Source organism: Amphiura filiformis, chromosome 20 (assembly GCF_039555335.1).
Source record: "Amphiura filiformis chromosome 20, Afil_fr2py, whole genome shotgun sequence".
Taxonomy (NCBI): Eukaryota; Metazoa; Echinodermata; class Ophiuroidea; order Amphilepidida; family Amphiuridae; genus Amphiura; species Amphiura filiformis.
Genome location: NC_092647.1, coordinates 43,564,607 through 43,636,695, shown reverse-complemented (window position 1 = coordinate 43,636,695; position 72,089 = coordinate 43,564,607). Strand labels below are relative to the sequence as shown.

The window sequence follows — 72,089 nt, the reverse complement described above, 5'->3', positions numbered from 1 at the left end:
CTGTAGCGAAGTCAGGAAAGATAGGCATTTAACATTTGATATTTAAATTAATGCTGCTTTTTCAAGCAAGCGTCCAAATATACCTTCAAAATCTCGAAATGTGCCAATTTTGTCATTACAGCCATTTGTGGCAGGATTTCATTCCATCTACGAGCATCTTTAAATTGACACTACATCACAATGCATTGACCGATTTCAATTCTGTTTTTTGATTTTTGATGCTTTAATAAAGCTCAATAATGTAGGAACATTAAATAACGTGTTTCTGCTGCGATTATTTTTGAGGTGATATGCCTACTATTAATGTGAACCAATTGGACGGTTTACATATTCTGACACTTGTTAAGCATTCGAGCTTCGTCACCTGCACCGACTGCTAGGATCCGTAAAGCTACGGAGGACGATGCCAAGGTACTTCACTGACAAAACATTTGGCAAATAATTGCACCAAAGGAAAACGCAGACGTGCTTAACCTTTCTCAACAGAAGTGAGCATGGAACTTAAATATTGCTCTTTTAACCCTGTAATGAATATAACTCATGCAATCCGTACAGCGTTATCACTGTTTATATCTAATGACACATGCTGTAAAACGGAAATGGTCAAACGTGCGAGGACGGAATTGACCAGCACGAGACTGCCAAAACGTATTCGTGTCTTGCTGTCTAATGTCCAGTTCAGTCTAGTGAAGATTTCTCCGATTTCAAATTAGTCCATTAGTCCAGATTGAAGCAACGCATGCATTGTGCTAGATGTTTAAATTATAATCAAAAGATGATTGCTAGTGCGACTTAAAATTTCACGCAATCGCACAAACGGTAAAAGTGATAAAAGTTTTAAATAAGAGTTTAGAGTGGTTCAGTGAACTTTTGAAATTACATCAAATGATTGCGATAATGATCTCAGTTAGATCATAACGATACGGAACCGATTACTCTAAATTAGAGACAGCGTGAGAGAAGAAACCCCAGAATACATGGCTATGTAATATTTTTTAAATCTTTTTCCAACAACTCATTTGGACAATTCATGCCTCTCTTTATGCATTTTAGTCGCATAACATTTTGGTATAAGTTGACAAGAAATATACAAGGCAGTTTAGCTTTGTAAAATGGTAAATGGGTTGGCTATTATAAGCAGTATAGTAGTGTTACCAGATATCTTTTCCATCCAGGCAAAATAAAATTTCGGGGGCACAGACGAAAAAAATTGCAGTTGCATTACATACATACATATACTGGTTTTGTTTTTTAAAGAGACTGTACATCTCTTCGGGCTTCCAAGAAAGGCTTTGTATTTTACACTATTTCGCGCCATGATCTACCCCGGTGGGTTCAGTTTGTATTTAAAGGTAGGACGTATGACCGTTCCAGGATTTGAAAATGACCCCTATTTCACGGGGAATTTGCAGCAATTTTACCCCCTATTTTGCCCGAAATCAAGAAAAATTTGCCCCCAAATACCTCCCCTATTTTTATCATTTTGAGGACGCATTTTTATTTCACCCCCTTGTCACGAGGAATCGAGGACATTTTTTCTAAATAAATACCCCTATTTTTACCATTTCAAGGACGCTTTTGAATTTCCCCCTATTTCACGGGGAAATGAGGACAATAACGAAAACTGTAGCGGTAAAACACGGACGAAAGTCCTAGAAATACACCCTATTTTTCATTTCAAGGACAATTTTGCTCCAAAACACCCCTAATTTGAACAATCGCGAACAATTTTGTCCTCGAAAATTCCGCGGACATTTCTTGAAAAGTACCCCTAATTGGACCATCATGCGTACACATTGTCAGTGAAGACTGAACCCACCGGGTGATCTACATGAAACGGGCTTATTGTGACATTATTGTGACCCTTCACCAATGCCCCTTTTGGGGGGGGGGGGGGGGTAAAACGCGAACGATCCAAAAACTGAGTAAGCTTTGCACATTTTTGTTTCCCAAATGTTATAAACAATAGTATGAGAATGCTGAATAATTGAATATGTACATTTATTTTACTTGATTCATAAATGAAGAACACACTATTTGTACAATTTCGTGAATATGTTTTGAAAAAATAACCTCATTTTGTGTGTTTCGCGAATCGTGACAATTTCTGACAATAATGAGTACCCGTGGATACACGAGTGCGAATTATTTTACCGTAGTCAACATATTAAGGGATCCAAAATGAGCGTTTATTGCGTTTCGACAGTATTTTTTGTGGGACATGAGAGCACCTCAGACCTATCGAATTGCATTCTGAATACGAAGCATGTCTTTCAGATATCAAATAATTTACGTTTTTTGAAATTCACGATATAATACAAATTTTATGACAAATTATTAAAATTTGATATTTTTCAAATTTTTGATATAACAGTCCTCGAAGTAAATTATATAAATCTAATGATATATTCTTAAAGTGTATGTAGCAGGGAGGAAAAGCCGACGGTCAATTGTAAATTTTGACCTTTCATATTGAAGATATGGACTTTTTCCCAAAAAGACCTAATTTTTTTTGGTGTTTTGGGAAAAATTTCCATATCTTCAATACGAAAGGTTAAAATTTTCAATTGATCGTCGGCTTTTCATCCCATCTACATACACTTTAAGTATAAATCATCAGATTTATAAAGTTTACTTCAAGTACTGTTAAATATCAAAAATATCAATTTTTAATGATTTGCCATAAAATGTGTATTAAATTGCGAATTTCAAAAATCAAAATTATTTGATATCAGAATGACATTCTTCGTATTCAGAATGCAATTCGATATGTCTGATGTGCTCTAATGTCCCAAAATAAATACTGTCCAAACGTTCATACCCCAGCCCTTAAGCCCCCTGTCGCCGCCAATGAGATTACGCATTGTTCATATATATATACATATTTATAGATCTAATGAGGACAAAATAATTCATTGATTTAATGTTTAACTCTTGATAACCAAAACCTATTGGATTCATTCCACAATTTATCTACGTAAACCATTTTCAACTTTTAACATGTTTAAGGTTATTATTAATTTTGAAATCCTATCCTTGACGAATCCCATATTAAATAAATACATATATCTTTAACTCGTGTCGTATTTGAGCGCTATGCTTATAAAGACCCGTCGATATCAAATTAAATTTTATTTAATTAGATTTATATTTTTATAGATAAATTCCAAATAATAAAGCAAGTATGAAAGCAGTACTTGGAAACGGAACAATGCACTTTTCCCACATTTTCTGCCAAATAGAAAAATGAATCATACGTTGACAGGCATATTATCAGTATTATCATCTTGAGCATTAAGTCTATATATGGAACGCGAATTGTCATTATCATGTCCCGTTATCCTACATTCAATGGCAATGTCCTATTAAAACAGTTTTAAGCGACCTATTTAATTCATAAGTACATAATAAAAAGCGAGCCATCAAACTCATAGTGATACCAATTACCTTTTAATATTCTATATTAAATTTTGAAACGTTATGACAGTGCGGTACTTTTAAATTCTAAATGTCAATTTTCTAACAGTTCCGGCATTTTCAAGATGTCATAACATACTGTGTGACACTTCCAGGCATGAGATTGTGAAGTAATTTTCATAAGAGGAAAAGCGCACACAAAAGTTGTCCTATAATTTTGTACACGAAAGAAAAGGTCAAAACGAGGAATACAAATTAATTATCATCTATATTAAGGGATGGGTTATGAACGTATGGACAGTATTTATTGTGAGACATTAGAGCACATCAGGCATATCGAATTGCATTCTGAATACGAAGAATGTCATTCTGATATCAAATAATTTTGATTTTTTGACATTTGCAATGTAATACACATTTTATGGCAAATCACTAAAAATTGATATTTTTGATATTTAACAGTACTCGAAGTAAACTTATATAAATCTGATGATTTATACTTGAAGTGTATATAGGTGGGATGAAAAGCCGACGATCAATTGAAAATTTTGACCTTTCGTATTGAAGATATGGATTTTTTCCCCAAAACACACAAAAATTAGGTCTTTGATCTTCAATATGAAAGGTCAACATTTTCAATTGATCGTCGGCTTTTCCTCCCAGCTACATACACTTTAAGAATATATCATTAGATTTATGTACTTCGAGGACTGTTATATATCAAAAGTGTGAAAAATATCAAATTTTAATAATTTATCATACAGTTGGTAGTAGATCGTGAATGTCATAAAATGAAAGTTATTTGATATCAGAAAGACATTTTGCGTATTCAGAATTTATGCAATTCGATATGTCTGATGTGCTCTCGTGTCCCACAAAAAATACTGTCGAAACGCTCATTCCAGATCCCTTAATTCACCGCGGAAAGAAAATATGTTAAGAAATAAATCAATCATTTTATATCACGGGATTATTACAGCCGCAACTTTATTATTTTGATGTATCTTTTTTATGTTTGTATAATATCAAGCGAAAGTTAAAACTTCAATAAAATTGTTACACGATCAATTTGTGCAATTATTGAGGATAGAGGTTTGACCTTTCTGAATTCTATATTGTAAATGAAATCGTGTTTGACAAATTTGTTAGCATTTCAAATAGACACGCGTCTTTATTACCTAACAGCGAAGGGAACTTTCCCTGTAAGTAATATAAATCAAAATTGGAAACAAAACTGATCGGAGCGTAACAAAAATAATCAATTATATATTACAGTTGCTCATTTTATATTTAAAATAATAGACTAAGGTGTACCATTTCAAAAGCAATGTTTAATTAGCCTACTTGATAGGAAACGGTCATTAGCGCCGATCCGACAATTGGCTTAAATTGTCGAAAAATGGCTGAAAAGAACGAAAAGTGCGTCATTTTACCGAAAGAGGAGGGTGGGAGTGGGGACACATCCCCTGCCCATGGAAACGGCATAAAAGCATATCGGTTTGAACATGTTATGATATCAGATTCAGCATTTTCTCACATTTCCAGGTGAAATCTATGCTATACTAGCATACTAGTAGCAAGAAAACATATATATTTGTGTGAAACATTTAGCTCGTGGGGTCCTTTTGGTGTGACAAAATTAAAACAAAATAATTTGTCACACAACTACAAACTGACGATAAACAATTATTACTATAAAACCATTCATATAACTCGCCGAGCGCGGGATAATGCCACACTTTACGGTAAAATTAATACAATAAAAGTAACGTGTTTTAGTTGACATGATTCGTCAGTATAATAAAATTGTGAGACCTCATTTCTCCAAGGTTGGGAAACTTTCTCTATACCTACTTTTCGCCTTTTTTTGCAACACTATCAGTATACATAAATTGCTGAAAAGATACCCCATATCTGTGGCACACCCTCCATCGAAGAAGAACCCCTCCCCGGGGTTGGCAACATCTTAAATATATATATGTAGGTTACAAAAGTCATTCAGACTTCATTTTCTCCCCGCGGATTTAAACCATGCAACTTCTCGCCATAACGTGTCAATGGCGGACATGATCAAAATAGACAATGAACGTCGTTTTGAATGGACATGAATAGATATTTAAAAGTATTCGATTTCAGATAAACTTCTTTGACAATTAGAAATTTATCTCAAACAAATTCATCCTGATGTTGTAATGTAATGTCTTATCAGCATTGCATGCAGCTGATAAGGGATCTGCAGAGCGTCTTCTGCGGCTCGATCCAGAACCCTTTAATTTTGCGGGCTTTTAGCATTATAATACAGACTTGACATTTAGTATGGACTATGGAATATTTCTTCGCAAAATTCCAAGACCGGTCTGGAAGGGGTCTGCATAAACCGTACGGGGTAAATATTAATTGGGGTGTGTCGAGAAATGGTGTAAAGTAATTGCTTAACAGAAAATGTGCTTTCCATTACTTTACATTATGGCGCTCAGAATGTAGTGAATTAGCCTAAAATGTCGGATTTAAGGAGACTGAATTTGATTTTGTTGGGGTAAAATTTCTGAATTTGAGCAACATTATTCTAATATTATCAAATTTATTGAGGTTTGAGGTGATATTTACTTAACCTAAATACCAATAAGTGTTCGTCAGAACTGAAATGCACTTGTAATCTACCAGTTTTGAAAGTTATGGGGGGGGGGGAGCTTTAAAAAATATGGCTCTGAAAAGTGGTACGCACTCAGAAAGTTTGAATGGCCCAGAGTCTCCAGAAGATTTTTAATATGCGGGACCAAAATGTTTGCCCTGCTCCGGAACGCGAAACGCTGCAGGGGTTGGGTGCGGGAGAGGGTGTTCCTTTTAAAATGCATACATTTTTACATGAATTCTACATTACATTTTGAATTATACCAAACATTATGAATATTACCTTAAAATTATGAATTTTATCCAGAATTTTTGAATTTTACCCTAAAATTATGAATTTTACCTCAGATTATGGGGGAGCATAAATCAAACCATCAGTAACTATGTTTATATTACTGTCATTTAATAACAGTTTTTTAGGTGTGCCATGGTTCACGCGTTCTTTTCACATTGAGACTCAACTCATTTATTATTGCTAACTTTTTCCAAGTCGCCATTCACTTTTGAAATAATTATGCAAATATTGCAAGAGATGCAGTAGTGATCCGTGTCATCGGCATACATGCTTACTTAAACAAATGAAAGCCAATTAGGAAGATTTACATAATTATGATGAAGAGAAGTGGGCCCAAAATAGAGCCTTTTGGCATACCGCAAATAGCATTTTGTTCATTTAACTTAACCCTATTAATGATGTCACAGTTAACATTTAGATGACTTCTAAGCCTATTCATAACATTTGAATTTAGACCACAGTTGTGTAATTTCTTAATAAGTAGGCCTATACTATGATTCACAATATCGAATGCCTTTTTCAAGGCAAACAGTATTGTATGTGTCTTTGTCAATAGCATTATAACAAATCTTCAGTGACCAATCAGAAGTGCAGAAGCTGTAGAATAACATGGTACCCAGATTGCGTTTCATTCAATAGATTATGAGAGTTAAGGTAAGGTGCAGATAGAGCTGATCGAATAAATTCACGTCCAAGATTTTGATAAAATCAAAATAGGTGAGATAGAAATAGGCTTGTAATTACAAGGTTCGCAGTTATTGTCGCCTTCGAAAATAGGCTAAATCATAGCATTCTTCCAATTTCTTGAAAATGTACCTGCAGTTATATACATTAATAGGATATGATATATGAGCAACAATTGTACGTGTAAATACCTTAAAGGAAGTCTCCGGCAATCACAACATTATGCCTTATATGAAAGAAAAATAATTATCAAGCACGAATCACATAGTTTTAATTAAAACAAACTCATAGTGACCATAAAAACGAATAAAAACATCCGACTCTCAACACGCGATATTCAAAATTCCCGGGCACCGAAATTGTCGAGTGCAATGACGTCCCAATAATACAATGACGGCTGACGACAATTGAGCACAAACAATTATTACGTCATTCCACTTAAACTATTTCAGTGCGGGAATTTTGAATATCGCGTGTTGAGAGCCGACTGTTTTAATTAGTTTTTATGGTCAATATGAGTTTATTTTAAATAAAACCATATGATTCGTGCTTGATAATTATTTTTCTAACATATAAGGTATAATGTTAGCTAATGTTATACTACCTTTTAAAAGATAGTTAAGATGATATTTTATAGATGAGTAAAGCTGTTCTAGTACATTCTGTTCATGGATTGTATCAAAATTGAACATACCACCAGTACAATGATGAAATGTATCTACATCATGCTGAACACTATAATCTACATCGCGGATGCTATTGTCCAAGTTAGGACAAATTGAAGCAAAATAATCGTTCAACCCATTTGTATAATGTCCAAGGGGTATATTTCCTACTCAAACTCTGTTATAACACACGATCTAGCTTTACTTGGAATAAAGTGCCTTAAATCGCTTTAAATAGAATCTTTCGTTTTTATCTCATTATTCAGGTAACTTTTCTTAGAATCCTTAATTAATCGTACCAAATTAATCGTACCATTGTCATTATTTTGAGATTGCGATATTCCATCCAGAATTGAAAAGAATTTGTTTTCTTGATTTGCTTCTTGAGGTTAATCATATTAACCGTACACCTGATTACAGAACAATACAGCACTACTTCTGTTTAATTAAAAAATATTATTATGTTTTGCAAAACGAAATTAGCTGAATCTTAATCTTTTAGTTAGTTCTAACTGACAATAAAAGTCAAATTTTAATATTTTGTCAATTTGACATGTTTGAGGGGAAATGGGCCAAAAAGTGCAATTGTGCATGATTTCTTACAATTTCAGTCACAAAATTCAAAGACTTGGCACAAGTCTAAGCATTCAAAATTGACAATTATAGGCTATGAGTTTGCTCATAAATTTAATATTTCAAGTTGATTTTGATAATTGCCAGTTAGAACTAACTAAATGATTAGGATTTAGCTATATTTCATTTGGACAAGCAAGATAATATTTTTAATGCCATGAAATTAGTGCTATGTGTTTGTTTATGATTCTGACTATGGTAGACCTGTATGGGGTACAAAATCTGTACGCCTTAAACAGACAAACAAGCACTACATCACTGATAAAACAATTGTTATTTTGTAGAAACACTGTTCGAACCCCAGGGCAGTTTAGACCTTACTGCATTGAGATATGATTGTATTCAGTTTCTGTTTGGTTAAAATTTTGGTTTGCATTTCACAGTCGGCTATTTCTATTTGAGAAACCTTCCCTTTTATGTATTAACTTCGTTAAGTTGAAAACATTAATTTTCTTTTTAAAAGCATTTTTAAGAATACCAAAGGATTTTTTGACAATAAAGACAGTGTCCATTGTGTCGTTTTATCTGTCATCTTAATTTTATTATATTATATTATAAAATATTATTTTCAATAGCAATTCTTCCGTTTAAAAAAACAACAACGTATGCCTACGTGAAAAGCTGCAGGTGGTAAAATTTGTGGAAAATTGTAATTTACAAAAGTCACGTCCGCAACAGTTTGTTCTTGAAATTTACAATAAAAATTTCGTCCGAAATGTCTATAAATGTTCATGCCTTCCATCTAGAGAAATGAACTACGTGAGACCCTGAATGCCAGAGTTGTCACAGTACGTGTGTGTGCTCCGATCTGCTGACCACTTGATATTGTTGATGAGCATCAGATTGAGGACGAAAGATCTATAATAGATGGCGTTATTCCATATATCACCAACAGAACAAAAACCCAAAGGGACGATAATAATTTTAATCAAACGTTAGAGGGCGGAAGACGGTTACTGGGCCAGTTTCTACAATGGCCATGCCATTATTTTTAGCTATTTTTTATTTCTTATTATCAATATTACCGGAAATAAAAGTACTGGCAAGTTTTATGAAAGGGATCTCATTTTATTAAGAAAGGGTGTATATGATATATCGTTACAATGAGTAGAATGAGCACCAAAATTAGTAGGATAAGCAGCAAGCAAAATGAGCAGAATGAGAAGCAAACTAGACTTAGCTGTGGTCTAAGACCACAAACACAGCCGTGTTGTGACCCCTTAATCACATTTGACCCCAAAATATATGAAAACCCCATAGACATTGGCTAATGTCAATGCACGTGTCCACGTGGCATCACTTTGCTATGCTTTTTGTGGCAGAAGGGGCATTTGAAGGTATTTCGGTTTATACCGGAAATGACCCCTTAATGACCTTTGACCCCAAATCTGTGTACACCCCATAGACACTGTGTAATAACAATGCATGTGTGCAAGTGGCGTCACTGTCCTACATAATCTGTGGAAGGAGATGCATTTTAAAGGTATTTCGTTTTATACCGGAAGTGACTCCTTAATGAAATTTGACCCCGAATAAAAAAATACCACATATACATTGAGTGACTGCAGATCATGTGTGAACATACGGTTACTGTCCTATGTTTTTCTTAGCAAATAAAAAAATGTGAAGGTTTTTCATTTTATACCGGAAGTGACCCCTTAATGACCTTTGACCCCAAATCTGTGTACACCCCATAGACACTGGGTAATAACAATGCATGTGTGCAAGTGGTGTCACTGTCCTACAGAATCTGTGGAAGAAGATGCATTTTAAAGGTATTTTGTTTTATACCGGAAGTGACCCCTTAATGAGCTTTGACCCCACATAAAAAAATACCACATATACATTGGGTGACTGCAGATCATATATGAACATACCGTTACTGTGCTATGTTTTACTTAGCTAATAAAATTTTTGAAGGCTTTTCGTTTTATACCGGATGTGACCCCTTAATGACCTTTGACCCCAAATCTGTGTACACCACATAGACACTGGGTAATTACAATGCATGTGTGCAAGTGGTGTCACTGTCCTACGTAATTTGTAGGAGAAGATGCATTTTGAGTTGAAATCACGTTTTTGACCCCTGTGACCCCTGCGTGACCTTTGACCCCACGAGTTTCATGTGACATGTAGGGGCACGGTCAATGATCATTGTGACCAAGTAAGGTCAAAATCGATGTAAGCATGTGAGTGCTAGAGCAAATGTAATGGTTGACAGAAGAAGAAGAAAGAAGAACTAGACTTAGCTGTGGTCTAAGACCACGAACACAGCCGTGTTGTGACCTCTTATTGACCTTTGACCCCAAAATATATGAAAGTCCCATAGACATTGGCTAGTGTCAATGTACATTTGCATGTGGCATCACTATGCCATGTTACTTGTGGCAGAAGCGGCATTTTGAAGGTTTTTCGTCTCAGACCGGAAGTGACCCCTTGATGACCTTTGACCCAAAATAAAAAAATACCACATATACACTGGGTAACCACAATTCATATATGAACATACCGTTACTGTCCTTTGTTTTTCTTAGCTAATAAAAAATTTTGAAGGTATTTCGTTTTATACCGGAAATGACCCCTTAATGACCTTTGACCACAAATCTGTGTACACCCCATATACACTGGGTAACACCAATGCATGTGTGCAAGTGGTATCACTGTCCTACGTAATTTGTGGAAGAAGATGCATTTTATAAGTATTTCGTTTTATACCGGAAGTGACCCCTTAATGACCTTTGACCCCAAATTAAAAAATGCCACATATACACTGGGCAACCACAATTTATGTGTGCATATACCGTTACTGTCCTACGTTTTTCTTAGCTAATAAAAATTTTTGAAGATATTTCGTTTTATACCGGAAGTGACCCCTTAATGACCTTTGACCCCAAATCTGTGTACACCCTATAGACACTAGGTAATTACAATACATGTGTGCAAGTGGCGTCACTGTCCTACGTAATTTGTGGGAGAAGATGCATTTTAAAGGTTATTTCGTTTTATACCGGAAGTGACCCCTTAATGACCTTTTGACCCATATAAAAATAATATCACATACACTAGGTAACTAGATGTGAACATTCCGTTACTGCCCTATATTTTGTTTAGCTAATAAAAAATTTTGAAGGTATTTCGTTTTATACCGGAAGTGACCCCTTAATGACCTTTGACCCCAAATTTGTGTACACCATATAGACACTGGATGATAACAATGCATGTGTGCTAGTGGCGTCACTGTCCTACATAAGTTGTGGGAGAAGATGCATTTTAGTTGAAATCACGTTTTTGACCCCTATGACCCCTGCGTGACCTTTGACCCCACAAGTTTCATGTGACATGTAGGGGCATGGTCAATGATTATTGTGACCAAGTTAGGTCATTATTATGTTTTGATGGATCCAAGTTGTGATAATATTGGATCCAAAACATAATAATGATAAAATTGGATGCTTTACGCCCAATATTTATTGGTCTCGCTATGAGTTGTAAAATATTGGACTCGACTACGTCTCGTCCAATATATTAAAACTCATAGCTTGACCAATAAATATGGGCTCAACCGATCCAATTTTATATCAAAATAGATGTAAGTGTGTGAGTGCTAGAGCAAATGTAATGGTTGACAGAAGAAGAAAGAAAGAACCTGTAAGAAAAAAGACACAGCCGTCACGGCTGTGTAAAGAAAGAACCTGTAAGAAAAAAGACACAGCCGTGACTAACGTCACGGCTGTGTAATGAACAACAAATGAGCAGAATGAGAAGCAAATGAGCAGAATGAACACCAAAATGAGCAGAATAGAACTAAAATGAGCAGAATGAACACCAAAAATGAGCAAAATGAGCACCAACATAAGCAGAATGAGCACCAAAATGAGCAGCAATGAGCAGCAAATGAGGAGGAGCAAGTGGGAAGCAAAATGAGCAATAAATGTGCAGCAAAATGAGCGGCAAATAAGCAAAACAAATTAGCAGAGTCTATAGCCATGGTCTATGGTCAGAGGGAGAGGCCCAATGTAAAGTATGTAATATATGGCCGCTCCTTGCTTGCGGGACGCATAGGGGTGTCTGATAAGGGATGTGCCCATGAGAAGTGAGAAACTTTTACAAAATGAAGGACCAACTGAAGCCATTCATGGACAAGTTTTTTCTATCATTATACAGTAATTATACAGTAAATAATAGACATAAAATGTCGGGTATCTAAAGCAGAAGTGAAAAGGTGACTAAGTCTATCTATACGTGCGCAGGGGGTGTCTGAGGGGATGTTCCCCTGAGAAGTGAAACATTTTGCAAATGAAGCCATTCGGTAGATTTTGGTTATGTATACATTTTATTGTGTATATAATTGTGTAACAGTCAGTCGTCAGGTCACCAATAAAGGCCGATTGACCTCAGAATTGTTTTCACGGTGACGTCATCAAAACCAGCAGGTTTTTTGATCGGCAATTTCCGAAACGGCAATCGGGTCTTCGGATTTCCAAGTTCCAATGATGCAAAAGTGCCCGGATGTAACAGAGGCGGCCCAAAGATGGCAAAGATTGTAAAAGCCCAAAATTCGTGAAAAGAAAGTCCACTTGAATCCGGTGGATGGTTTTTAACTTGTAAAATTTCAGTTGGAAAAGGTTGTATTACCAAGGGGGGCTAAGACATTTGAAGCAACATGGCGTGTTATAAACGGTTGGCCTATATAGGTGTTTTCTGTGGGTCAAAAGCAACAACTTCTGGGTGGCGCGCCAACTAAATCAATCCTCTACATGGGTTCCCAAGATGGGGTCGAAGGTTACATGGGGTCAAATTTTAAATTGCTCGAATCCTGTTTTAAAACCCACCAAAGTATTTATCTAGTCATAATGATTCAGAAAAAAGTATAGTTTGACCTACCTGTGACATACGGTTCTTGAGTTATAAGCAAAAAAGGTCAAATTCTGACCTCAACCGGGGTGAACATCGTAAAAATGCTCCGATGTTAACCAAGAATGTCTCAAATTGTCCCTCTTGCAAAACCATTCAAATTTAAAGAAGTTTGCACCATCTAGGATGTTTTGTTACAAAGGTTACATAGCAAAATATGTCAGGGTCAATAGAGCTCATCAGGGGATTGACCTCTCACGCTAGGTAACGAAACATTTTTAAATGATTGCAAAAATTTCTTTATTTTGAAATGGTTTTTCAAAGGGAACAATTTGAGACACCTTTGGTTTAAATTGGAGATATACTACAGAATTAGAGTTCTAAGTCTGTGGTATAGACAGTAATGTTGTACCCCACCACCGAAATGTTACGGTTGCGCAAAGTTCACAAGAAATACTGCATCGGGACAATCAAATAAAGAACGAAACAGTTGAGAGAATTAGGTTTTTATGATGTCACAGCTCTTTTCACATCTGTACCTGTCACTTCTGTCTAGCGTTGAGAATTATCCACAAGCACCGTGTGAACAGAACAACACACTTAGTGATCGGACTCGTCTGTCAGCTACCAACGTGACGAAACTTCTCGAAGTGTGCTTAAATTGTACTTGCTTTGTATCATAGAATTATAGAAATTTCTACCAACAAATCCATGGCGCGGCTTTTATAGGTCACCCATATTCCCGATATCCCTGTATATGGAATAATTGGAACATTGGAAGCCATCAGCTTCCCACCCTCCCCTTCTGGTGGTTCCGTTATGTGGACAATACTTATACGAAATTAGAGAAACAGTTTCGCACCTGTTTGACCTTCATCTGGAGATTGGCATACTAAGTTCGGGATCAGGACCTTTTGGACATTTGACCCAAAACTCGGTTGTACACTCTTGGTACAATCTTGTATTTGCTCAATCGCGGTTCGGTGACTCTGATGTAAATTGACTCCTTAAGTATTTAGCGTCCCGGTCAAGGACTTTGACCGTGTCCAGATCAACTTGGTGGCCGGGAATTCAATGTGGGTGCGCTGGGAGACTCCCGACGATCTTGTACTCGGACGACGGTTTTCGGGTTTTCAATGACATTTCTGTCTTACCAATATGAGATTCTAAACATTGACTTTTCAAAGTTTTTCCCTGATAGGGGATGTAATATATTGGACCGCATAAACCGCATTCCGCATTATTGATCTGTACTTCTTGAGATCGAAAAAGAGGGTGGTACCAACAGACAGTTGTACCCCACCACCGAAACTTCAACCAAATTTTACGGTTTGCCCAAAGTTCACAAGAAAGACATTCCGCCTAGACCCATTGTGTAAGCAGCATCGGGACAATCGCATACAGCATGTGCAAAATTGTTAGCCGACATTTTAGCCCTCCTTGGTAACAGAGTACGTTACCAACTCGAAGGGTTTCTTTGAGCGAATAAAGAACAAAACAGTTGAGAGTATAAAGATCTTATGACGTAGCAGCTCTTTTCACTTCTGTCGATATAGCGTTGAGAATTATTCAAGCACGTTTGGAACAGAACAACACACTTTATCCGCTTGTCAACTACAAACGTGTCGAAACTTTTCGAAGTGGGTTTGAATTGTACTTACTTTGTATCATGGAGATTTGTATCAACAAATCCATGGCGCGGCTATTGGGTCACCCGTATTCCCAATATCCCTGCATGTATATGGAATAATTGGAACAGGAAGCCATAAGATCAGCTTCCCATCCCTCCCCCTTGTGGTGGTTCGGTTATGTAGACGATACTTATACGAAGTTAAAGAAACAATACGCGGATGAGTTAACGAATCAACTGAATTGTATCGATCTCGACCTCTAGTTTACGACTGAAGGTGAAGAAAAGAGGTCACTTGATTTTTCGTGACTCGCACAGTCATCCAAGGGACGGTAAACGGAAATTTAAGATCAACAGTAAACCGACCCACATGGATCAGTATTTTAACTTTGAATCAAATCATCCCGTCCAGCATCAACAAGAAACAAGAACAATACAAATGTTGAGACAAAAGGACAGTACTGTCCTACGTAAAGGGAACCTCCTGAGCCCTACGGCGAATTTTCGGCAGCTACGGAGTTAGAGTTTGTTTTCAACCCACCCAAACTCTGAGGCAACTACTCAGCCAGCCGCACTGAAAACCGCGAAGAAAGACATTACTGGACCAATATATTACATCCCCTGACAGGGGAAAGCCCAGAAGGGTCAGTGTTCAATTCTTATATTGGTGAGACAGAAATTAGATCATTGTAAACCAAGTTTTTAGAACACCATCGCCCAAGATGTCTCCCAACACATCCGCATTGAATCCCGCGGCCACTATGTTGATTAAATTTATTGACCGGTACGCTAGATACTTTGAAAGGGGTGTGAAGGAGTCAATTTACATTAGAGTAAACTAACCATCACTCAGCCATGACGGGGCCGAGTGTACGACCAAGTTTTTGGGTTGAGTATCCAAAAGGTCACTGATCCAAAACTTGGTTGCCAGTCTCCAGATGTAGTTGTGACCGAAGATTTGAGGTACGTCTTAATCTTAATGTTAATTTTGTGTTGAGATTTTAGATACAGTTGAATTTATGTAATTTTCTTATAGCTATAGTGTGTTTAAATGTAATAAACATAAATAAACTTCAATCGAGAGAGATTGTGCTGAAGGAACACTCTGTGAAAAGAATTTCACTCTAAAAAGATCGAAATTTCACTCTTTGCAGAGTGAAAATTTTACTCGTATGGGGAAAAATATGTGATTTTCACTCTTGGTAGATTGAAATGTCAATCTTTTCGATTGACCCGAAGAGTCACTCCGAGGAGGATTGACTTTTTCACTCTTTAGAATTTAGAGAATACACTACTAATATAATGACCAATATATCAATTATTAAAAACGCATCGTACATGGGAGCATGGAAACACTAAAACATTACCAACTAGCTCGAGATCAAATTAATTATTGATGCTTAATCAAAATTCTTAGTATATCTATGATTTACCTCTTATCATGGTTATATTAATTATTAGTTACGGCTTAACATGCTTTACACTCAAACATTGGTTACACATAATTTTTAATTTAGCGTATTACTTTTTAATTAGAATTACTTGTATGAATTTTGTCCGCCCGCACTACATAATTGTACAGGTTAGAGAGCAAATGTATTTTTCCAAAGCTAAATAATACATAACATTTAGCGTATCACTGCAAACGCAATCATTATATGATTTGTCACTTTCTCAACAGAAGTATACTTGCTGTCAATTTCAACCCCTTTGACGGTGTACATACAGGGTGTCCCAGAAAAAATTACCGAGTGAATAAAATTGAACGTAAAATGTAACGCATAGCCTATTTTGTTGTGCATCACATACAAACATTTTATTTGATTCGGTTGATTGGTTGCGAAGAAATTAATGATTACATAATGCGCACATCAATGCAGTTCATTCCAAGTTTGATCAATAGGCGCTTTTTTCATACTCGCTCACCGCTTCCTAAAGTTTGTGTGTCTCATTATAATATTTAGTCCACATTATCTATTTATAATTCGACGGTGTTATGTTATTCATGCTTTCACTGAAGATGAATAACAGTTTGTCCGAGAAACTTTGATTTCTGCAATTGGAAGCTTTCCAACTTTAATTCTTTAGTGCAAATATATTTTATCTTTCCAAAGAACATTTAAGCCATGAGAATGATCAAGTTCTTTGTGATTTGTGATACCATGCAACATTAATGTTGAAGTTTTAAAATATTTAAACTTTGCATTACAGTTTCTTGGAAATATTCTAAAAACAGTAATATGTGTGAGAATTTCTTTTAAGCCAGCTGGAATTTTTTATGCAATAATTCTTTATGCAACATTTATATCAACAAGTACCGAGCATGATCTTACATGAAAGCTTTCATTTTCAATATAGTGCAGGTTTTATCATTTGAACAAACCCTAATTAAATGTTCTGCAAGAAACAGGTTGTTTAAAAATAACGGAAAGGATTTCACAGAACAAAATATGAAGCCCATTGACAGTTAATTGACTATAGTGCGCAATGTGTTGAATGATCTTTCTTTCAAACTTGGAATGAAGTGAATTGTCGCATGCGTTATGTAATCGCTCATCTTCTTCGCAATTAGTCAACCAATTCGAGTTGAATTGACGTATAAGATGCAGCAAAAGATGGGCAACACGCTGGTTTTTAGAATTTTGTATTCTGATGTCTATTTCTCGACTTACGTCCAAATACATTCGCCCGGTAATTTTTTTTCTGGGACACCCTGTATTGTAACAGTACTTGAACATTCGGTCTTCATCATCTGATCTGTAAAAGGGAATATACAAAAGTACATCAATAACGTCACATTTGGTAAATAATAAACTTGTAAGTTAAGATAGATGTAAGCTTATTTGACAAAATAACCAAAACGCATGTGGAACCTTGAGAGTTGCAATGGCTCAAAATGACCAACCCCAAAATCGTATCATTTTGAAAATAAAGTCATGATGATATTGTTGTCTTTTGCTATGATATTCCGGAAGAACTGCAAAACAATTTATCTTAGGTGGCACGTTAGTCCTGATTAAGGAATTTAAAATCATCATATTTTTGCCCACAAAATGAGTATATTTAGGAAAACTGCCTCAGAACACCCTATATTAAATATCACACCTCCACATCATGCATAATCTGAATGAAGATTGGACTTGTCAGGATATGTTTATTAATGTGTAAGCAAACTTAATTTGTCATTTTCCTTTCATAAATATGATTTTGAGAAAAACGTACTTATTTACTCTGTTATACATGTATTTTCGCGTATATTTTTAAGAAATATATTCCTGACAACGAGCGAACTAATTACACATAAAAGACGGGCGTTACTAAAGAACAGATAAAATTACGTGTGTGGTTATAATCGAAAAATTGGACACAAGACAACTTTGAGCACGTCCTTGTCATGTGTTAATCAGAACAATACTATGATACAGAGTAGCAACCAAGAGTGGCAGAGGAAAGATGTGCACAGGTTACGTCAGATATACTGATAGTGCCATAATTTGCTTGCGTAAACGAGATATTTTGCCAAATAGAAAGCAATGAAGTTCAAAATCTGGTTTTATAAAAGGATAATTGACTTCGCTTATAACAGTTTTTGAATAGCATTCAGCACATATTGTTTCAAAATCTTATTTTTGTATAACTTTACGACGGTACCCAATACACTGCGGTTCGATTATCTAAAACCCTTTTTTCGGAGCTTTACATTATTTTAATATCTTGAATTTCTTACCACTCCGGAGTGGAAACAGTACGAAACATCGGGCAACGTGATTGGTCAAAAAGAGAGCAACATTTATTACGCATTGGCCAATCAGAGAATCATCCTTGATCGACAAAAAACATTCATTACGCATTGGCCAATCAGAAAATCACCCTTGATCGACAAATACCGACGTAAAAAAGAAACACTATATGCAAAATATATAATTCCCGATCATGAGAGCCAACATTTTTTTTTTATCTTTTGACAGATAAGAGCCAACTTGGGTAAGCCATATAGTGCACTTATGCTGCACAGCAAACATGATTCGACCTTTGCAGTACTTAAACCTGGTTAACAGGAAATTACTCCAGCCAAATCAATCGATAAAGTCTAGTCTATCCTCCACATTGAATAGTAGACTGATCTTATGCCCAAATATGGCACTTGCCAATCAATAATCACCCACTTGAAATCCTCTGGCTCGCTGCACTGACCAAAGTTATGGACAGATATGGGAGCTGTTTTTGCTGTTATCTGTCATTTACATATCAGGGAAGTACGAACATTTGCAGATGCCCCGCCTACTCAGTTTTTTAGCCTACATGTAATGTATACATTATTCTTGATTGACGTCATTAATACAAAAAATATCCGTCAAGTGGTTTAGCTTTAATGCCCTTCGGTGAGAGCGGTCTACAAGTGAGTGACTAAAAGTTGCATTCGATTTACACATGGAATTTTGCAGGCATGCCCTGCCCTTCCTTACTAAGACACCAAAGTGCGAATATTTCCAAATATCTAAATTAGCTAAACATTTAGGACATGTTAAAAAACTATATTTTCTAGAATTTCGGAGCGTACAGACAATATTGGCCGGTTATTTTTCACACAGTGACGTTAATTAGGCAATGGCCTATACCTCTAACAGACACTATTTGAAGAGGTCACGCGTCAATGGTGAGAGCACTGTGTATTGTGTATAGGAAAATGAACAGTAACTGCAGTATGCACAGATATTTGCGTCGAGCGTACTACGCAAAGACCACACGCTTACGACGCAAGCACACCTTTTGAGAATTTACCAATCATCTTTGGTCGCGCGATCGTATTGTTCCACGAAAAGTACGCTGATGCAACAATACGCAGAAGGTACAACCTCTCCTGAGCGAGAATTGGATAGTTTGCTATAACATGTTTCCCCTGGGCCTCATGGAAGAACAGAGGATACCTTAAAACATCCACTGAATGAGTAACCCAGGCAAAAGAAGAAATAAAACAAACAAACAAACAAACAAACATGTATAATTTCTATTTATACCTTATTACCTGTTAATATGTACACCTTTGCAAAAAGGCAGCTCTCATAATTCGTCTCGATCTTCTTGTTGAAGCTGCGAACTTTAAAAAGGAAAAGGAAACAGATAGGATGTACAACTTCTTATTTTTCCTTATAGCAAGTTAAAGATATGTATGGTGGTAGACCTGTGTGCACTGCAAAAAACACATTTTAGTAAGCAGTAATGCAAATGTAATGACTCATGTCATGCATGTAAGTTTCCCGAATTTCATCTATATAATACTCGGTACCAAATCAAGGGGTTAAGTTTTATGGTTTACAAAACCCTAATATATATTACAAATTATTTGATAAAATAATGTAGAAATCCATCCTGGCTGTGTAATTATCAACAAGATGGTGGACTATCTTAAACTCATCTGATGCTGGATATAAAATAATTAATCATTTTAATTGCCATGTATATTTCCTCATCAAAACCTTCATTTTCAAAATTAAGTTGAAGCAGCTAGCTGCTTTACATGCTTGTAGAGTTTAACATTTTTCTTTTTATGATGAAAGAATTGTTTTATTATAATAGAATACTTACAGTTGTGGCAGCGGTAGGAGATCCAGGTGAATGGGATAATGGTCGCTAACTTCTTTCGCCTGTAATAAATAGCATACACAAGTTTGGCACAGATTATACTCAGCCATTCTAACATAATTGACGAAATATTTTGGTAAGATTGTTTAAAATGGGGACTGCTCTATAATCCGAAGGTTCTAAAATCCGAAGGTTCTTTAGTCCGAAGGTTCGCTAGTCCGAACACGTGTTCATAGCATTCGTTAGTCCGAATTTTAAAAGAGGTTCTCTAGTCCGAAAAAAATTGAAAAGAGGTTCTTTATTCCGACGGTTCTTTATTTCGAAAGTTCTATAGTCCGAATTTTAAAAACGGTTCTCTAGTCCGAATATGAAAATAGTCTCTATAGTCCGAATTTAAAAAAGGGTTCTATAGTCCGAATATGAAAATAGTCTCTATAGTAATAAATGTTAAATGTTGGTATTTATACAGCGCCTTTCACATGTGAACATGTACCAAAGCGCTTTACATTTATTCCGCCGTCGTTAGAATATGTCAGCTGCCATACAATGCCCAATGCATGCTCATACCTTTGGGCGGCGCTCAATGGACAGTATTCATAACAGCTCCCCATTTCACATCTGGGTGGAGAGGAGTAATCGAGATAAAGTGCCTTACTCAAGGGCACAACACGATGGCGTCGCCGGGGCTCGAACCCGCAACCTTCCGATTATGAGTCGTAGCCCGTTCCGCTCGGCCACCGTGCTCCCTAAAGTCCGAATTTTTAAAAGGGTTCTATAGTCCGAATATAGAAATAGGCTCTATAATCCGAATTCAAAAAAGGGTTCTCTAGTCCGAAATTGTAAAACGGTTCTATAGTCCGAAACGGATACCGTGTTCTTTAGTCCGAATCAGTAAAAAGGTTCTATAGTCCGAATTTTTAAAACATTAACATATACTGCGCCCTCTAGCTAGATAATACTAAAGCAGAGTCTATGGCAAACGGGATATGGCGCTACTGCTATTAAAGGGCGCACACCACCAAATCACGATGTAATGACGATGTGATGTAGATGGATTCCGGTAAAAAACAAAAATATTTTTAGAGATATTTTGGCCTTTCTGTGGAAAAAAGAGGCATGTTATAGCTTAAATAAATATTTGAGACCTACACATGAACTTGGATCGCCCAACAAGTTGCATAACACAATTTTTTAATAAAGTAGGCCGTCGGATTGAAAAATGGCCAGAAACGGGTTTTCAGGGTCTACCCTGAACGGGTCGAAAATGAAAAACGGATACAAATGAAGAAAATATCACCAGAATAAAGGTGAACGTTAATGTATGCTACGAAAAATATCCAGAGAAACCAACCATGTTGAACTTCAGCGGATTTGTATTTAACAAGTGATGATTTGACACTGAAACAAATGATAAAAATAAAATTCGGACTATAGAACCCGTTTACCAATTCGGACTAAAGAACACGGTATCCGTTTCGGACTATAGAACCGTTTTGCAATTTCGGACTATAGAACCTTTTTTTCAAATTCGGACTATAGAGCCTATTTCCATATTCGGACTATAGAACCCTTTTTAAAATTCGGACTATAGAGCCTATTTTCATATTCGGACTAGAGAACCGCTTTTAAAATTCGGATTAAAGAACCTCTTTTAATATTCGGATTAGGGAACCTTTTTTGAAATTCGGACTATAGAACCTTCGAAATAAAGAACCGTCGGAATAAAGAACCTTCGTAATAAAGAACCGTCGGATTAAAGAACCTTCGGACTAAAGAACCGTCGGACTAAAGAACCTTCGGACTATAGAGCTTCCACCTTTAAAATAATGTTGTAATGCGTTTTGATCCAAAAAATATTAATAACTTTTTATGACCTTTATATAACCCGACATTTAATGTTATCAAAACGTTTTTACCCAATCCAAAACCCACAATATAACCTGTTTAAAACTTTTTTAAAACGTCGTGTGTTTGCTGGGTTAAAACCCTTTCACGCACCATTTTGTTTGAGCCAGGTCCCACCAAGTGCTCAGTGGCGTGCTCACACGGAGGGACCGTTTAAACAAACAAACAAACAAATATTTGGGGAATAAACCTACCTCCTCGTGCTCTAAACCATGAGCTGAATCGAAGTAATAGACATCTGCGCTTCCAGGTACATATGCTTGTGCCATGCTTTCACCTGCTATGACAAATCTAATGAAAAGAAAGGTAGTTTTATGTTTTATAATATACTCCTCAAAAAAAGTCCGGAAACTTTTAATAACGGTTAAATCAGAAATATTTCCTGTCAACAATGACACCTCATTTGTGACGATAACTTATTCCACGGCTGAGAAACTTTCTTTGAAAGATAGAAAGGTCTCAAAGAAAATGTGCCAAACTGGTCATTGCTGTGCTCATCTCATTGCTTTGAACCAATGAATGAATGAGTCGGCTAATGCATGAATAAAATAATTAATAAAAAAGTTTGCAGAATATCATTTTGAATAAAAAAATTCAGGTGCTAGGATGTGATTAAAAGTTCTACAGGTGGATCTCTCTTGCATGCTGGTCACTTCTTCATAGTGGTCATTTACAAGAAAGTTCTAATCAATCATGGTTCGATTATCAGATTTGGATAAGGCTCGAGCTATTGGTCAGCTTGAGGTTGGCATACCTCAGAATCAAGTTGCGACAACTTTTGGAGTTTCCCGCAGTAGATGATCTACAAGCTAAAAGCCAAGTTTCTTCAGACCGGAGATGTCAAAGACAGACCCAGAAGTAGCCGTCCAAGAAAAAACAACGGCTGCAGAAGACCGGTACATCAGGCTGCCAGCACTTCCAAATCGTAGACTTTTGATATTCCTTACTTATGTTTACTGATGCAAATGGCGCAGACAATGGTGGCAGACTTGGATCATATTGTTTGAGACCGTTCTGTCTTTCAAAGACAGTCACTCAACCGTGGAATAAGTTATAAGTTTTGTATTGATATGAAACAATATGTAGATAGATTTCAAATATTTCTGATATGCAGCCGTTTTTGAAAGTTTCCAAACTCTTTTGAGGAGTTTAATAGAACTACTAATATACGGTAGAGCAGACAAATCTTAACTAGAAACCGAAAGATATCAGTTTCCGTTGTTTGGCTGACGCTATAAGACGAGGTCGCTGTTTGAAAGGAGGGGGGGGGGGGTCTTATAATTTGACAATGGTAGTCATGGTAGTAGTATATTTGTTAATATTCTGAATCATCCAGGTAGATAGATAAATTAAAGATTAAATATCAAACTGATCATCTGGACTTACTGTTTTGAGTTGGCTAAAGTATCAGTTTTGAGTTAGCTACAGTGACAGTGATACTGTAGCCAACTGAAAATCCAAATGATCAGTTTGATATTTAATATTTACTAGTAGTACGTAGTTCGCAATAGAGATTCGGTGATCTAGGAATGTAAAGCCCGGTCCATGCATACGTGTACACGTGATGTTACAATTTTGAATCTGAAAGTTGTCAGGTTCAGCTCCCGTGTCAAAAGTTCGTTGTGTCCAAAAAAAAGATCGCTATGTCGAATATAAAATAAGATTCACCAGTCGAATCTTGCCATAATCCTAACCCTAAAGCTGGTACTAATCCTAGCTAACCTACTTTCATAATTCGACATAACGAACAATTCTTCATATCCGACATAGCGAACGACAAGGTGAACCTGCGACATAGCGAACCTCGATTGTATAACGGGTGGACACCAGTTGGTACATGATTCAAATATACACAAGGGGCTAAAGCGACAATTGACAGTAAACTTCGGTTGTAGTTATAAATGCGCTTTTATAAATTCGCACGTGACTCATGGGCCAAGATCAGCAAGCGTGATCAAATCCTCATGCATTGACCACTATACAGAAAATGTATTAATAATTGAATAGCAAAGTTATTACATGGGGGGATTCCGAATTTGTAATATGTGATCAAAAACAAAATTTTGAAAATATTTGACGACGAAAAAAATATCAACGACGGAAACGTTTACAATATAATCCCAAAGTTGAACAAAATATACAAGCTGCCTACAAGCTGTTATGGCAGCGCGGAAGTGGTCACGTGCGTATTTATAAAATCGCATTTATAAATATACCCGATTAAAAAAGTACACTGAACTTTTGACCAATGAGGTGTCGCACTTTTTTTTACTTGTACATAATATCGTCGTCAACGACAGAGTATAAATTCAACTTTGTGTACCTGTCATATGCGCATTCCGATAATGCGACTGTAGTATCCACGTCGTCCTCAATAAGCCATACGAATCGTTCGTCAGAACGGAAAGTGACCTGGTCCCACTTAGTAGGACCAACATAGCCGCAATCGGCATTGAAGTCACCAGCAAATATCACATCCTGCCAAGTTGAAATAGTGACAAAATAAATAATTTAAAAGGCTATTACAATTTTGATTTAAAATAAAATAATATTTAAATTTAATATTTGGTTTGTAGAATGTTTGGTGCTTTTTTCGTTTAGTTGATTTGGTTGAACTAAGTTACTTTTGAGTTTATATCAATTCAGCACATATGCTTGTTTGTTTTTCGTTTCAGTTTAACCACTTACTTCGAGTTCATTATAATTTCGTGTCAAAAAGTCATCATAGACCATTACTAGGTTATTCATCTCATTGATTGCGTCATCTGGCTTGATATGGCATCCAATCATGGCGAAATCCTGAACAGCTGTGAGAAAAAAGATTAAAATAATATCATAAACTGCATCCTACTTTCTAAATATAAATTATATTATGAAAGTACATTACAAAAGAGTGGTGATCGCCCTAATGGAGTCGCATGGAAAGATATTCAAAATTCCCGCGCCGAAATTACAATGACGTAATGGTTGTTTGTGCTCAATTGTCATCAGCCTTCATTGTATTACTGGTACGTCATTGCACTTGACAATTTCGGCGACCGGGAATTTTGAATATCGCGTGTTGAGAGACGGATGTTTTTATTCGTTTTTATGGTCAATATGAGTTTGTTTAAAGTAATACCGTGTGATTTGTGCTTGATAATTATTTTTCTTACATATAAGGCATAATGTTGTGATTGCAGAAGACCCCCTTCAAAATAAGGTTGTTTCGTAAAACTCTTATATTTCATGAACGTGGTAGGCAATTGTAAAAATTCAAAAAGTATCTGATAGCTGATTTAATTCTCAACCACATCATTTACTTAGTTGTTTACTTAGAGCGTTTTTATGTATTCGTTTAGAGGCTTTTGTTGGCTTTTCAACTTGCAAAATTGTATAATCTTATTCAAAATTGAAATTGAATCTATAACAGGAACACAATAATTATTGGAATCAAACCTACCAGCAACACTTGATCGGAAGCGAACCACGTAAGGCTCTCTTTCAAATATATCGTCTACATCGTCGAATACGTATTCCTCGATCACCTCCACTTTACTTTCTCTGTAAGATGTTTAACAATTAATATATAATATTTTACTACAATCTGGTATATAAAGGCAGATGCTTGTGAATACTATATAGCTTAATGCTTTATTCAAGTATTTCCCTCACCCTATCCCCGGGAATGTGAGAAAATTATGGAGTTGTAATTGTCTGACTTACAACCCGATTACACCCTCTCCTCCGGGAACCACTGTAGGCATTGCATGCCCCACTATCCTTTTGTTTCTACCATCTGTGGGTTGCAGAATCGGGAAATTACACAATGTTATCAGTGTCAGAAAGAAATTCGTAAGATATTTTCTTTCCATGGGTAAATTTAATTTACTTTTCACCTCTGCAATCCCATGCTTCCTGGTGTGTGAACCTGCAAGGGGTTGGACGGTAGCACTTGGGCGGGGGCCAAGCTGAACTTTAACCATAGGTAATTGACATCATGAGCTACACAAAAATGCCTGATAGCAATTGATAGGTCATCCAACTTTACGCAGGGTCAAATTTAAAACTTGCTCAAATTGTGTAAAAAGCCATTCTAATGTATCATTGCTCTAGCCACAAGGATTCGGAAAATGTATAGTTTGACCAATCTATGGCATACCGTTCTTAAGTAAATACATGTAAACAGTCACTTTTAATTCGAATTTTAACACGTTACACTTAGATTTAGAAAACAATGGCTCTAGGGGTTCTACATAAAACAGAACAAATAAGCCTTCTATGGACAATTGCAACAACCTTTCTGGCCATAACGAACCCTTTTATGTCTAAAATAATTGACTCTGGCTCTTGCGTGACTTTTATTTTAGTTCTTCGTAAAGTATTTAAAGTTCTATGTACAGGACAGCTTTTAAGCTGTCCTGTACATAGAACTTTAAATACTTTACGAAGAACTAAAATAAAAGAACCCTTCAGCTTGAAAGAACCCTTCAGCTTGTACTCTGAATCTTTTTCTCTACCCAGCCAACAATTTTATCTTGTAACAACATTGTATAAAAGTCAGCTATGTTGTAAATACGTAAATTTGTGAACTCGAATTCGTGTGGTGACTACGTTATTTTGGACGTTGATATTACGTCCTTATGATGTTGTTTCGGCGTCAAGTTGGGAACGCTTTATTCAAACGTCGAACGTTATAACAACGTTTGAATTCAGAAAGTTAATTTCAAAAGTGTTTGAGACGTAACTACCACGTCATTACCGAATGTTTCAAAAAGGCTTTTTAAAATCATGTCGAGGTACGTTGTAAATACGACGTTGGAGAGATTGCGATTTCCAAACGTACGTATCGAACGTGCGTGGAATCTTTTCAAAATCACTCTCCTGTGACGGTCCCCCCGTACGTATCGTAAGCCATAGCTATCAGAATTCGAGTGGGCCCAGTCGACCGGGAAATTTCTCGGTCGTCCGGATAAAATTCTTATTTTAGTTCACTCGCACGACACACTCACTAAATCGGACAGCCCATTTTTAGCCTTTGTTTCACTCGACCGGGATAAGAGGCGTGGTATGTCCACGTGATTAGCCCGGTCGTAGAGTACAGACAGAGTGTACTGGCTCCCAATACGACCGGGCTACCAGTTCTGTTATCATTTACCAGACAAAGAAAAATACACATGCCTCATATGAATGCATAGACCATGTGCGTATATTGTGACCATTGAACACTCTTATTGCTGGGCCTACCTATACCTTACATGCAGTGTTCAAGCGTTCATAAACACTGCATGATTAAATTTAAAAATCAAAAGACAACACAGAAGATATCGACAATTAGGCATATGCAGTATTTTGAATGTTATGCATTACAATATTATTTTACTTGGACAACCAATATCGAATAATTCATGTCATAAACTGCGTTTCCGAGTTCTTATTGCATTGTTGAATTAACAAAGTACGCAGAGGAGACTTGACATGATAGTAGTCTGTTACTGTGTTTTCTTACGAAACACATTCTAGATGTCATTGTTGGTATTATATAAATAGGAACGACTAGAAATTTAAAAATACAGGACCTATGGAGTAGACTTAAAGTAAACCTTTGTTGTCTAATCACATATCTAAAATAATGTAGCTACCAGATTTGGAAAAACGGTGCATTCATTGCATTCTAATTAGACCTAAATAATAGACCTCCAATAGTTTAAGACCCGCTGTATACTTTTCTATACGTAGAATGTTCGATGCAAAATGTTGTTAACATTATATTTTCTTTCTTTTGAGTAAGCAACACCCCCCTTTCAATTTACAATATTAAATGCACTGTTCTTGCTTCAGCACAGCGCTCTATAGGCATACCGGGCTATCACCTTTTGACCTAGCAGAAGTAGCCGAGATAATTGGACATAAATCTTCATTCATGCCTTGATCTTGAACTTTGAGAATCCCATGTCCACATCTCAGTTATATATAGTTAACTGGCCACAAGTGGTTGAAATTGGAGTTGCCATCAGGGGATTTCCCTGCTAGCTGAGCTGAGATTGATTCCAAATGCCGTTAGTTTGTGTATCATTACTTGTTCAACAACTTATTTTATTTAGTATTAATTATTGAAGTATGAACTTTCTATGAATGAAATTATCTTGTAGTTGTTTTATGTACTATTATAAACGTTTGAGTCAAATGATGTTTAGATTGTTATTAATTTTAATAATAATTATATTGTCATGAATAGTGAATAGATAATACCAATCAGGATAAACCAGGGGATTCAATAAGGCTACCCACTCGACTGGAATGTAATAAGACCAGCTTACGTTTCACTCGACCGGGCCACAAGACGAAACTCTTGTGTTTCACTTGTCAATCAATATGTTTCGCTTGTCAATACACGTTTCGCATGTATTTGGTACGAGTAATCCAACCAGCCAATCAGACCCGGTCGTAAGGTTTGCTTATTCATGATTGACACATGTGGTCACCTGAATCGGCATCCGAATCCCGCTCGTTAGCTCAAGTTTACTGCACCTTTTATAATGTACATGCGACGTCGACCGGGATATACAATCTGATTGGCTACATAAACACACTCGTACCGAATTCACTTAATACCTCCAGGGTTCAATCATAGGCCAGTTCTCGAAGCTTGTATAGAGACAAAGCCTCTCAGACTTCAAACGGGGCTGCGGGGGTGCTACCTCAATGGATATTATTATTTTTTTAAATAGATTTACCCCCTTAAGTTATACATAATAAATATGACTAACACTAAATGTGTGAAATTGGTTATAATTATGGCCTTTTTTAAAGTTACTACTGATTGGCACACGACTGATCCCGGGCTGATCATACGCCCAATGGGCTGAGTGTCCTACAACCAAGAAACCGACCCTTTATCGTATTTGCTACATGTAGGTGGGCATACCAGTTTTGAAGGTATCACGGACAATTACACGCAATATAAGATGATATGATGGCAAATGAAGTTGCTCCATTGCCGGACCTGTATAATGCTTTACTGTCTTACAGTTATATAGTCATGTTTAGTATTTTTGAGCTGTGTATAAGTGGGAAAAGGTATGCACTTGGGATTATATTCATATATTTTGGTTTATTGCAGTAGAGTTGTGAATACCCCTGTGATCATATTATGGCGTAGCTACTACCGGTTATATCAGATAGCCAACAAAATTATTATCATGCTCTTTCCACGTGCCTTTTTCACAAGCTCCACGCTCTGTGGGCGGGTCAAAAGTCCGGTCGCATGGAAATTCACCGAGTCGATAATCTTGGCCGAATGGAAAACTGTAAGACCGAGTGGGCTCATTGCGTGATTGGTTAAGATGCTCGGTCGTGCGGATTTAGCCCGGTCGACCAAGAAAAATCTCACTCGACCGGACCCACTCGAAAACTGATAGACATGGCCAACGATACGTACGTTCGATGCTACGTATGGAAATCGCAATCTCTCTGTTACCTTATTACAACGTCAGCGTCAACTGTAGTGTGTTGGCTGAGTAACAGTGTATAAGATCATCTCTGCTAGCTACATCCCACAAAACAAAATAATCCGAGGGATATTTAGATTACCAATATTTTCAAAGATAATGCAAATCATAAACCACGTACTTGTAAAAGTATGCGTATTGTTCTTTACTCGATGATCGCCCCAGACGCTCACTTACAACCAATCCGTACTGTTCACATGCTGGCCTGGAACAAGAAAGATAATTTATAACATGATTACTAATTAATATAAATCTTCTATAGATTTTTGAAATTAATGAAAAAAAAAAAAACGAATGTTTGTGTGGTTTAATGAAGACAGTGTTCATCCAGGGAATTTGGTAGAGGTTTGTAAAAGCGCTAATGCTAATAACAAACGCTATTAGCATTAAGCTCTATATCCCAGGTATTGGCGCTAATAATGCTAATTTGTAATGAGCGCTATAGCATCGGTATTAGTACTTATTTGCGCTGGTAATCGCTAATTAGCGCTAAGCGCTATTTCAAAGTTCGAAGTCTCTTGTACGCGCTATTAACACAATTAGCCAAATTAGAGCTAATTAACACGTACTCGCTGATTAGCAAAATTAGCGCTAATTAGCGCTATATCATCGGTATTAGCGCTAGTAACGCTAGTGCTGGCTAATTAGTAATAATCGGTGCGATAACACAAATCAGTGTCCTTCATTTTAGAATTCTGCACGTGACAATATTAATGCTAATAGCGTGATTAGCTCTAAATAGCATATACTCGGCGCTAATTATCAATAAGCGCCATATCACATGTATTACCGCTCATTATAGGTTGTTCAATAATTATGAGCCATGGAGAGGGTAAAATTAGGGGGGCAAAAAAAATTTGGCCAGCCAAATGGGATTGTGGCGCAAGCAAATTTTGGCCAGCCGAGAAGAGTAAGGGAAATGCATAATTGAAAACATTGACAAAATTATCAGTATGTATTACACTTACAGTTCAGAGTTCACACGAAGCTGCAAATCTTCGATGACTTTCTCTGTGCTGTCTCGGATTTCCATAACGAATACTATGTCATAGCGCTTGATTATCTGCAAAAAGATCCGTCCACGATAAGATAATAAAAAATTAGTTGAATTTCTGGTGTTGCAAGGTATAAACTACTCCATATATTCTTAATTTTTTTAAATCATTTATTTTATTGTGATATTTAAATCCCCGCACACCACATTTTCAGCTCTATTTTCTAGAGGCCTGATGGAAATGATTACACCCCGTGGCAATTGCGGAAACGTTTACAATATAATCACAACGTTGAACAAAATAGACAACACTCGAGTTGTTGACAACGTTTGCATTCAAATGTACAGGAAGACCAATCGCTATGTAGAAGGTCACTTCGAGACTTACTGTCTACAATCTATATGGCAACGCGGAGGCACTCACGTGCGTATTTATAAATACGCATTTATAAATATAGTCGAAGCATTCTGTATCAGAATTGATATTGCCTTCTTAATGTGCCACATTATCAATCATACTATTGCTGTTTTACAGGCTACCGATACATTTTGGCTATATCCATTTTCTGACAAGCAAGGTAAAGATCACATCATAGAATGCGTCTTCCCCGTGTCACTTCTCACATTTCAAGAAATAAAACGAATAGCTTTGCCATTACTATCTATGAAATTTGAAAAACAGAAAATAGTCGGTTAAAATAATGAACACATACCCTTACAAGTTGCTGTACAACATTCTCTTTAGAAAACTTCGATGCACCAAAAATTTGGATATTGAATGATGAAATCCGAAGCGGTTTTTTCATGAGCGAAGAGAGAGGTTCACTTGAAGCACTACCGATGAACATTAGTGTTGTCATCAACGCCAATAGAGTGAGCCTAGAGGTTGCCATCTTCTTAATGTGACTGAAAGAATTATAAAACAAACATTAAATTAGACTGGAACAGAAAATTTCTTAGTACAGGTATTTGGAGAGGGTGACAGCCACGAGTTACCCCAAATCACAGCGGCAGATAATGACTCTTTACACCCCTTAATATTGCGTTTTATCGTACTTTGGTTAATTCATTGCGGTTAAAAATATAATGTTATGACTGCTCAACAAGAGAGGACTTCCTTTTATTTTCATCTTTCGACATAATCCCCTTTTTTATGAACTGAGCGGTTTGTTGCCAAACCATGCATATGTACATTGTGGGAGACTACGTACATTCATGGACTTGTGTACAATAGAGATTTAATAGATTCTGAAAACAAAGAGGTATTAAACCTACATTGACTGTGGGGGATCGAACACAATAATGTATCATATTTTTAGGTAACCTACTTTTAATTATGTTTCCTGTGCGGAGACAAACATCCATACATTCGTTCTTTGTGTGCTAACAATAGTAACTAGAGGTGTAGTGGTCTTGCGACCACAAAGACAGCACTTAAAGCCATATTATAACATTTGCTGAGGAGGACGCCCTCACTGAATTGTTTAAATTCATTTTTTTACACGATTAAATTGTACTATATTAAACCAATATAGCCTGCAAAAATCAAGACTCTAGGTGCTGTAGTTTTGTCAAAATCCGAGATTTTGAATAAAACGCCGGATTCGGCGCTTTATTATTACGATGGAATTGTTAGTCGAACGCATACACGATGTTCATACCACACAGTACGTACACGGCGTGCGGGACGGTGATATACGCAACAAAAGGTCGTACTATAACATGACCGAAGGAGTGGTACGTATTGGCGACATGTGCGCTGGTAGTATTAAAATACCAATTTTCTTTGCTTTGCCGTAGTTGTTCGGCTCAAAAATAAAAGGGGATATATCTGATAGTAAAAGCTAGCATTTTATGGCAAAGAAATGCTAATCTATTTTGTTTGAAAATGTTATAATATGGCTTTAATGACCATAAGCCCCAAATTTGCGAACACCCAATAGACACTGACTAATCATAAGTCAATATAATGCCAATGCATGTGTGCAAGTGACGTCACCCGGCTATGCTGTTTGTGGTAGAAGACGCATTTTGAATGTATTGTATCTTGGACCAGAAGTGACCCCTTAATGACCTCTGACCTCAAATCTTTAAACACCCTAGAGACACTGGCTAATGCCAATACATGTTTGCAAGTGGCGTCACCCTGCTATGTTGTTTGTGGTAGAAATTTATTTATTTTATATTTCAAAATGACAGGCAATTTGACTTTGATATGAGCAGAAACGTAACTAACCCCTATTTTGCTTTTAAAAACAATAGGGCCTATTGTAACATTTCTGCAAAATATCAGTTTTCACTATTTGTGCTCCGAGCGGATGACTCAAAACAAAGGAAATTGCTACGTTCCAGCACCTATGTCACAAAATAATGTTTGTCACTCTAAATTTGGAGTTTTCATAATTATAACAAAACCAAAATTTTTGACAATGACCTGACAGTTTCGTATGTCTTGGACGACATACTTCTTCAGAGTGATTGGTATCCCATCATCCTCTGAGCTGGTTGTAACACAGCTCCATCCCTTGTGGTGTGGTCTTGATGAGAGGGTCATACACGTGACGTAAATGGTAGCCCCCCCGACCCTGTTCATGACATACGAAGCTATCAGGTCAGTGTCAAACGTTTTGGTTTTGTTATGAAAACTCCAAATTATAATTATCTACAAACCTGATGAATCTCTTCACAAGTTTGTCACTCTGTTAATTGATGTGTAAAATGACCTTCCCGCACGCCATGTACGTACACTTCTCCCGTACACATATGGCAGTGTTATTAAAAAGTACATTACAATCGTATAAAAATCATAATATTGAAAAACATTAACCTCATGAAATACAAAAAGAGCAGAACAACACTTAATAAACATTAAACACTTACAATGTATATATAGGCTTGTATAGTGAAGGTATATAGGGTGTTAATTTATTAACATTAAAACACGTAAAAATATTAAGATGTTTATGTTATTATTAATACAAGATAGTCTTTAAAGTGTGCTTTTTAACACTATCTTTAGTTTTAGTGTTTATAAATTAACAGTCCTATACCTTCACTGTACCAGCCTTAAATCATTAAAGTGTTCATTATTAAGTGTCAAGTTGCTTTTAGCTGTGTATGCCTACTTAGGGGCTGTGCTATAATCATGAGCCCCGGGGGGAATTTTCAAGCGGTGTGCAAAAAAAAAAAATGCTTGCCCCATCCCCCCCCCCTCGGCCTGCCAAAAATATAATATATAAATAGTATTCAGTTTAACCAGGGGTTTAACCAAATTACAAAAAAAACCATAAAATAACTGTTTAATACTTACTCGTACTGTCTGTTCTTCAAATAAGGTAATAATAATTATTAATTTCAACAACACTGCACTATTTTCCCTCACTTGGACCGCTTCGCTAGGTCGACTAGCGTCTTCAGCAGATGATGATGCTGTAATGATTATCGGAAATGGTGTTCTCTTTAGGCCTATATTTGATGTTGATTTTTAAAGGCTTGTGTGGGTCAATTGTCAAAACGTTAATTAAATATAAAACGTGCCCATAGATGCCCTGGAGGTCACGGGGGGTGGGGGGGGGGGGGGTAATGGTACAATGATTTGAAAATGCTCAAAATTAATGAAACAGTATCTCAAAATGTTCGTCTTGATACCAATAACAAAAAAGTTAAATTAGTTCATTAATCTAAGATGTTTAGTTTTGGAGATATGGTAGAACCATGTTCCCCCTGCCCCCACCCCCGCTAGTTACGCCACTGACTAGAGTCTATGGTCAAAGTCATCCTCTCGATTCAAGGATTCCAAAATAGTTTCCTAAATGTACCATGCTCGGTTTTTCTGAAATTTGGTAAAAATATCAAAGGCCTATTGAACACCTGTAAGAAAAAAACTCTTCTTTGGTATTTATTGGTGGGATCATGTAAAGTGTTTCTTAACATAGGCCTATGCCTAATGTCTGACAACCTCGGGTTTGATGTATTCGTGTCAATTTGTTGCCGCCAGGTAGTCGTGTTCCGATATAAAATCGTATAAATAAATAAAATAAATAATCTTTGATTTTGACTGAATGGGTTTTATTGATAATTTTATTTGTGTCCATCCGAGGATTGCAAAAAGTAATATCCCATAATTCACTGCGCACAATTGACGCGATTCCAAATACAGCGCGCCACCAACGACGGCAGTGAAAATTGGCATTTCCCGTGTCTGGGGTCGACATCCCTTTTCATCAACCATAGCTGACCATGTTTGTGATTATTAGGCCTACTCTAAAAACACAATGTTTTATAGTACTTTTTGAAATTTTTTGAGATTTTCTGTGTTGAAGTGAAATATTGCAGTTTGATATTCACAGATGTCCTTTTCTAAAACCCGCAAACTTGATGTTGATACTAGTTGTTTCCTTTTTGTTATACATTTTCTAAAACCGCCCTTTTTTGTTTTTAAACTTTACGATGCTTTTCAGCCCGATACGCGCGAGCCTAGTCAATGCGAAGTAGGCCTAGGCCTGTCCTTTTTAATGGAAAACGCATAGGTTTTATTTTGGTTATTAGAATAAATTGTTTTAATTCTTTCTGAATTTATTGTTTGTTCAATACGATAATAATATAACATCAGCATACTTAAGAACATCCATACTAATACTATAGGTGTTGCGTTTTTGTAATCGGCCTACATTTTCTAAAAATGGGTTTTTTTTGCACGAAGGCGCATAGCGGCCCGCCGCGCGGGATAGGCCTACAGCAAAGACATTCAAGTACATTTTAAAAAGATTCTTAATGTCTCATTACTTATAAACATGCATCACATTGGTTTGCCGTTTTTGTTATTATTGTAATTGTTTTTTAAATTTGTATTTTTAATTATATTAGGCTACTATCAAACATTAAAAAAATTACGATCACAATAAAAACACTTTGTAGGCATAGCCTACCGCATAAAAATAACATTTATTTTTTTTGTTAATATTTCAATTTGAGACTTTAATGCCTAAGTTCAACAATACCTCATAGAGTTCTAGCATTATAATAAAGATGAAGAAAGTTTCAAACTGCAAAAGAGTAGGCCTACGTTAATTTTAAAAGATCATTATTTTAAGGCATATCAAGAAAATACGCATGAAACAACTTCTTAACTTTAGAACCAAGTAGGCCTATGCTAGATAGACCTTTGGTGTTTTCAGTTTAAAATGATAGCCTATTGTACGTGTAATGTATAATAATTACAGTAACACAATTTTCAAAAATGCCTCCTTTGGCCCCCATGAACCAGATCGTGTCACAATTAAGGTTTAAATTTGACAATTGTCATGCCCGATTTTAATATTAATTCATGTTTCTTTTTCATATTTTATTTTTACTTCCGCTTTCTTGCATGTCATACCATCTTTATTTCATCTTTCCCATTTAATAATTCATAACCCAAGGAAATTTACTCTTAATGTAGGCCTAGGCCTACTCCCAAATAGCACACGTTGGTTGGAATGAGTTTCTTTTTAGACATATTATCGGTCGGCACAACATTGAAAAATCAAAAACTTTTTCAAATAAATATTCAATTGGACAATTTTAAACACCTAGGCCTAGGCCTATACATGTTTTTTTTTAAAGAAAAAGAAAATGAGAAAGATTAAAATCTTTCCCATTTTCTTTTTCTTTCTCGTGAAATTATAAGTCAACACTGTGAAAAGAACTGAACTGTATAGTGTAGCCCAACCTTTACGGCATTGTGGACTTTGGCCAAATTGGAAAGGTTTAAATTCGGAGGGTCGACATTTCTTGCATATTAAATAATGGATCAGGCCCATGGATCAAGGACTCAACCTAAAGTAAAGAGGTCAAATCTGGGGATGGACGCATTGTTTAGGTTAGGCCTGCTTCATTTGAGACTGAAGGGGCGAACCGGGACCCCCCCCACACACACACCGATTTACGGTGAAGGATATACTGTACAATAAGGGACAATTTGCAGTTCAAAAAAAAAAAAAAAACAAGATAACTTAACATGCTTAACAATGTAGTTTGGAGGCCATTATAGGCCTAAATGAAAATGAAAACGTGCCTATTCATACAGAAGGGTAGGCCTATTGAGGGCTGAGCCCCCAGCCCCAGTTCATAAGCCTATGTAATTTTGTTGACAGAATTGCACCACGAGAGTTTATTTTAAAAATTAACAGGTTTATTAATTTTGTTTAGTGCAAGTATATATTTTCTCCCGACATTATACATTGGGGCCAAAGTGTTTTGTTTATAGGGCTATAGAAGGAAATGGCTTCTAAATTTACGACCTTTCGTGATCATACAGTAGGCCTACATCATGCTACAAAGAGCGTTTCAAAATGTCACACGAAAAATGCTTTAAAACAATTAATTCATATCTATTAAAGTTTGTAAAAAGGTTATAAATGTAAAACATCTATAGGCCTAGGAAAAAAATTAAAAAAATAAAAACAAGACAAGCGTTCAAAACATTTATGAAAACCAAAAGCTTTTATCTTAATCATGTATCACGCATGGTAATAACTATGGGAAAAGTTATCCAAACAAGAAATAAAAAAGGCACGAATTTGTGTTTTAGATTAAATTTCCTATTTGCTATTATAGGCCTACCCAAACTCGAAAATTGACATTTTGACATCGGGTTTATAGGCTTAGATGGTCGATCAGAGACATCAACATTTTTGACATCTAGTTTTAACCGTAGATGGTTGAATAGGAATAGAGTACATTTGAAATTCGAAAACGTTTTAATCGTATTAAAAAAAAAAATGCTTTACGCTGTTCATGCTGTTAAAATATGTATTGAATATTTCGTTATTCTAAATATTGAGAATTAGGCCTACTTTACTTAAAACAAACAAGGTTTAAAAATTGGTTTTTTTTAAGGATATGCATGAGGGTCTAAGTAAGTAGGCCTATCCCCAATCATATTTTTTTTAATCAAGTCTATTATAGGCCTACTTACAACAAAGCTTAAAGACCAGAAAGTGTTTTCTTTTCTTGTAAACGAGAGCCTAAAGTATTTTCCCTAGCGCCTCGGAAAGTTCGGAAAAGTTTGAAAATAAGGGTTTAATTGATGCCCATTATTTTGTGTGGGAATAGGCCTAACACTCTGAACATTCACAGAGGTAGGCCTAAACCATGACTGTCGAAATTAACTTTAAAAAGGAGGCAGAAATGAAAAAAAAATCATCGTTTCCGTTTCCTTGGTCGATGGTTCATCGTCGACGCGTCGTGGATGTCGACTTTTACCCATGATGCTCTGCGCGAAGTAGATCAGCCAGGCGTGATCGTAGGTGGCGCGCTGTATTTGGAATCGCGAGAATTCCTTGAAGCATAATTTCCGACGGTCCAAATTTTAACTGAATTTATAAGTAGGGGCCTAACTACGCCATGTCATATATCATACCAACTGTATTCGCTTGAATGGTGACGCAGCCACAAGTCTCCCCAAAAAATATCCTGGAATCCTCGAGTTGAGTCAATAACTAGCCTTTTGTCGAGAAGTGTGGAGAAATTTGCCGGGAAATTTGACAATCTGAGTCGAGTCATTTCATTTTGAAAAGTAGAGTCTCAAGTCATGACTCATTACCATGATCCCGCGTGATCATGAACTTGAAATGAATGCAGCGCTGATATGATGACGATAAAATTTGAGACAGTGCGCGATGCATTGTGGGAATCCAGAGATGACGAACCTCAATCCATCGATATGCACATTGATCAATATTGGTGTTACTTGCTGTATTGGTAGGCTCTGCTAAATAATTCATTGAACAGCTTTCAAAAATATTACATTAAGCAGTATGCAGACTCCGAGTAATACGTATAATATTTGATGTAACATATCTACGTTATTTAATCTAGTCCCATTATATTTATGTTTAAGTTCTAGGCCTATATAACGAATGTTTGATGACGTAAAATTGATAATAATGTTACGTATAATATCTGGTAGGAATATATTATCGATTTTACGTCATCAAACGTTCGTTAGAACTAAACATTAATGGAAATAGAATGGCAATAGATTTAATAACGTAGATATATTACATCAAATATTTTACGTCTAATAAAAAGTCTGCATACTGCTTAAAATGACTCAATAACTGGCCATTTAACTTATGCACCAAGTATAGTAGAGTAGGGCAAGAAAACCAATCGTATGATGTTAATTGTGTGATATAATGTCCTCCTGATATCAAATAATTTAGATTTTTTTTTTAATTCGCGGTATAATACATTTTATGGCATATGATTAAAAATTGATATTTTTGATATGTAGCTGGGATGAAAAAATGTATATCTTCAATATGAAAGGTCAAAATTTTCAACTGATCGTGGGCCTATGTTTACTTCGAGGACTGTTAAATATCAAAAAAAAATCAAATTTTAATAATTTGTCATAAAATGTGTACTGTTAATTTATCACAAATTTCAAAATATCAAAATTATATCAGGACATTCCTTGCATTCAGAATGCAATTCGATAGGTCTGGTGTACTTTCCGCTCCCACAACAAATACTGCGCAAAGTAGCATTGGGTTAGATGTAAACTTCCCTTATCATGCTTATTGTTTTTGACAATGGTTATAATAATATTTAAAACAAAATACATTATGTAGTGAATACGGTATTTTATTCATAAACTTGTGGTGACAAAACATGATCTTTCATGTGTATTATTGTTTCTTTTATGATATTTAACATAACGTATTTAGACATCTGACTGATGATTTAAATTGCCTCAATGTAAACTTTCAAATTGTATTACTGTGTACCACCGTGGCATAAGGGGGCAAGGGAGAATATGTGGCCTGGGCGCCGTCTTAGGGGCGCCAATAACTTAGCGCCTTATATCAAATGTTCACAGACATTCATGCGCACTTCAACATAATAACAGTCATTTTTAAGATCGAAAATCAACTTGATTTACTAAATTAGTGGTATTTGCGCTAATGTTTTAGGAATTGGGGTATTCCTGCCCGGGTGCCACAACACTTAGCTACACCACTGTGTACAAAATAAGCTTCAACTCAACATCTCTACTATCCTTATTGCCTATACGCATTATTGCCTTGTTAAATAGGCCTATACAATTATTGCTTTACTATGATGTGTTACGTCAAATTATGTTATGTATTGTTAGCTTGATATTTTAATAACTTAGTTCTAAAACGAACAACATAGGTACAAAGTGCAAACTAAATTATTTCAACAAAATGATTTTAAATAAAATTAATTAATTACCTCAATTTAATTAAGTATTCTCAACAAATCTCAACAAATGTTTAATTAATATACGTATTACATTATCACGCAACATATTATGTATATAGGCCTCTAACTTTGAAAAAGTGCTGACAAAATTCATACAAGTAGTTCTAAGACCAAAAAAAAAAAAACATGTTTGTTTCCTGTAGCAGGTCTAAAAAGTCAAATGCGAAATGCAGTTTTTTTATTTTTACTTTTAAATCCATGCCTTGAAATGAACAAAAAAAACCCCTTTTTAATGCGAATTGGAATGGGAATTTACAGTGGGTCCGACACCCACAAAAAATTACATTTCTTCATATTCAAGAATAATGTTCTGATCCCCCCCCCCTCAACTTGCAAATTAAAAAAGGTATTAAAAAAATGTGTGATGTTTTCGTCAGTAGTTTTTCACTACACGCGTTTGTGTAGGCCTAATGTTTTCTCCAGTAGTGTTTTATATTATTTTTTTTTGCGATTTTCTGGGTTTTTTCCTTTTTTTCTTTCCTTTTAAGCAAAAAAAAAATCAATCAAATGCGCAAAATAAGCTGTCAAAAACGAAATACGCGCGCTACAGGAAACAAACTTGTTTTTTTTTTTTTGGCCTAGTTAGTGGTACATATTTTAGTACGCTAAATCTAAATTAATTTGTTAACACTAAGGCAAACGTGTTTGGATGTAATGTCTAAAGCAGGGCTAAGAAGGCTTAACTAACACATTGATCATTGTATTTTAGTAATGAATTAGTACATAATATTTTCATTGCATTATTAGTGTATTATTGTATTACAATATAATTATTAGGGTTGTTCATAAAAATACAACTTTATTCATTTAATTTCAAAAATTATAAATGATTACCCCGGGATGATTACATACGTGATCCTCTGAACAAAAATATATAGAAAGCTCTTCCAAATTAAAATAATTATTTATATGCATGAACTAAACTATCTAATTTATCTAAATATTTCTTATAAAAATATATCTATAAATAATCAATTCTAAATCAGCTGCAGCTACTTGACCTGAACTGCATATTACATGCCAACAAAAAATAGAAAAATTATAAAATTCAAAATGTAACAATTTATATTGAATAAGTATACCTATAAATATATAAAATTACAAAACAGTTTGCACAGAACTCACACACTATAAAAGTTAGCATAGTTCATCATTAATGTACCTTCAAACGCAAGCATTCTATTTTTGTCACCTTCTCAATAGGACTAGCAATGTACTTGCTATTAATTTTAACCCTGTGGACGGTTCACGTATTCTAACACTACTTGAGCATTCGGTCTTCATCACCTGTCCCGGCTCCTCTGATCTGTAAAGAAGGAATATACAAAAGTACATTAATAGATGACTTAACATTTAGGCAAATGAACTTTTTAGTTATGCAGAGGTGTCTGTAGTATACAAATATTCAATGCTTGAAGTGTGCAATGGTAAAAAATATAACACGATATCAAAATAATATTCATACCATTGCACACACATAAGCAGTCAATAGTTGTTTTATATAACCATGATAACGATACGGAACAAATCATTTTTCAGCCGTTGAATAGTACTAAGTATACAAACTATTCAACGGCTCAAATCAATGCCATCGTTGTAGTTAAGATGAGATGAACAGAACACTAAGTGAAATGTGAGAAGTGCAAAGGCTAAAAATTACCATAGTATTAAACAAGAACAACTTTACTTTGCAGGGTGAAATTTTCTTTTGCAATAATAATATTCATCTATAATGAACGAGGTGTGCAATTTTAGAATGTCAAAAAACATGTATGTCGTTCAGTAAGTTGTGTACACAAATACTCAATGCCTGAGCGTGCAATGATAAAAATATAGCACGATGTCAAAATATACAATTGCACAAACACAGCCGAAACTAATTATTTCATAGCCGTTAAATAGTACAAACTATTCAACGGCTCAAATCAAATTATGTCATCGTAATTATCCGTTATAATAAGAAAAGATAGACAGAACGCGAGTGAAAAGTAGTGAGAAGTGGAAAGGGCTCCAAATTACCACACCTTTAAACACGAATAACTACTCTCTAAATATCTATGATTAAAAAATTACTATTCGATTGCGATGAGGGTCACATTCAAGCTTAGATTACAATTATTAATCTAATAGATTAAAACTGAACTAATCTGAATTAGATTATAATTTTTTTACTCTTATAGATTAAAATTCAAATCCATAAGATTGATATTTAAAATATAGCATGGATTAATCTTGGATTAAAATAAAAACGTATTCAAGACTAATTCAAATTAAGATATAAAATTCAATTGGATAAAAACAAAATGGTAATTTAATTCAGATTAGCTCAATTTTAATCTATTAGATTAAGAATTTGTAAGCTAAGCTTGAATTTGTCTCTCATCGCAATCAAATAGACTAAAAAAGAGCATGGAATGGTTTTTGATGGATCACACAAATATTTTTTTTCATTGGTTAAAATTACGTTAGTCATTCATTACACTACAGTTTTTACTCAAAGACGTCTTTGGGGCTTAATATCCATGAGACTGGGAAAGATTATGGCTCGAAATATAAAAGTTGACTAATTTTTGATACAATTTTCAAAAAGTCATCAAAGCTTGATTTTTTTGGAGAAAAAACGGGGTTATTCGGTGAGAGATTTTATCCAAACTTCTTGAAAAAGGAGGATCTTTTGGTGACAGGAAAACAAAGAATGGGGTCATTGGGTAAGAGGGAGTTCAGTAAAACAAAAGGGGGTCATTGGGTGAGAGGAGGTTGAAAATGGGGGTCAATGTCGCTGTTCATCCCCGTCAGTCATTTTATGGAAGTTCCCCCACCTCGAGAATGGGGTATCACAAAAATACATTCTTTTGGCAAAATAATAAGTCAACTGGGTGAAATTTGTAGTGCCAGAGAGGACCTGACACCTCGGCACTGATCAAGTGATATTCCAGACTTGAATGACAGGCCATAAGTTGATAAGAAACGCACAAGCGTTTTAGCTTCGTCAATGGAATGGTTTCGCAGGGACCTCGTCAGACATCATTTTAATATTCATGCTTCATTAAATTCATAAACACGTTGACTTGGTAAATTGTTTGAAATACATAAGTATTCATTATGTATTATGTAGGCTTACATTAATATATATTATGCTATATTATTTATACTATATATCTCAGTTAAAACATCGTATTATTTTACATTATTCTATAATCGATTTACATTATAGTATTATTGAACTTTATTTAAGATCATTTTCTGTACTTTTTTATTAGATATATTGTATTTTTGTACAATTGGTCGATCAGACCAGACAGTCTCAATCATAACATGTTTATTTTCATCGACCCAAAGATCCTAACAAAACTATTATTTGGATCTTTGATGCTTTGATCGACCATAGCGGTATAGGCCTACATCCTGCTTCTATCTTCTGTGTGACGGAAAGTGAGATATTTAGGTCCGATTTCTCGAGGCTTCCTAAGCCAGCAGGCTAGCCCTATACCAAGTGGATCCATTTTATTAATTTATAGGTGATGTAAGATGTGAAATTGTAAGCACGTATGGGTATAAGACTAATTGGGCTTAAAAATAAAAGCCTAATGGCTTAGGAAGCCTGACCACTAGCTATTCATCGAGAAACCTATAGTACCTGCCTAGCCCTATAATCCTGTGAATTGAGAACACAATCTCTGGTTATGGTTGGTAATATGTTAAATATTGGAACAGGTTCATCAGGTTTGGTAATTATACAATCTAAAAGTTTTTGATTTGTCAAAACCAATTTGAAGAAACTTTCTTGCTGACAGTTTCGTCAGTGAACCACTGACTTTTTCGAAGCTTCATGTTGTTGTGATGATCGAACAGCTGATGACTGGCGGGAAGTTATGTCACTTCCGGTAGCGATGTTAGTCTTGCTAGCAGTCTCCAACAGTAGATCAAACACGTTTGGATGAGCACAGAAGGGAGGCGGAGAAAGCGAGTCAACAAAAAATACACAAGGTCAAAAAGAAAGAAATCCGAGAGCCATTGCAAGAACTCAGTTATTAGTGACCATGTATAGCCAAGGCTAATAATATTATCAATGGGTGGGGGTGTCAAACATCTTGAGAGAGAGAGTGATAGAAAAGCAAGATGGATCAAAGAATCAATTCAGATCAGGAGAAGGGGTGATGATTTATGAACAGAGACGAGGGGGTATACAATCTAAGTCACGTGTTTGATCCACTGTTGGAGACAGCAAGAATGTAAGTTTCTTCAAGGTTACGATAAGTTATTCATACTTTCATGTAAACTTGCAAAAAACGTGCACGACAATTAAATCTTAATTGCACGACAATGGCATGATTACAATAGACAATGAACGTGGTTTGGAACGGACATATGAATAGATATTAAAAGTATTCGATTCCAAATAAACCTTTTGGTAAAATAGACTTTTAGTCACAGGCTAATTCATCCTGATGTTGTCATGATCACATTTATATGATGTCTAACGGCTTTACATTTTCGGGCTAATTTCTAACAAAGACTGTTCTGACATCGCGCAAATAAATTACACATAAAAGACGTCTTCAAGAGGTTAATAACTTATAGTAGTATATAGCGGATGAAAGTCATGAGGATGGTGATAATCGAAAATATGGGAAACAATACAACTTTAAAAACTACACATGCTATTCAATTACATGAAGAGACATGGTGATTAAGATGTATTTCGTCCTTGTCAGATGTCAATCAGAGCAGACAACCTAACAGGCAGAAGTATTGAATTTCATAATCTGGTAAGAGATCATTGTCTTCATTCACATTAAACGGTCTTTCGGTATTCAACACATATTATTTCGACATCATATCAAAATTGGAGCGCACTGGTTTTAGCATTTCTTATTTTGAATTTCTTACCACTCCGGAGTGGCAGCAGCGTTAATCTTCAGAAACGTATAGGCCCAAAACATAGCTATATCCTTTTGATTGACAAAAACCAACGTAGAAACGAAACACTAAACATGACTAATGCCTATGAAGAATGATGTCGGTTTGTTACCCTCTTAGTATAACACAGCTTTGCATAAAGGCATCTATCATAATTCGTCTCGTGCGTCCGGGTTAGTGTTAGTACATTCGGTGTGCTGCAAACTTTAAAAAAAGGAAAAGGAAAGGGTGAGGTATGAACCAAACCATGAGTAACTTTTGCTACGCCATGTAAGTGTCTATTAAGCTTGTTAAATGTGGAATCATGTGAATGTTTATCAACTACAGGTGCCTGATAAATAGACATTAAGAATAATTTATACAGTGCCTGCACTAAAGACCATGATCCCCGAGTACAATATATTCTTGGCACACATAAGTATGTATAAGTTGCGATTTTGTATTTTTTTTTTCAAAATGGTTTTAAATGGTCCATCTAAAAAAGATAACCCAGTGCGGTAGACACAGCCCGTCACCTATTAGCAGTGATTATATACAGTATATTAGATTTTCATATCTGATACATGAACACGTGACGTCAAACTGATCTAAATGTACCCATTGGTAACAGCGGTTGAAGTGACATGAAATTGACGTCCGAGGCGTTCACGCACGAAAATCTAATCCTGTCTAGTATTAACAAAGCAAGGCTCCCTGAATTCACGATATAGAAATAATAAGATAAAGAGTCCAAATTCCGGTTTTAAAACACTGCACAATTTTGTCTAAAAGCATCTTCAAGACGAACGGCGACACTCGTACAAATATATAGTGAATAAAACACGTCACGTATCTTTTCTCCTACAATTTCACCAACGTCGTGATGTTATACGATCAAATGAGATCATTATCATAGTTTCACTACTTACCGATCACAGCCAATTTGTATCAATGCTTTTGATATACTAAGCTCAAAATTATCACACCTACAAACAAGTTTGCCAAACATGTTCCGAGGTTACCACAAAATAAACCCCATTAAAGTCTTAATGTACGATCTTTCTAAATTTTTCTTTTTTTCTTCCAAAATGATAATATGTAATCATTATGAAAGTTCCCAATATATTTGGACGCGAAAAGATTGGGAATTTGCAAAGAAACAACATCATAAACTTCACCTCTATCACTCGAAACATCTCGCACTATTTGGATTAGGACAGCGAGTGCGGCCTCAGAGTTAGTCTCCTACGCGGCCAGTTTGGTTACGCTCCATCCACTTGTGGAGGGAGCTTAACCAAACTAGTTTTGTAGGAGACAACGGTTTGCGATCGTGGCCGACATAAAATCATAATCTAAAAAATTATGATTTTATGTCGGACCAACAGAAAATCATCCCGTTTTACTACAAATAGGGCGAATTTGACAGTTTGCTCATAGATTTAAGTTAGAACATGTGTAAGTATTACAAATATGCCAAAAAATCGGGTTTGAAAAAATAAAGGTAAATTCTGAAAAAGATCGTACATTAAGGCTTTAATCACTTGTATTTAAAACCGGTTTCAACCCTCTCTAAAATATTATCTCTATATTTTATACCATTTCTTTCAGAAGTTCAATCCGCTCCACTTCCTCTATCTCCGTCAGCAAATCGTCAAAGGTCCCAACACTCTTCTTGCTTACACACTGGGGACTTTATGAAGGATATTTACACTATGTTTTTAATTTGCTTTTGACGCTAAAAGACAATATTTTCATCAAAATGAAAAGTCAAATATTGGACTTGAGTGGTACTTGGAAACCCTTTACTCCCTCTGTCAAGTGTCCAGGCAGATTTACAAATGATGTAAACAGCATGGTCAACTCCACGGTTTCTGTATTGTATTATATATCTCAGATTGTGAAACATATCACTTTGCACCACAATAGCCTCATCCCAATGACATAGTCCAATAACCTCAATTACATAATCATAGTGCAAAAATTTGACCTCAAGTTGCAGAGTATGAGTTTTTGTACCCAAATCTTCAAAGGTCATTGAATAAATGTGCAAATGTATTGGGTTTTAAGAACTGTGCCCCAAATAGATGAGCATGTTGTGGATCCTAGTGTATTCTGTCAGTCGGATTGTCCGGGACTTTTTGATCCTCCGATATATGGCAGGTTAGATATGGAGTAACATATTGCATACCAGCGTGTATAGGGATATTACAGTTTTTGTTCATTCTTTTCGGAGTGACACAATAATTCTTGAGCAGAAATTGAGAATGTCAAGTTGGAATAGCCAAGTTCAGTACACGCCGACCGACAGAGGGCTCTCATTAAACACCGCGTTTCACTTAATTCCTTAGGGAAATCCTCCCACTTATATGCCATCTTCTATTTCTGAGATCATAGCATGTATGGAGGCGTATTATGCTAGTTAAGTTATACAACCTTTTAGATTTGCCTTCTCATCCTTTATAGATGTCCAACAGTTCGTTCTAGAAATCAACAAAATAATTAAGTTTGCCGAAACGTCTTTAAAAATGTTCGTGCTTTCCACCTCACGGAAATTGACTACGTGATACCATAAATGCCAAAGTTGTCACAATAAGAAATAATGAGAAAAAAATAGATGGCGGTATTGCACGTATCGCCCAAAAAAACAGCCAAGGCACGATAATAATTTTAATTAAACGTTAGAGGGCGGAAGACGGTTACTGGGGCAGTTGCTGCAATGTACATGCTATTTTAGAATAATATTATGATTAATGCCCCTTTACTTATTTTTATCATTATTATAAAATAATATTAGCACACATAAAGCACGGGTAAGCTTTAACGCTTTATTAAAGGGATTTTAGTTGTTAAAAATGGGTGTAATATGACATTTATTTTTACAATTCCGAGTTAAGCTGGGAAAAAATCAAGCAATCGGTTAGTACACGTCATTAAATGGTCATGCAATATGTATAGCACAATTGTAGCTTCCAGAATTTCATCTATACCCAGAACCAATTAAAGTAGAATTATACAGACAGTCGGTTACCAGAACAAGAGATTTTAATCTCTTTTAACGTTTAAAAACGTTTTATGGTTTACATGAATCTGATATATAAAATACTGTTCATTTGACCAAATAACCTAGAAATTCATCCTGGCTGTAGTGACATTACCAACAAAATGGCGGACTGTCCTAAACTCATCTGATACTGGATATAAAATTATTTTCATTGCACTGCATTTCCTCAGCAAAACATTTTTTTTTTACAAAAAATAAGTTGAAACACCTTTATTTTTATTTTCATGGCATGAGAATTTTTAATTGAGCTGAATACTTACGCCTTTGGTAGGAGATCCATCTCAATGGGGTAATGGTCGCTGACGGCTACCGCCTGTAAGAGATAGTATACACACATCATTAGTACAAATCTGTGGAACCTACTCGAGTCAGCCAAGAAATCTTTTTGAAGTTATGCGAGTAATAATAGCAAAATCAAAACGAAAGGAAAAATAAGAAGAAAATCGAACTTCTTATCCCAAGCCTTGATTAATGGCCCTGTAATAATATATGAATATATGAATACAAAAGCCACCCAAGTCCATACGTTGGCCAAATTGAGTTAAAGAGGAACAAACGTTGGCCTGGTCAACTGGCCAGTTGGTAGGTGACCTTGTCCTTATAGATCACACTCCTGTATACTTGTATACATGTCTGGACTTAGGTGGTGTCTGGACTGACATGCCCTGGGCCACATAACTCAATTATGTAGTTCATTATTCCAGATGTGCTTGTTCCTCTTTAAGCATGAGAAATTGTTGCTATACATAGGCCTGTCATATGTATGAAAGAACAACTCAAATTCATTATCTGTGTTTATTGAGCATGTGAGAAATAGCATGTATGAAATAATCACCCAATTCCGTGATTTGAGTCTTGTAACACATTGATTGAAGTCCAGTATGTATAAAAGTCCACTTGTAACACATTCATTGCTGGAGAGTGACGTTTGAAAAAAAAAATGGGTTTAATAAAGGAACGTGTGTGGTTTATATTACATGGCAGAATGCTTATCAACATTATACATACATGTGTGCTTTATTTTGTATTATGTTACTAGTGGTAATCTCATTCCAACGTTGTTGTCTTTGTATATGATTCAAAAAACCACCCGAGTCCAAAATTTAAAATGAACCCTACAAAGTCCCTGAAATGCTAATCGTCATACTTTATACAGTTTAATCCACTCATTTGCACGTAAAACTTACCATATTGACCAGGTAAATCTAACTTAAGGAATTAAAATGATACACAGGTTTTTCTCTCAAAATCACTTCCCATGGACTTGGGTGGGTTTTGTATTCATGTATTCATATACATTATACAGAAGTTATTTTAGCATGTCCAGTGTAATTAAAAGGCTTTTCATATACTATTATAGTGAGGACTAATCGGAGTAAGATTTAGAAAAATGCTAGGAGTGCAATGCTTTCGGACTTGTTCATTTTTCTAGCACTTAAAGTATTTATATTTGCTTGCATTTCCAACATTGTAAGTGACGATTTTGTTATAAAATAGCAAAAATCACGGGGTATTTTTCTTGTCTAAGATAGGTTAATAAATGCGTATTTCTTGTTGGGAGTGAAATTGTACAAAAATAAATAATGTACTTGTACTCATATGTTGATGCGTCTAATGCACTCCCCTGCGGAGCTCGTACCTTAGACGCATCAACATCTCAGTACGATGCATAGGCCTATAGTTTGTACAAGTTATTTCACAACAAGTGATAAGCATTATTAACATACCGTAAAACCCCGTCTACAAGCATATAGTGTGCTTCTGATGAAAGCTACATTAATCCAGTCGCCATTATGGAGTTTGAGCAAGTAATCCAAGCATATACAAACAAGTATTATTGTAAGACCGATCTATTGTATTGGTATATTAACGCTTGCTTCGAATTAATTAAGCTTTTATAAAATAAAAAAAACACTATATATGCTTGTAGACGGGGTTTTACGGTATTAGTGTTAAATTCTGTTTCTTCACTTTGCGTCTCTGGGTGGACATTACATGAGTATAATGAAAGACAGCGATAAAAAAACAAACTAAATCGCCTATACCGTCATCTGTCAAACAAACTCGAGCACGGTTTGTTTACAAGTGTCGTGATGATGACTGATGAACGCGGCGGTATAACCGGGCGCCTTATTGTTAATTTTGCACCTTCAAACATACAAACCATCTCAAAAGTTGGGTCTTTATAGTACGAAATTCCTTTCCCGAAGGCACCATGTCAACAATGCCTAGAAATGATGCCATTTCCTGCTATTCCTTTTCTCCGATCGGCACCAAATAAATCAGCCTTCCTTTTACGCGCTATTAACCAATCAAGGATCGTAGGGAATTTGATTGACAGTGACGTCAGACGCGATTTAGTATTTCTATCACTGTCTTTCATAATAAGAACACTGGCTAGTTGGAAAGTAACAATCACGTGGTCTATACCCTTCCACGTGATACAGTTTGGTTTTATTTCTGAGCAAAAAGCAAAGGATTTAAAACAGAAACATCAGGCACAAGATCATGAACATACCTCATCCTGCGGTAATCCAAATGCTGAATCAAAGTAAAAGACATCTGCACTTCCAGGTACATATGCTTGAGCCATGCCTTCACCTGCTATAATAATTCTAATGAAAAGAAAGGTTGGTTGAGACTTTTAATACAGAGATGCTACTTGGTGTTGTTTAAAAATTCTGAAAATGCACTTTTCCCCATTCTTTTGCACAGGAAGAGTCTAGAGTAAAAGTTTCCAGAAATCGGCAAATTTTCTTTACAATTTCCTGGTCAGGAAATTTCCTGAAAAGTGGCATCTCTGATAATAATAGAACCACTGATATAGAACAGGCAAATCTTCTAGAGAACCATATAAAGGACATCAGTTTCTGAGGTTGAGATGCTATTAATTAAAGATCAAGCCACTTTTTTTTTTTTTTTTTTGATACCTTTATTATGGTAGTGTTGTAACTAGATCACAATAGAGCTTCGGAGGACCTAATAAAATCAATATAATCCGGAGTATGGTCCTAAGTCCACAGACCTCAGAGAATTGTTTGATGCCTACCCAAGACAAGGAGATATGCAGCTCAAGAAATACTTCTCGAGACACCTTAAGAGGCATTATAATGGATCGAGTGCTCATCTGTACAAGGGTGAAATAAGGCTCGGAAGGTGACTGTATATATGCGCTGGTGCTCTTCCAATGAATTACTTCTCTGTAAACTCGTGCATACGCCATGTCATCGGCCAGATAGAGTATATTAATCTTATTATTCAGCTGTTATACCTGTCATATGCGCAATCCGATTTTGCGACTGTAGTATCCACGTCGTCCCCAATAAGCCATACGAAACGGTCATCAGAACGGAAAGTGACCTTGTCCCACTTAGTTTTGCCAACATAGCTGCAATCGGCATTGAAGTCACCAGCAAATATCACGTCCTGGCAAGTTGAAATAACGGAGTGACGAAATATAAACATAATTATAAATATAATAGGCTAATACAAATCAATCTTGATTTTGCAAAAATACACAATAACCAATGGCTTGATTCACGTTCGACTTCTGGTTTATTGAAATGTGTGTTGCTTGTTTTGTTTGTTTGTTTTGGTGCAACTTACTCTTGACTTTATATCCTAAACTCTTGAGTTACATCTTAAAAACTCTTGCGTGTACACCAATTTAACAAGTGTTCATAGACACTATAATTATGTTTGTATGTTTCTTCATTTCAATTCAACTTACTTTGAGTTTATTGTCATATCGTTTGAGCAAATCTTCATAGACAATTTCTAGGTTGTTCAGCTCATTAATTGCATCAGATGGCTTAATATGAATTCCAATAATGGCGAAATCAGTAAGAGCTGCAGAAAAAGTTACAATTATATCATAAATTGCGTACTTCTTTCTAAATGTAAAATGGTGAGTTGTACTACAGAAGAATGATTTGCTGATCCAATAGAGTCAAATGGAAAGAAGGGAAAAGGAGTATTTTGTGGGCAAATTTCACCCATAACTAACCCCTTGGAAGAGTGAAATAGCGTAAAGATTCGCCTAATGGCGCACTTGGGTTTCTTTGTCTGTGGTAAATTGCATGTGCAAATCAAGGTCCTTCCTCTGAAATCCCAACAAGAATTAAGGTTTCGTGCCTTTATATATTTGCTGGTGGTAATTTTATGGAAGGCACTTTTAGGTCGTGCCTAAAATTCCACTTATGTCAAATGAACCCATAGCGCCATTAGGTGAATCTTTACGGTATCATTCTAGAAAGTGTGTATTCCATTATTGCCATTTTTCACTCCAATTTAGAGTGAAACTCACTCTTTCACCATTCACATAAAGAGAATTGTTTTCAAGTACTGTTGAAATCAGAGGTATGAAGAGTCAAAACTAAGAGAACATTATTTTCTCTGTGTGTATTAGTTTTAATTTTTTGACGTCCTTTAACTTGCAACATTGTATAATCTAATTCAATCAAGATTGAAGTTGAACCTATAACAGAAACACAATTGGATTCGAACATACCAGTAACTTTTGATCGGAATCGAACCACGTAGGGCTCTCTTTCAAACACATCATCAGCGGCATCATTGAATACGTATTCGTCAGTCACCTCCACTTTACCTTCGCTGAAAACATGGTAAGATATTTAAAGATTAAATCAGATTTTACTACAATCTGGTATATAAAAAATTGTGGGAAATCACACAATGTTATAAAATGCTACACCAACCGGTTAATCCCTATGTAATCCCAGCTTACATTCCCAATCAGTGGCAGTGCCCCACATTTTCTGAGATTAATTACTTGAATAGTTTATAACTTGAAAAGAACAAATACTTTAATATAAACATGGTTACAAACAGCATTCAAAAATAGAAGATATGTTATCGTTTTGTATCCGACCAGGGAAGTGGCACTAGGTGTGGCACTTCCCTGATCCGACATTCATTGTTTAATCCCGAAATGTTTGAAGTTCGTCATATCTCGAAATCTTAATCGACAAACTATCGAGATAATCGGGCCCTGATCAGGGAAATGCATCCGCACTAATTTGATGGCACTTTCCTGGAGAGACTTCGATGCTGGCATGACGAAATAAAATCCCTTTAAAAGGGATGTAGCGGGACAAATATGACTCCCAATGAGGGGGAACCTATTTCATTTGATACAAATCCTATTGATAGTATTATTTGCGTCAGTACACATAAAGAGGCAGTATGTAGAACACGGGATAGAACATCAAAATGACGAGATAAACACTGATTTGTAGAAAGGTTGAGGTATTTTACTCAAGAAATGTTCATAACATTTGAAACAAACGGTAGTAGGCCTACATAAAAATACAGGATAGATTGAATAGCTTACACTGAGAAATTGCATTTGAAATAACTCCATGGAAAGTACTAGTAGGGGCCTATATGAACCGATGACGGCCAATGTTACGTCATCGATTTGCCCAAGCCAAGACCTATTTGTAAAATCGACTCTTCCAGCTATTGTATTCCATAACACAAAATAGTGCATGGGATTTTTAGATTACCATTATCATGCCAAATCTTGCCAAAAATATGCAAATCATAGCACTTACTAGTTTTTGTAAAAGAATGCGTATTGTTCTTTACTCGATGTTCGCCCCAGGCGCTCACTCACAACCAAGCCATACCTTTCCGATTCTGGCCTGGAACAAGAAAAATAATTTTAACATGACTATACAGTACTCTTATAAACTCAAAATTTATGGATTTACAACAACAAAATTGCAGTTTCAGTCTGGACACTCATAGAAATGACTTGTTCGCCTTGTTGGCGCAATTTAAAAGGAGTAAGTTTGGACAACTCAAAAATAGTGTAAAAGTTGCCAAAACAAAATTCATTTTAGTTATTCGAACTTAAAAATGCTGAAAAAGCTCAAAAGTTCCGTCAACTAATCAACTTTGTTGGCATTACTTAAAAAGTTGATGTAAGTCGTTGCGTCAACTTTTTAAGTAATGCCAACTTCTGAATTCAAGTTCAGGGAACTTAGAAAATAAACAAGGTTCAAAGAATCAATTAGTTGAGTTATTGTAACTCAACATGTAAGTTGATGTAACTCGTTCATATTAAGTTACTGGTACTTATTATTTTGAGTTATTCCAATTTGGTACTTTGTTACTTAATTCACGTAATTGGATCATTTTCTGCACAATTAGCAGTATTCAAATACTTATTTTTGTAATCAGGGCAAAATTTTGTATACTGTAGCACACCTCTAGAAAATTATGCTAACCTAGTTTCATTTTCTGAGTTGTAACAACTCAATAAAGTAAGTGTAAATAAGTACGACCAACATAATGATATCGAGTCAGCGTTACTCAAAATTGTACGCGTTGGCATTACTCGGAAAGTTGACGCAACGACTTACATCAACTTACTGAGTAATGCCAACGAACAATTTATATGAGTGTAGGTTTGTGTGGCCTTTAATGTAAAGGGTGTTTAACTGTTTAAACAAATGTTGGTGGTTTATCGCGTGCTTCACCTATAAGCATGACCTAAGTATCCGCTGCCATTAGAATATTTAAGAATCATTTCTGCTTCACCAAGTCCGCAACTGATGCGCAACTGATTCCAACCGATACGCAACTGATTCCAACCCCCCCAGCAGCTCTCCATTTTACACCTGGGTGGAGTGAAGCAATTGGGAATTAAGCTATCTCGCTCAAGGACGCAACACACTGGCCGTGGTGTGGTTCGAACCCGCAACAGGAAAAAAAATCAATTTGGTAATACTTAATTTGAAGCTCTAGAGCTTTGCCAATGCGGTCTCTGGTTCAAATCAAAATAGAAATTGCTATTGACTGGTGAAAATAAATTCATAACTTATATAAAATGTTAAGGGATTTTGTTTTGTTTGTTTGTTTGTGTGTATGATGTATATCAGATATTATTTAGGTATCATAGGAACAGGTGATTTAATCTTGGAGATTACGTGCGTAAATAACCACATACAAAAAGAGTGATAATTATTTGCTTCTCATTATGTTCATCCGGGTACACAATAATAAAGCCCGGTTGCTTATGATCGAGTGGGCTTTCACAACGCCAACGGTCGAACTTAATGCACCCTCACTCTTCGCATGACCGTGTCGGACAACCACGTTGTGGTCAGGGTGACATTCCGACGTGTTTTGGTTCCGAAGGGTGTTTACTCTGAAAGTACTTTATTCCGAAGAGTCATTAATTCAAACAGTAAATTGTCCGAAGGAAACATACGTTCCGGAGCAAAGACTCTATTTTGTTTCTTCACAGAAACGCCCATTTAAAAGAGGGAACCTATTTTTTAAAGGTGTCAAAATGCTCAGGAAGATGAGCTGCTTCAAATAACAATCTGCCCTAGAAGCTATCTGACACATCAACTTTTCATAGTCTATCACTACTATTAGAATAAAAAACAAAGCAAAACAGCTTCGGCAAGTGACCTTTCGGTATAAGACCCTTAAACAATCCTCCCGATAACTTTCGGACAAACAACTCTTCGGAACAACACGTTTTCGCTTTTATTAACTTCATCATAAATACACCGTTCCGAACAACTATAAAATACTTTGGAATATCGCCCGACCCCAACTCTCTTTAGTACTTCGAAGTCAAGGTGACTAGATTTATTCTGCACGATTGAGAACTTTAAAGGGGTAACCCTATTGGTTTTGGATATGGATTGTCTTTAAAATTACATATAAATATCAAATATTGCGTTGTGAAAAAACGAGAGATTTTTCTGCGTAAATGTGAATAAATGGCAAAATTTGCAATCCAATACTAAATAAAAAATAAAATATATTTCCCCTTGCAATATGTACATTACAAATGAATGTAAAAAAGTTTGGGTTCAAAAAATGGAGCAGAAAAAGAAACCTCTCACTACCCGATTTTGAACCGGGGACCGCTCGTACCTCTAAGATACGATGCGCTAACCAACTGCGTCACGGAGGCAGCTCCCAATAAGTTGGAAGTTTTGTAATTGAGCATGTTTTGCGTGAATTCTCCGGAAATACATCGACCGTGAGTGTCAAATTTCAGGGTAGTAATGAGAAAAATAGTATCTATTGTGTGATACCAAAACTCATGACCAATGAAAAAAAATCGGGAGATGATGTTGTCGATCGGGTTACGGACCTTTAAAGGGAGTCTCCGGCAATCAATTTCTATTTCTATACAAATACAATCATAACATTATGTCTTATAATGTTAGAAAATAATCATCAAGCACGACTCACATGGTTTTATTTAAAACAAACTCATATTGACCATAAAACGAATACAAACAGCCGGATATCAACACGCGATATTCAAAATTCCCGCGCTGAAATATGCTAGTGCACTGACGTAATGGTTATTTGTGCTCAACGGTCAGCCTTCATTGTATTACTGGGACGTCATGTAGCAGGGCGGATCCAGAAATTTTCAATAGAGGGGGCGCCGAGCCACCGCCGCCGCGGCTCGGCGCCCACACAAAGTCAGGCGCTGCTCTGCAAAAATACACAGAGTCAGGCGCGCGCCGGGTGCGCCCCCTCTAAATCCGCCCTTCAGTGCCCGGGAATTTGGATTATCGCGCGTTAAGAAACGGCTGTTTAGATTATTTGTTATGGCCAATATGAGTTTGTTTAAAATAAAATCACGTGATTCGTGCTTGATTATGTCTTGATAATTATTTTTCTAACATATAAGGCAAAATGTTGTGATTGCCGGACACTTCCTTTAAATTATCAGTAAATATCATGACTTACAGTTCAAGGTTAACAAGAAGATGCAACTCTTTGATGATTTTCTCTGTGCTGTCTCGGATTTCTTGAACCAATAATATGTCATAACGTTTGATTATCTGCAAGAAATTAAGTTTACAATAAAACAGAAGCATTAGATCAATTTCTCACTAGTGGTTTCTAGTTTTTCGTCTCATTAGGGTGGGATTTTTCCCAAAAAAACGCCCCACCCCCGGAAATCAAATGGTGCGCTCCTAACCTCGTCTTGGTTTGGTACACTACTGGTACTTGGGGGAAGCATTACACACCACTGCCTCTGCATAGGCCCTATACAATTCCTCCTGAAAAGACTTTGCAATGCGACCTGTTGAATTCCATACTCAACATGTAGGCCTACCGTAAAACCTCGTCTACAGCAAAGAGTGATTTGATGAAGGTTATATTACAACGAAGCATAATAAATATCCCAATGCAATAGATTAGTCTTGGAATTAGTAGTTGTTTGTATATGAAAAACAATTAAAGCGCAGTGATTTATAGTGCGCTACGCACAGGCACAACGCCTAGACGTTGATCCACAAGCCTCGTTACACTTTACAGGTTGTCGCTGACCACTACGCCCACATCATTCCATAAACCATTAAACAACAATTTTGCTGCTTCAAGAGCGCACACCCTAGACATTCCACAAATAACCATCGCAACCAGGATCAGCTCCCCGAGTTTCGTACGCGTTACAACAAGACAAATTAGCAGTAAGTTCCTTGTCCAGGGGAATTTCAAGCTAACTCAATCTAGCCACCACCAGAGTTCGAACCCGCAATCTCTCGCACCATAGTCGAACGCCTTATCGATTGAGCTAACTTGACTTGAATATATTCAAATATACTTGTATATACTTCGGTAATTTATTTGCTAAAACTCCATAATATTCTAATCTTGACGATGGATGGCGCCTGGATTAATTTAGCTTTCAATATAAGCACTCAATATGCTTGTGGACGAGGTTTTACGGTATCATCTATTCTAAATATCTGTTGTGGATTGAAAAGTGCTACGTTTTAAAAATTAATTAACACTAACCCTCGTAGGGCTTTGTGGCAACTGTCAGGGAAAGAAGGGAAGAATAAAGAGAGAAATGCAAACAAAGAAGTTGTTTACTGTGGGTCGGATTCGAACCCGTACCCCTCGTATGCCAAGCACTAGGCTGCCGACACTTATCCACATGGCTTATCCACGAGTCTTACGCCGGCCGGGCCAGCGAATTCGTGCCCATATAGGCCTATCACTTAGGGCGATTGCGTCATCATATCGTGGGATGTACGATTGTACCATTCTGTGGGTTGTACGCACGTACGCGCAGTGAAGTTGTTTGTAGTATTTTGTTTGTAGTACTCGGGTTTGTTAGGGTTAGGCTAATACAAAACTGCTGATCCAGGCAAAATTAAACAATATGGTTATAAATGCTTTAAGGTTGACTGGTCTCTCAAACCAAATGACGTGATTTTTAGCGAACCAGGACTTCGTACTTGACACGTTTTGGCAGTTGGTGTCCTAAAACACACGCTGAAACGTGTTAAGTACGGTTTCCAGGTTCGCCAAAAAAGCACGACATTTGGTTTGAGAGTCAAGTCAACCTTGAAGCATTTATAACCATATTGTTTAAATTTTACCTAGATCAGCAGTTTTGCAATAATTAATGTTCAGACGTGACATATTTCAATCCACGACTGATGAAATTCAACATGTCACATCGTAAACATGCTAAAAACAAACTGATTTGCATCGATAGTTTGCCCTGTAAATTAATACAAATATTGCAGTGCCACTTCATTTAGAGAGAAGTGGCACTGCAAACTGAAACTGCGCGGATATTACGAATCCACATTAAAGTCATCAAAGTGCTTGTCATGCTACATAATGGAGGGAGGGGCGGACTGGGACCACTGATCATGCTGATGGTAGGCTGTGATGTTCAAATCTGAAGAAATTCCATGGGAGAAAAATGACAGGTAAAAAAGAAAAATAGAAATGCTTGGTCCTTACACTCTAATGACAGCCTATTCATTTTTTGAATAGAAAGTCTATTCATTTTTTTTAAATAGAAACTCATCAATTTGAATAGATCCCTTATCATTTTTAAATCGAATCATATCGTTTGATGCGATTTAGTATCAACATCGCAGAAAACTTTGAATCGACACACTCATCAAAATGACGTCAACGATAATGAGGGATTTCATTGGTCAAAAGTACGCACGCTGCTGTATCCGGGGTCTTGGTCGGCCGCCATTACACATTTGTACAGTACGGTGGGGACATAGGCACTAGTAAGAAATCCACTTTTATTGATATATTAATCTAGCATCTGTATTTTTGTGTTCATTATGTTTTAAAAGTACGTTAGAATCTCAATTGAAATAATAGGAAACAAAACCACGGGTGAAGAACACAGGGCAAACGCTATTTAACACCATAGATTATATATTTTCAAGCAAATACATTATAATTTTCTGCCATCCTCTTTTAAGACCGTAATTTTATAGATAATTTCTGTAATACGTGTCACCATGCTATCAAATACACTCGATGGCTATTTAACACAGTGTTGAGTCGTATAGTGTTCCTCTCTTAGCGTGAAGCGGACAAGAGATGACGCATTTCCCCAAATTAACATGACTAGAATTTTAACCAGATTCTAGTCAAATAGATTCAAATAAATTGAATGGATTCTAATCAACTGCAACTAGTAAACTATTCATTTTTTGATATATTACGTATTATTTTGATCAAATCAAATTTGAATAGTTATCTAATCATTTTGATTAGATAACTTGTAAAAAAAATGATTAGTTCCCCTCATCAAATATTTGATTAGACTCTCCGTATCATTTTGATTAGATTCTAGTAAGTCACCTATCGATACGGCAGTCTAATCAAATTTGATTAGTTTCTAATCATTTTGATTAGTTTGTTTTAAGAGTGTAGGAAGAAATTCCTTTCTGCATCCTTGAATTGATTTTTTAACTTGAATACTCTAATCAGCTAATTATAATGTCGTGTGCATATTATCTTCGAAATATATAAATTTATAATAACGAATGGAAAATAATAACCCTAGGACTACGAAGATTGTACCACCACCAACCCCTCTCCCACCTAAGATTTTTTATCCGTCATAAAATAACGCGAGTGTTGACACCCAAACGGCCCACGCTAATCGTAGATCTATCCTTTGCGCTCATTTAGTGATAAAATGTTTACCCCAGCAACTTACCGGGGGAAGGACCGACCATCAAAGATGACCATAGAGGGGGTTGGTGAAGTCCACCATTTGTTTCTATAGTTTCTACAGTAAGATCCATGATTTCCATTTCGCTCTTGTAAAATTATTCCAAGAGCTAACTTCTTACTTGTTAGTTAGGTTGAATTAATAATTTCCTTTTAAATTTAGGAGAAAATACGGTGAAAATCGCATGTTCGTAGAATTTTTAGCCAAAATTTCAAATGAGTAATTTGGAGAAAAATTTGAAAAGATAACTAGTGATCCACAATTATAGAATTCCTTGCCCGTTTTACCGAAATTTCAGGTTTGCATCTTAATCATGTTAATAAAACAAAAAGTGATTCAGTTTGGATTGGCGCAAGAAAAGTTGGAAAAAGAATGTTGGAGATATTATTATTACGGTAATTGGACAAATTCAAACCAAACAATAGTGTCACACTGATAGTACAGGGTGTCCAAAATAAGAGGCCCCTCATTGCGCCCTCTTTTTCTCCAATTTCTGAAAAGTTGATTAAATATATTTTGGTATGTAAAGCAACCTTAATCGTTAGCTTTAATAAACCAAAACAATTATTTCAATCGGCTCACAACTTTTGAAGATATGCCCTTTTGAATAGTGGTTGGCAAAATACACATTGTAAAAAATGATGGCATCAACATTTTCATATCTATAGGTTCAATAATAGATGTACCACAATGTTTTGTAAATAAAGTTAATGGTATGTCTTTTAAATTTGCAGGGGAGGTTCAGAAAAGGTTAAAAGAACAATATTAGTAAATGAGTAGTGGTGACCTAAAGGGGACCTAAAGCTGTTATGGATAAAAAATGTTAGGTTCGGCAGAAATCAGAACATTAATTTTTTTCTCTAATAATATTACGTCAACATTCAGCTTTCTTTTACTTTTTATTTGATAAAAATCGCACATCAAGTTCAAAAGTTACGGATGAAACCCTTTCAATAGATGAGGCAAAAAATGTCATAACGAGCATTTTCCTATGATATTAACACATGCATGTTATTTCTTATGTATTCTATTGCTTTAATAATCAACTAATAGATTAATTACAGGCCGAAAAACATCAATGGGATAGAACAAATTGTTGCATATATAAAATTCAAGTGAAAAATAACAATATGTAATCATAATTATTATGTTAATTAGCTAATAAATATTCACATTTCAATGCTATAACTTTAAAGTAAATTTTCTCCTATTTCATATTTTACCATAATACGGTACGTTTTCAAAAAAAAAATGTGGGAGCAAAACTATGCACCCCCTATAGACATGATAGAGCTCAAACTTAGCACAAGTCATCTTTAAAGCCATAGCTGTGCATTGGTCATACTTTAAAAATACCTTAACCTTTTTATCACCGGTCATTTTCCCCAAACTTCAGGTGGTACAAATGTGGGGACAAATAAAATTGTCATGTATTATAACGACGAAGACTATTGAGCATTTCTTTTTTTGGTTGCAAATAAATTAAGAAAATATGGAACAAGGTTGACAAAATAATTTTGCAACTTTACAATGTTAAAATTAAAACCACACAAGCAGGTTATATTATTTTTGACTATTACTTTGCAAAAAAAATTAATACTATTAATAATGAAATAATAAATGTAAATAAACGTTCAATTAGTGAATATCGCTACGGGAAATATCCCGATTGTATCAGTTTATTACATTCTGAATTAAGAATCAAAAAGCTTATGTATATAGTAAGGTAGTATTTATTCCCTATTCCAGAAAAACACAGCACTAATTTTTATGTGGTGAAAAAAATATTATCCTCTTTTGCCAAATGAAACATGACTAAATCTAATCCTTTTGTTAGTTCTAACTGTAAATAAAAGTGTAATTTTAATATTAATTTGTAATTTGAGGGAAAATGGGCATGTTTTCTAACAATTGTAGTCACAAAGTTCTAAGACTTGGCACAAGTCTAAGCATTCAAAACCTTGAGTATAGGCTAATAGTTAGTTCGTATATTTAATATTGTTATTTTTGATAACTGATTATGAAATAGTTTAGAAAATGTGTTTTCCAAAAATTAGAACTCAGAACTTGAATTAGTATTTTTCTGGAATAGGAAATAGTAAATGGTAAAGACAAAAATAGACAATGATATGATTTAATGAAATACGTAAATCTATAATGTGATGAAATCAAACCAATCAAATAAAAAAAAGAGAGAAAAAAAAAGAGAAATATAAAAAAAAGAAACCTAATAAATATGGTACGCAAAATATTGTCAATTTATACCCCAACTTACCTGACAAACACAACGGATTTGGCAGATTTTATTTTTGGGACATGTGTAAATATTACAAATTTACCAAATGATCAGGTTTAAAAAAAAAAAGTCCATTTCATACAAGAAGGTTTGAAAATAATGTGCATACATACCCTTACAATGCGCTCCACCACTTCCGATTTACCAAACTTTGTTGCACCAAAAACTTGGATATTGAAAGCACCAATCCGAAGCGGTTTCTTGATGAGCGAAGAGAGGGGTTCACTTGAAGCACTACCGATGAAAATTAGTGTTGTCATCAACGCCAATAGAGTGAGCCTAGAGGTTGCCATCTTCTTTGAGTAACTAGAAAGAATTATAAAACTGGACAAAAAAGTATGAAGTTCTGTAATTATTTTTAAAACCTAACATGACCCTATAATTGACAATTTTATTTGCAAGTCAGTCTTAGTGTGGGCATGGTAGCCCATGGTGTGCAAAAGCCAAAATTATGTCTCATTTTGTCTCGATTGTTCAACTTTCCGTTCCAAATGTTCTTCCGATTTTTCACATTTTCGTCCTGTTTAGTAATTTTAATGACACAATTATAAACTCTTTGCTGTCTCCCCCACTGTCCCCGTTTTTATCCCTGAAAATTCAGAGGGGTATTCAAAACATTGGCACTGGTTACCGACTTGTCTTTCCCCGCACACAATCATTATCTCATGCACAGCAAACACAAAATTTTGAAAACATTCACAAAATGTTGCCAGATAACCTTGTTAAAGGGGTATTAAACGTGTTTACAAATATCATTAACATTTTCCAATTTTTGCAACACATCCCATAGCGCATATTGTAGTAGTTCCAGTAACTGTAACTCGTCAGGTCCGTAGATGTCATTATGTTTATGATAAAGACTGAAGTCTTGCTGGCAGGACTAATATTGTAGTCCAAATATTAAAATCAGACCCAGAACAAAATATTAATTTCTGACATGATCGTGTTCTGGTAAGCGCATTGTAACATAATGAAGTTAATGTTATTTGTTATTTAGAAACAGTAAACAAAATATTTACCTGAAGTATAATATTAAAATTATAATTATGAAGACGTAAGAATTTGAAAGTCAAGCGGACGTGCAGATAGGCCTATATAATTATACATACAATCACAGACCCTAGAAAAAGATGTGATACAATGTAACATAGTAGTTAATACGTACCAGTACACTGCTGAGTACACTGTTGAACTACCACTGCACAGTAGGCCTACCAGTTTCAGTACCAATAATTCCTGTCCGAATGAACTAGTATTGTAGCTGTGCAAATGAGGAAGTACTTCCTGATCACTATCATCAGATGTCGTATCAATTAAACATAAATGAAACAGGTCTGCTGCAAATAGTTTGTGTGTAGCATGTAACCCGGTATGTAAATCTATTAGTGTAAATAAAATACCTTTTGATATCTACATGTACGTTATTCACTTGTAACAGTAGGGCCTACACGTACGTGTGTTAAGCTTACGAAGCCCCGTCATACAATGAATCACACATACTGTACTGGAACACACACTGAGAAACAGATACCATTGCCTGGCACGCACCAGTGCAGAGTCGAGTCGACGGTGCGCGTTCTTGGTTTAAAAACATGTAAATTACCTCAATTAGAATCGGCTCGCCAGTGATCCGAGTGTTTATATACGTCTCTTTTTATCCACGACACACATCACCATGCATAACGAATTTTCATTCCTCAGATAAATTACCACTTTAGTCTATTTTATTGAATTAATAGTTCGCGCGATAGATGACCCAGTGAAATGACCATGAACCTATACACGCGATACATGACAGAGGGCGGTACGACATGTAAAAATCATCTGGCAAACAGCAAGAATTCTGTTTATTTTATAACCACCGTACTGCATCAATTGGGGTTTTGTTCAAGTTCAACTCAAGCAAAAATCTACTAGTAGGTGAAAGTGAATTTAAAATACTGGAATAAATTACGAACTTTGCAAATTTTCATCCAATCTCATTGGTATGTCTGACGTGCTCTCATAAATTATGTCCCACAAAAATACTGTGCAAATATTGCTAACCGACGCTATCCGATTCCTTTAAAAAATACTTAGCTTTAAATCTGGCACCCAAAATATGGAAATCCATAAATTATTTCTCAAACAAGAAAGCGAATATTTTTCAAAGTAGGGTTTTTTCTCGGGTCACGAAAAATACGCTTCCTCGCAGTGTCGTATATCAGTATTTCATTTGGTCATTGGGGGAATGGGGATGCACTGACCTTTTGGCAACATAATAAATGGCGCACTGAAATGAGCTCAAATGCGCACGAAGAGCGCAAGCATTTAAGGGGCTGTGCAATAATTATCAGCCCGCCCGGGGGGGTAAAATTTTCGAACAGCTCGCCAAAAATCGCTTGCCCCCCCTCTCGGCCCGCCAAAAATCGCTTGCCCCCCCCTCTCGGCCCGCCAAAATTCTTTGCCCCCTTTGAACATGCCAAATTTTTGGGATCCCAAATTCCAAACTTTAAATGGTCTAGATGTATGTTGCGAGCGTAGCGAGCAGGAAAATTTACATATTAAAGCGTTTCCGTACCGTTTTCCTAAGCCTTTTTAGAGCGTTTTGTTAAAAAGGCGCCCCGTGAATGCGTGCCAAAAATCGCTTGCCCCCCCTCTCGGCTTGCCAAAATTGCTTGCCCCCCTTTTGGCTCGCCAAAATTTCTTGCCCCCCCAATTTTACCCTCCCCAGGGCTCATAATTATTGCACAGCCCTAACATAAAGCCAGTGGTGGCGCCACACGGGGGGGGTCAGAACTCTTGCCCCCCCCCCCTCCCTGTTGCCCCGGCAAAACACGAAAAACAGCAGTATTGACGAAGTTGAAGCAATTTACAAGATCAGTCACGTTTTTGGTTTTAAAATACACGGCTTTCGGCTTAACCACCAGCACTGGCAGGCTATGGTAGGGGCTGTGCAATAATTATGAGCCCTGTGGGGAGAGTAAAATTGGGGGGGCAAGACATTTTTTGAGGGGGCAAGCCATTTTAGCAAGCCGAGAGGGGGAGACGGGATTTTTGGAACACAGTCTTGGGACGCCTTTTTAATAAAACGCTCTATATAGATGCTTATAGGAAAACCGCACGGAAACGCTTAAATATGCAAATTTTCCTGCTCGCCGCGCTCGCAACATGTATATAGACCATTTAAGGTTTGCAAATTGGATCCCAAAAATGTGGGGTTCATAATTATTGCACAGCCCCTTATCATTTATGAAAACAGTGGCGTAGCTGGGATTTTTTCCAGGGGGGCAAGCTTGTATGGGGCGGGGGCCCAAAACCACCAAACAAAAAATGTTGCCTCATCAGCCCGAATAATAATCGTATGGTATTGTAAATCGTATGGATTCCCCATCTCTTTTCCCCTCCTCTCACTCTCTCCTTGCGCTAGGGGGCGGGGGCCCAAATGGGGAGGGGGCCCAAATAGGGTTTGCCAGGGGGGAAATTTCCCCCCTGCCCCCCCCCCCCCCCGGCAGCTTCGCCACTGTATGAAAATGACAAAGGTACCAATATCTGAGGGGGGTGTTGAGGGGCAAAGTGAATTTCAGGGGAGACAAAATCAACATATTTTGGGTTTTTAGTGGGGGAAAAACAGGGGGGAAGAGTTCTGACTGGGGGGTATTTGCCCCCCCCCGTGGCGCCGCCACTGGCTTTAATGTTAAATGCTTGCGCGCATTTGCGCCATTTATTATGTTGCCAAAAGGTGCATTCCCATTCCCCCAGTGACAAAATGAAATACGGATATACTACACTGCGAGGAAGCGTATTTTTGTTACCCGAGAAAAAATCCTACTTTGAAAAATATTCGCTTTCTTGTTTGAGAAATAATTTTTGTGGATTTCCATATTTTGGGTTATTCCAGTATTTTAAATTCACTTTCACCTACTAGTAGACTTTTGCTTGAGTTGAACTTTAAACCCAATTGATGCAGTGGTTATAAAATAAACAGAAGTTCTTGTTGTTGTTTGCCGATGATTTTTACATGTCATACCGCCCTCTGCCATGTATCGCGTGTATAGGTTCGTGGTCATTTCACTGGGTCATCTATCGCGCGAACTATTAATTCAATAAAATAGTCTAAAGTGGTAATTTCTCTGAGGAATGAAAATTCGTTATGGTGATGTGTGTCGTGGATAAAAAGAGACGTATATAAACACTCTGATCACTGGCGAGCCGATTCTAATTGAGGTAATTTGCTCCATTTTCAAAAGATTTACAACATTCGCCTTGCTTTAAACATTGAATTGCGTGTTGACGTAGTGTTTTAACGGGAAGTGATAGCTTTCGTTCGATATAAAAACTTTTCTGATTTGATGAAGGGAACATTCGGGTTTTTAACAAGAACCAATCACAGATGCTGTATTTTCCACTAATCCCCAGCTAGAAGCTCACACAGCTCTTATGATGCTGTGCACTCAACCGTGTAGTGTAAACACAGACTGTGTAGTGACAAGACATTGTTGTGCTGACTTTGCTTGGTGAAATTTGTGTACTCAGGTGTATCGATGTGGAAACTGTGCATAGAAGCGTTTATAAGAGAATAGTTTTGTAGTCACCACCTTTCCATATGCCCCCGGATTGATTTAGGCCTGTGTTTCCTCGGACTAAAGCATGCAGTAATTGGTACATGTATCAAATACAAGGAGTAGAATTCTCATCCACATCAATCACGAATCAAAACTCACGTAAAAACCCATAAACCAAATAAATCTTGCTCAAAGAATTTTATAGAGACTTTTTATTCTTATTTACACCACAAAACAAATGAAAATAAGCCTCCATTTGGACAATCCATATTTGATCGTAATTTTTCTCTCGTCTCTGTGTCATTTGTAATTGTTTGATTAACTATTGGTTGAATACAAACCAATCTATCAATTAATCATAAGGAAATAAGCTCTACATATCCGAATGTTAATGCTATAGCTTAAATTCAGAATATTATAATAGCTTCGTATACAGGGTGTCCCAGAAAAAATTACCGGGCGAGCAAATTTGAACGTAAGTCGAGAAGTAGACATCAGAATCCAAAATTCTAAACATCAGCATGTAGCCCATCTTATTCTGCATCTCATACGCCAATTTTGCTGGAATCGGTTGACTGATCACGATTATATAACGTATGTGTCAATTCACTTCATTCCAAGTTTGAAAGAAAGACCATTCAACATAATGCACACTAATTGTTAACTGTCAATGGGCTTCATATTTTCTTCTGTGAAATCCTCGTTCTTTTAAACAATATGTTTCTTGCAAAACATTTAATTAGGTTTTGTTCAAATTTGAATACCTGCACGATACTGAAAATGAAAGCTTGCATGTAAGATAATGCTCGGTACTTGTAAATATGTATTTTTCGTTAATGTTGCATAAAGAATTATTTCATAAAGAATTCCAGCTGGCTTAACAATTTCTCACACACATTAATGTTTTTGGAATATTTATGAAGAAATTGCAATGCACAGTTTAAATCAAAAAAACTTTAACAGTAATGTTGCATGGTAATGATGGTATTAAAAATCACACGTAAAGCTGTAAGCACTTAATCATTGTCATTCTTGTCTCAAATGTTCTTTGGAAAGTTACAATATAACATATTTGCACAACATGAAGAATTGAAGTTGGAAAGCTTCCAATTGCAGAAATCAAAGTTTTACGGACAAGCTGTTATTCATCTTCAGTGAAAGCATGAATGACATAACACCGTCCGATTATAAAATAGATAATTATGGACTAAATTTAATGAGATACATACACTTTAGGTAGCGGTGAGCGAGTATGAAAAAAGCGTCTGTTGATCAAACTTGGAATGAAGTGAATTGATGCACACATTATGTAATCGTTCATTTCTTCGTAACCAGTCAACCGAATCAAATAAAAATTTTCGTATGTGATGCACAACAAAATATGCTATGCGCTACATTTAAATTTATTGATTCTGATGTCTATTTCTCGACTTACGTTCAAATTTATTTGCTCGGTAATTTTTTCTGGGACACCCTGTAATCATGATAATACATGTATAGCTACAGTACTTTCCGCTATACACGGTCAATAATAATGTAAATACAGGGTGATTTAAAATGAACTGTACCCAACTTTACCCATTTTTTATATATATTCGCGGAGATTGTACATATCAAAAAACTATCATAGAAAGCAGTGATAAGTGTTCTGTAGTAGAAATTTTGAATTTTAATAATAAGTGGTATTAGTCAGAAGATATCGCATTTTCAATTTATCATCCCATTTTTAGACCAACACATGGAACTAAGTTTATCCGTGTTCTCTACCGCAGTAACAAAATTGGTGTGTTTTATAAAAATATACTTTTCTTCAAAACCATTTGAGGTAAAGACATGATTTTTTCACCAATAATAGGAAACATACTATCCTGTTAAAGCTGACAAACATAAGTTATTCAAATGTCGGTAAGTATTTTATTATTATTTTTGAATTTGGGTACAGTTCATTTTAAATCACCCTGTACTTCGAAGCTCCAATAACAAGCAGTGACGTACCAAAGTATTAGGTGGAAAATTGCAAAATCGTCCCGCTTTTTTTTAATACTCGCCTTTAATGTCAAAATGAGGCTACTTGTGGTCTTCAACAAGCTACATGGTGTATCAAAATGATTGGTGCCCATCAATATCCAGTAAGCATGCATGGCCAAGACTGTCACATCAAAATGCAACATAATATCCACCTAATTTATATATAGATTCATGTAATAAAAGGTTATAAAGGTATACATTACAGTCATTTCAAGAGGATCTAATTTTGAATTTGGATGAAGCAGGCGTTTTGTCAGACAACAACGCTGATGGGTATCCTACCAATCATTTTGATACAGCTTGTAATGTATACAGAAGTTATAGATTGTATCAATTGTATCAATTTGGAGCCAGAGGGGACTCTACTAAATTACAAGGATTTAAAAATAAATCCTTAAGGTTGTAGTTGGGTACCAATCAATTTTAGATTTAAAATCAATCTTATAGATTTTAATTTTAAATCTTAATGATTTAATTTAAATCTGTAAGATTTATTTTAAATCTAAATACTTGATTGTTTTTAATTACAATGCCTTAGGAAAACACAACACCCAAAGTACTGTAGATTTGGAAACAAAATCTGCAGCCAATGATCTCAGTACATCACGTGAAATATTTAAGGTAACAATGAATATGGTCGGGTTTAGGGTTTTGATTTAGGGTTAGGGTTAAAATGCCTTAAGGGGTGGGGTATGAACGTTTGGACAGTATTTATTTTATATCAAATATCTAATTTTAATAATTTGTCATAAAATGTGTATTATACGAAGAATGTCCTTCTGATATCAAAATTATTTGATATCAGAAAGACATTCTTCGTATTCAGAATGCAATTCGATATGTCTGATGTGCTCTCATGTCCCACAAACAAATACTGTCGAAACGCTCATTCCAGATCCCTTAAACAGATTCCCGATATTTATATTGACTCTGCTAACACAACAACCTAAGTACTGTAGCATATCAATTTGTAAGCGCTCTTTTAAAGAGAATTGGCCATTGCTCATTCTACTGTAGTGAGTATATGGCCAATATAAGTGTACTCTTTCATTTAATAACATAACTTTTGAAAAATATTGCAAGGAACACTTGAGGTTTTGACTTTTAAAACCTACATTTTGGTCAAAAAATGTGCTTGGGTAGGTAGGTTTCATCAGATTTACCACATTCGCCTTGCTATAACATTAAATTGTGTTATCTGTTGACCTAATGTAAAAAAGTGTTTTAGGGGAAGTGATAGCTTTCTTTCGATATAAAATCTTTTGATTGGCTGAAGGGAACACTTGAGGTTTTGGCAAAAACCAATCGCAGATGTCTATTTTCCACACAATCTCACACAGCTCTTATGATGCTATACACTCAACCGTGTAGATACATTTGTAAGAGAATTCGTTTTTGTAGTCAAGCCTTTTCATATGATTTGGAAACAAAATCTACAGCTAATAATGGGATCAGGACATCACGTGAAATATTTAGGGTAATGATGTATATGGTCAGGTTTAGGGTTTTGATGTAGGGTTAGGGTTAAAATGCCTTAAACAGGTTTTTGATAATTATATTGACTCTGATAACACAACAACCTACCCAGCAAACACAAAAACGTTTTTAAAACGTTTTAAATAAGTTATATTTGGGTTTTGGTTTAGGTAAAAACGTTTTAATAACATTAAAATGTCGGGTTATATAAAGGTCATGAAATCGTTTTAAAACGTTTTATATGAAAACACACTACAATAATATTTTTAAAATGTTTTCGAAATGTCATTGTAAACTATTTTTGCAAACATTTTTGGCCAAATATTTTGTCAACACTTAAATAACATTATGTTAAAATATTTGCACCCAGCAAACAGAAATGTTCTTAAAATGTTTTAATAACATTTAAATGTCGGATTATAGAAAGGTCGTCAAAACGTTATTGTAAATATTTTGGGCAAACATTTTTTGCAAAATATTTTTTCAACCCCAAAATAACATTCTGTAAAGAATGATTTGTACCAAGTTTTCAAAAATGTTTTTGGAATGTTGTTAAAACGTTTTTATACCCTTTATATAACCCGACATTTAAATGTTTTCTGTAAAACATTTGTGTTTGCCGTGCAGTAAATTACCAACAAATGTTATTTAATGTTATGAAAACGTTTTATACCATAATGTACCCTTTATATAACCCGACATTTAAACGTTTTCTGACAACCTTTTATAACCTTTTGCGAATGATGTCGAAAACGTCTTGTGTTTGCTGGGTAAGTACTGCAGATTTGGAAACAAAATCTGCAGCCAATAATGGGATCAGGACATCACGTGAAACATTTAGGGCAATGATGTATATGGTCGGGTTTAGGGTTTTGATTTAGGGTTAGGGTTAAAATGATATAATACAGCTCAATGAAATAAAAATGTGTTTTTGGTAACGATTACGGTTCCAGAATATGTTTAAAGTTATCAGGTTATGATAAGATACAGATGAAATAGGTTTGTTGGCACGTAATGTGTCTACCAATATAGAGGTACACTATACTAATTCCCTTCCCAACTCTACTTTTTTACATATTCCGACGTTACCACTCGTCCTTTTCCACTCAGCTCAAGAAAAACAGATTCAGCACGTGTTTTATCAGCTGTTTCCCAACACTGGCTACATTTAAAGACATTATCAAAGACACTATTCGACATTTCTACATCATGAAATGACATAAAGTATTTAAATAATTTGTGTCCTTTTTGATATGCGGATGAATAGGCAACGATAGGCAGACCCACTCCAGCCGAGGAGGTGTTAGTGACCTCTTTTTCTGCCCTGTTGTAGAAGCATCTTGTTCTGTGTGTTGGGCTCTCTTCACAAGCATCCAAGTGCTTGCAATTCCTGGATAAGCTAATGTTGCAGGTATTACAGCTTCTGTCTGGGCGTTCCATTATTGCTTTCACTCTGGGACTGTCAGATCTGGCAAATGAATCAAACACGATGAGAATCTTAGATTAAAAGGGCATTTCGTGACCCATAGCCTAACTAGAGTTAGGTTTTTAATACAACACATCTGTCAATAAAGTGGAGCAGTGGAGCCTGTTTTCCTGCACATGCTGGAGAAGGAGTTTTGTGTTTGGAGAACTGTGCAAGGAGTTAAGTGTTTGGAGAATTGCACAAGGAGTTAATTAAGTGTTTGGAGAAAGCAGCACCATATCTG

At 35.9% G+C, this 72,089-nt stretch overlaps 3 protein-coding genes across 3 annotated transcripts in view; all 3 read right to left on the bottom strand.

Moving 5' to 3' along the window:
* Positions 1 to 16,585: 16,585 nt before the first annotated feature.
* Positions 16,586 to 34,193, bottom strand: LOC140142677 (deoxyribonuclease-1-like). Its single transcript, XM_072164674.1, has 11 exons — positions 34,092 to 34,193; positions 31,495 to 31,687; positions 30,756 to 30,850; positions 29,909 to 29,992; positions 25,740 to 25,840; positions 24,986 to 25,104; positions 24,621 to 24,775; positions 22,492 to 22,588; positions 20,396 to 20,454; positions 19,836 to 19,907; positions 16,586 to 17,566 (listed from the first exon to the last, which is right to left on the bottom strand). The coding sequence occupies exons 2-10, from the start codon at positions 31,672 to 31,674 to the stop codon at positions 19,871 to 19,873; spliced, it is 927 nt and encodes a 308-aa protein (XP_072020775.1). The 5' UTR covers positions 31,675 to 31,687; positions 34,092 to 34,193; the 3' UTR covers positions 16,586 to 17,566; positions 19,836 to 19,870.
* A 6,874-nt stretch (positions 34,194 to 41,067) lies between these two features.
* LOC140141770 (deoxyribonuclease-1-like) lies at positions 41,068 to 63,632 on the bottom strand. Its single transcript, XM_072163637.1, has 11 exons — positions 63,498 to 63,632; positions 62,446 to 62,638; positions 56,769 to 56,863; positions 53,591 to 53,680; positions 52,525 to 52,628; positions 51,745 to 51,863; positions 51,286 to 51,440; positions 50,533 to 50,629; positions 48,275 to 48,327; positions 46,550 to 46,643; positions 41,068 to 41,360 (listed from the first exon to the last, which is right to left on the bottom strand). Exons 2-11 carry the CDS (start codon positions 62,623 to 62,625, stop codon positions 41,316 to 41,318), a joined length of 1,032 nt encoding a protein of 343 aa, XP_072019738.1. The 5' UTR covers positions 62,626 to 62,638; positions 63,498 to 63,632; the 3' UTR covers positions 41,068 to 41,315.
* A 7,268-nt stretch (positions 63,633 to 70,900) lies between these two features.
* The window catches only part of LOC140141767 (uncharacterized), a 3,331-nt gene continuing 2,142 nt past the window's right edge, over positions 70,901 to 72,089 (bottom strand). Inside the window, exon 2 of the mRNA XM_072163635.1 lies at positions 70,901 to 71,848. Coding sequence (XP_072019736.1) covers positions 71,443 to 71,848 — 406 coding nt within the window. The 3' untranslated portion in view covers positions 70,901 to 71,442. The remainder of the gene's footprint in view (positions 71,849 to 72,089) is intronic.

Bases quoted from the DNA above. Each gene is read 5' to 3' on its own strand.
- LOC140142677 (XM_072164674.1), bottom strand. From the start codon at position 31,674: ATGGCAACCTCTAGGCTCACTCTATTGGCGTTGATGACAACACTAATG. The intron at 29,993-30,755 runs GTAAGTGTAATA...TTCTTGTTCCAG, and splicing joins CTTCGTGTGAACTCTGAACT to GCCAGCATGTGAACAGTACG. The intron at 25,105-25,739 runs GTAGGTTTGATT...TTTTTCTCACAG, and splicing joins CTTCCGATCAAGTGTTGCTG to CTGTTCAGGATTTCGCCATG.
- LOC140141770 (XM_072163637.1), bottom strand. From the start codon at position 62,625: ATGGCAACCTCTAGGCTCACTCTATTGGCGTTGATGACAACACTAATT. The intron at 50,630-51,285 runs GTATAACAGCTG...TCTTTTCATTAG, and splicing joins TCGGATTGCGCATATGACAG to AATTATTATAGCAGGTGAAG. The intron at 41,361-46,549 runs GTATAAAATATA...CCTTCTTTACAG, and splicing joins TTGAACTTCTGAAAGAAATG to ATCAGAGGAGCCGGGACAGG.